At 46.1% G+C, this 72,089-nt stretch overlaps 1 long non-coding RNA gene across 2 annotated transcripts; it reads right to left on the minus strand.

The window, feature by feature from the left end:
- Nucleotides 1-22,911: 22,911 nt before the first annotated feature.
- LOC109269658 (uncharacterized) lies at nucleotides 22,912-55,757 on the minus strand. Of its 2 annotated transcripts, XR_002081196.2 has the most exons (5): nucleotides 55,496-55,757; nucleotides 51,194-51,342; nucleotides 36,181-36,324; nucleotides 24,881-24,950; nucleotides 22,912-23,213 (listed from the first exon to the last, which is right to left on the minus strand). It is a non-coding gene; the product is annotated as an uncharacterized LOC109269658 (long non-coding RNA). The 2 variants fall into 2 exon arrangements; XR_002081195.2 differs by lacking the exon at nucleotides 36,181-36,324 and having other exon boundaries at nucleotides 55,496-55,750.
- Nucleotides 55,758-72,089: the final 16,332 nt, after the last annotated feature.

Consider the following 72,089-nt stretch of genomic DNA (forward strand, 5'->3'; position numbering starts at 1 on the left):
GGGAGCTAGAAACAAAGGTTGGATACCAAGCCTTTGAGATTCAGCGACGTTGCCATTGTAGATGCCTTGGGTTGTATGATACAACCTGAGCTTAAGCAGACAACTCACTGGGCAGTGATGACAGCGGTTCACTGTGAGCATGTGACATGCTCCTGTTGGGGATGGAGGAAAGAACTGGAAGACATGGATGAGAGGAACCGGGACCCTGCCATCAAGCCAGGGGCGTCAATGGCACTATCGTTTTGAACTAAATGTATATGTGGCCTTGCTTGGACGCAGAGCGGACGTCTTCGGTGTATTCTGTCTCCCTGAACCTTGACATTGATTGCCTCCTTGGAGGAGAGGAAATTGAAGCTGGGGTTTGAGCCCAGGAAGGTCTCTCTCTCTCCGGCAAATTCTCCCCATCACAGGACACTGAATCTGTCCTCCGTTTCTCTCTGCTCTGCTCCCTTTGCTTGCACGTGCGTCATTTTAATACAGTAAAACCTTGGATCGTAACTGGTTTGTAACTTGGATTGTAACTCGCGGTAACTGGTTTCTGCGAGTGTTCTGCAGGACGAGCAAACATTCCTAGTCAATTTTAACTCGATAAATGAGCGATGTCTTGCAGTATGAGTAGTACGTGACACCGAACGTCACATGGTCACAACTGAGCCAATGGTTCTTGGAAGTCGCTTCGATATATGAGTGCTTTGCATTACAAGCGTGTTTCCAGGACGAATTATGCTCGCAAAGCAAGGTTTTACATTTGCATTTGATGTGTGCGTAATCATAGCACGTTACAATGGACCTTTCCTGCCCAAGACCCTGTCATATTCATGGCATACGAGGCAACAATCAATGTTGGGAACACCTCAAGCTTGGGTCCTCAACCTGTAAGAAGCACTTGGAGTTTAAAAACCCTTATGCTCTTGCTGCGAAGCCATGGGAGCTGGTAGAACTGAGAGGGGTTCGAATGTGGAGGAATTTGTTTTTCCTTGGAAATCTCATCCTTTAATTTTTTTTTAACATTTATTTATTTTTGAGACAGAGAGAGACAGAGCATGAATGGGGGAGGGTCAGAGAGAGGGAGACACAGAATCTGAAACAGGCTCCAGGCTCTGAGCTGTCAGCACAGAGCCCGACACAGGACTCGAACCCACGGACCACGAGATCATGACCTGAGCCGAAGTCAGACGCTTAACCGACTGAACCACCCAGGTGCCCGGAAATCTCATCCTTTAAACAACCTCCAGTTTTTAAATGCCACACTCCTGTGAGGTACTCTAGACTCTCATTAATAAACACGAACGGGTATTTGAGGTGTAGATACACGGCAGTCAATAAGGGATAGGAACACAGATGCAGAAGGCAGGTGGATGGCGTTGGGGCTCCACTTCTGCGGCTGGCCACCATTTACACGGGGTTCTGCTTCACAGGAGATCCCTCCCCACTTACGTACCTTGCTGGCTGACCATTGAGGGAAGGCAAATTTGCTTTTTGTTTTTTGCTTTTTGAATGCAGCATTCAAGGCCTTTTGCAAGCTTGGCCTGACTGTACCCTCCTGTCCCCTTTCTCTACTCCTCCATATACTTAGCGGCATGTCAAGCCACGAGAGTGGCAGATACACCAGCCGACCATAATTTTTCACACCTCTAGGCCTTTTTGGCTCGAAACATTTTCCTCTTCTTGGTGTCTGTTCCCAGACAGACCATAATTTTTCACACCTCTAGGCCTTTTTGGCTCGAAACATTTTCCTCTTCTTGGTGCAGTGGCCTGTGTGACTTTCAGAGCCCAGCTGATACGCACCTTTTGGATTTAACCCCGTAGGTAGAAAACACCTTCACAACGTCTCTGAAGCACTTTTTAAGCGTGTCCAGACCTTATCATTCAGTGTCCCGGTCATTCTTGGCTGGAGTCCCCAACCAGGCACAAAGCCTGTGTCTCCTTGTCTCTCTCTTTTACCTCACGCAGCCCTGGCCTCATAGCGGGTGAGCAACAAATGTTTGCTGCGAGAATATTTCAAGAGCCAATAGAGAGTAGACAAATACTCGTGTCCTCCAAGGGGGAGGATATTTCTTTCTCTCCATCTAGAAGAAGACATGCTTCTGAATCCTGTGGCACCAAGGGCAGGGCAGGGGGAACAGTCTGCCCTGGATGTGGGCACTGATGGGCACATTGTCCATCCAGAGTTTAAAACCAATAGTGAAAGGAAGTAAAAGTAGGTCTGCTTTTTATTACTCCCATGCACTGGTGATGCTAACCCACATGAGTGATAAAATATTCTTCCATACAGACCACTCTTGCCCCTCTCCTCCACTTTATAGGTCACCGTCTGGATCGCTCATGATCTCCTCCCTTCTGCAGACTACTTCCGTCCTGCACCTTGTTTCTGTCGGGCTTTCTCCTGAAGCCCATTCGTTTATTCACTTGACACGTATCCATGCAGCTATAGTACATGGCAGGTATCGGTACACGATGATGAACAGGAAAGAGGCATTCCAGATCTCGTGGAGCTTGAATTCTAGTTGGGGGCCCAGGAAACAAGATGAGCGTACACGCGCTCGCAATTTTAGGGGTGATCACTGCTCCTCGGACAGCATCCCGGGATGATGTGGTCATGGTGGAGGAGGGGTATAGGGTCGTCAGTGCCAGCGACGGCATCTGGGGTGGAGTGAGATGCGGGCTGAGCTCCGAGGGGTGAGAAGGAGCCAGACACGTGAAGTGCAAAGCCTTGAGATGGGAAAAAGTGCTGCAGGACAACCCAGTGAAGCACCTGCTATGGGTTTGATGCGTCTGCTGTCTTTGAAACCCCCCTACTCCGGCTCGGCTCTTCGACTCAGCTGTGCCCCGCACACACTCCTGACTTGTTATCTGGGCGCCGAGCAGAGCCCGGCGGAGAAATAACGTATGTTCTGTCTCCGCGCCATTTCTCCGTGGTAAGTTGCGGTGGGTGCTAGAGCGGGCATAGGAGCCCAGATGGAGGGCTCAGCCTGTCCCCGCTCAAGCATCGTTCTCTTCCTCTCCATGATAAGGCCTAAATGAAGGAAGGGTGCGGGTCTGACAGCTCCCCGTCACATCTAGGACTGTGGTTCATAGATTTTGACACCACTCAATCACGGAGCTCTCTGAAATGAGCTCACGTAGCATCTTAATTCAGTAGATAAAACAGATAAAGCCCAGAGAGGTTGAGTTGCCTACTTGAAGTCACACAGCTCTACAGGGGCAGTGCTCGAGTCAACGTATACATGATCCTTCCTTAAGCAGCGATCAGACGCTGGACCGTGTGAACAGCGCTTCACATGGACTGTCGTTCCTCAAGCGTCCTAGATGTCCGAGAAAAGAAAACGAGGTGAGGGAACTTAATTAGGTGGCTTTTGAGAGAGATGTTAAGAGGAGAATCTCTCTTCTTTCTGTATCTCACATTCTCAAGATGCATACGCTTTTCAAAAGCCACAGGCCAACGTTTCATAGGCACTTTGAGAGGACCTTACTGACGTAAGTTAGATTTTGTTTTAAGGTTATTTATTTATTTTGAGAGAGAGAGAGAGAGAGAGAGAGAGCAAGTCAGGAGAGGGGCAGAGGGAGGGGGAGAGAGAATCTCAAGCATGCCCTGAACTGACAACGCAGAGCCCGACGCAGGACTCCATCTCGTGAACCGCGTGAGATCGTGAGCTGAGTGGAAGTCGGACGCTCAACCGACAAGAGCCACTCAGGCGCCCTGATGTAGGTTAGGTTTTGATTTAATATTTTGCAAGTATCAGATCCATTTCTGTCCTTTTTTTCCTTTTCTCTGCTTTCTCCTTTTCCCCACATCCCCCTCCCTACCATTTTTTACTGGTTGTTTAAGATGAAAAATCGAATAACATTAAAGATGTATAATTCATCTTCAGAGGAAGCTTGAGCACAGTCAGTTGAGGACAAATTAAAGCCTATCGTGCTTCATACGACACACTCAGAGAGCATGTAGCCTCACAAAGCTACGCACACAGGAGTGTGTTTTCTTAAGGAGTGGCAAGGACTGAAAATACAAGTACGTTGTTAAAAGCCTCAGATAAGTTTTTGAATGGAAGGTATACAAGAGATGTTGAGCTCAGCGCAGCATACATAGGGAAAACGCTCCATTCAAATTTGATTTTTCACAAAATGCCTCTCAAAATATTTGTCACAAAAGCCTCAACTTGAAAGTGGCCGTGTCCAGATTTTTAGGACTCTGTTGGGGTCTTAGTCCTTGTGGGCTTGAAGGGATACGGTTTGGGCAGATGCGTGAGACCCCTTCTGTCTGACTGCAAGGCATGGGACAAGGGGGGGTTCCATCACCTGGATAATGGAGAACTTTCTATAAGTTAGGGACCGTCTATGGCAGAGTACCAGTAGGAAATAGATTACAAAGGTGCAGGGGTTTGTGGGCAAAGTATGAAGAACAGTGTGATCATTTGGATTAATAAAAAGGACAGGATAAGACGGTTACAAGCACCCACTGTTTTGAGAGGAGCGGTGACTTCAGTCAGGGACCTACCTGTCCTATACTACCCTTAGGGCAGGAACCAAGGAAGCCGGTAGCCTGACTTCTCTCCTCCCACCCACCAGTATCCTGCTGGATGTTGCCTAAATCTATTGGCTCAATCCAACTAGAAGCAAGAATACATTCCACAGAGACCAGCCTCATGGAGAGAAGCATGGGGTGGAGAAGAGTGAAGAGACCATCTAGAGCCAGACAGAGGGTAGGCTGACTACAGTCCAAGAAAGAAGGAGCCGACCTTGCGAAACACTCTGTTTTTCATCACTGCTGCTTGTGAAGAGAGGCCGAAGGACCATTTCTTTGGGAAACCTCAGCAGAGGTGGTGTTTGGACCAGATGGCTTAGAATGTTCCATTTAATTCAGAGACTTTGTAACGCTAGGGTACCTCAACCAAACTAGAAGCCCACAAATAACCATTACAAGTGCAATTGCATATTACAGTCACTAGCCTCAAGTCCAGGAAAATTGAGTTCTTCTTCCCTTTTATAGAGCAATAACCTTTTCTGGCATCCGTGTTGATGTTCCTCTGAAGATTTTTTACAAAGCAATAAAATCAATGGTATATTTAATTGGGGTGCGAAGGGACGTTGATGGTCAACAAGCCCAACCTGGGATGAATATGTAATGGGAGCTCTTTAAGTTTCACCCAAAGACCAGGGTGCATGATAAGTACATTTTAATAGGAGCTAATATATTTTAAGTGCTCACTGCGTGCCAGGCACCAAGCCATGAGCTTTGTATTAACTCATTTAATCCTGCGAAGAGTTTTTTGAGCTAGGCACTATTATCGGTTTCTCCTTCTCATCTATGCCTTGAGCACCCATGGAAAGGTACTGTTCGGATCTCTCACGGTAGAAAGCACAATTTGCTGAGAGTCCCAGCTGCTGTCCCCACGAATGCACTACCATGTCTGAAAGAGCACACTTTCCCTGGGCGCCTTCCAACCCAATGGCCAAGTAGGGCAGAACACTCCACATCTGTTCCAGTGAGTTGCAAGACTCGTTCGGTAGGAGACTGGCCCAAGTACACCTATTAGCTCAGCCAAATCTTCCCTGAAGCTGTGCTGCAGAGATCCTTCCTCCTCATCAAGTCTTCTTCTCTTCTCATCTTTCACAGACATCAGACCCCATGGAATTCTGTAGGTTCTCCCAACTTCCTCCTGCTCCCTCCTCACTATGGATTGAATCGGGACCCCCTCCACCATTGAGATGTTGAAGCTCTACCTCCCCCCGCCCCATCTCCAATGTGACTGTGTCTAGAAATAAGGCTCATTAGGAGGTAATAAAGATTTAATGATGTCACAAGGGTGGGTCCCGAATCCAATAGAACTGTGCCCTTGTAAGAAGAGGAGGAGAGAGATCACACTCTGTCTCTCTCTGTCATGTAAACACACAGCAGGAAGGTGGCCAACTGAGAGCCAGGAAGTGGGTTCTCACCAGAAACCTGAATGCCTAGCACATCCAATCTTGGACTTGACCGTCTCTGGAAACTATGAGAAAATAGATTTCTGTTGCCTAAGCCATCCAGTCTGTGGTTTTTTATTTCAGCATCACGGGCTGACGCTAATACATTCCTTCATTAAATGTCTTAACGTGTCTAACGCCATATTGGCATTGGCGGCTCAGGGGACCCGAAGAAACACATGTACCGCCAGGAATATCAGGTCTTTGCCTAAGTTCATACACCAGGGCTAGGCAAAGCTGGGGCTCAAGGCAGTGGGACTCAGGCTGTACCTGCCTACTCACTGAACTACCCTGCCTTGAGTCAGTAAGTGACTTGACTTGCCTCGGGGCACTTCAGAGGGAACAACTTCTATCCCCACTTAACCAAAGCGTTTCTGTTGTTATCTATCTTGTAGAAGATAGATGGCTTGAAGTCAGACCCCCGTCGTATCCTACTGAGACTTCTTCACTCCAGCAAACTCCTCTGGTACTTTCTTTTCATTGTTTGTGATGACGCAGGGCTCAGATGCCCCCTCCGTCTGCCTCCTGCTCTCCAGAGGAAAGTAAGACAGACGTGAGCGTAAATGGGCTCCAACATTTCCCAGCTGTGAAAGCTCAGACACACTGACTGCCATGAAGCTTTGTTTAATTATATGGGGAAGAAAATGAGAATATCCGTTCCTAACTCGTGGGTCACTTGGAGTGCTAAGTGAGTTAACATTTAAGGACCTAGGAGTCAGCTAATACATACAGCCATTTATAAATAATATATCCTACCCCGATTTGGATGTATCTTTTGATTTATTCAAACCAGTGGCTCATAAATCTCTTGCCCCAAAATGCATAAAATATTTTCACTTGTGATGGTGGCCTTTTCTACTCCTCCCTTGTGGTGAGATTTCCAATAGAGAGACTCAGGACAGTCCATTCAGAAGCTCTGCCTAGAATTGACATTTTCCCATATGTTCCTATGAACCAAAAAGAAGCATTCTTGTTTCTTAGCTGGTCATCTCATTCCCAGAATGTCTCACGGACTCGGTCCTGACTAGCACCTGAGTTGCTGTCACCGGCCTGTGTCAGAAGTTGCTGTTTCCGGGGCGGGGTGGGGAAGAGTTACGGAAGCCATTCTTCGTCACCACGATCTGATCTTCAATGAAGCATAGTCTGCTTTCAGCTACCTCTAATCGTTCTTTATCTGAACCCATGTTGAAAAGTTAAAGACAAACAGACAATTGTTGGGGCACCTGGCTGGCTAGGTCGGTTAAGTGTCCAACTCTTGATTTCAGCTCAGGTCATGATCTCACTCTTCATGGGTTCAAGCCCCACATCGGGCTCTGCATTCGCTGTGAGGGGCCTGCTTGGGATTCTCTGTCTCCCTCTCTCTCTGCTCCTCCCCCACTCAATCTCTATTTCTCTCTCTCTCAAACTAAATAAACATAAAAAAAATGGTTTAAGCAATCCTTAAAATTGAAAATGAGATGTAGTGTCCCGTCCTGGGAATAGAATGACCTTCAGAGCCCTAGGTGAGAACTTGGTCTGACGCTAATGAGCTGAGTTACCTTCGGCGATTTCCTTAACTTCTCTGTGTTTATTTTCTGCAACTCTTCCCCCTCCTGAGACCTTCGGTGGGGATGGAATGGGATTGGGCACCCGAAGGCCTCTGTGTCAACATGCAGAAGCCCCCACAATGGTCATTGGAACTGTGCGTGCACGAGCCTGCTATTTGCGTGACACCCACACCATCTCTTCTCATTCCAAATTGTAACGTGTTCAAAACTCTTCCGGGTTTCTGAGAACTTCTAGGGGAGGATTTCCACTGTTTTATTCCCAAGAAAGTCGAGGATGGCCTGTTAGAACTTGGAAGTTCCACTTGTGACTACTATCATTAGAAGACACCATGAACAGGCTTTTTGTTCTTTTGTTTGTTTTCAGTAAAACGAATTGTTAATTCTTGCCATTCAATGTGGGTTTTGTTGAGAAATCAAAGTTTAGGTGTCGGGTAATACTCCTTTGGCTGTGTTTATTTCCTTGCTTAACTGATCTTTATGCTGATCCTTTGGAATATACGAGAATACCTGGAAAGTCCCACTGGGTTGTCCCTTGGTTATTACCTGCATTGCCAAATACCTGCGGCAGGTACTGTTTCCTGTTACTGTAAGTTCTTTTTTTTTTTTTTTTTTTTTTTTTTATTTATTTTTGGGACAGAGAGAGACAGAGCATGAACGGGGGAGGGGCAGAGAGAGAGGGAGACACAGAATCGGAAACAGGCTCCAGGCTCCGAGCCATCAGCCCAGAGCCTGACGCGGGGCTCGAACTCACAGACCGCGAGATCGTGAGATCGTGACCTGGCTGAAGTCGGTCGCTTAACCGACTGCGCCACCCAGGCGCCCCGTGTTACTGTAAGTTCTGAAAGAAGGCCACTATTCTCTGAAGAACAATACACCTTATCCAATCATTTCTTAAAAGCGATCTTGTTGAATACGTCCATATGTCTAAAAAGTTTCATTTTAATGTTTGTTCTCTAGCTCATTTCTTCACGTGTGTCTCCAAGCGACAAGCTCTTATGTTGACAAGCGTTATGTCTGTGCTCGTGAGGCACAGTGACTCCTTCCTAACACCAAGCTTCTGGAGCGTTTTGGCCCCTGAGAAGGTGACCACAGCATGGTCAGATGCACCCATGGCCGGGGTGCGAGGACTCTGTGACATGTTATAATGGGTGGCTTTCATGAACCATAAGTTGGCACTAATGGCTTTTCTACATATTGTGGTATGACAGTTAAGACTTCTTTTCCACAATTTCATCCACTGAAAAATAAACTATAGGGTAAATAAAATATTGATTTTAGGCCCTTGAGAAGAATTTGTAAGCGTCAACCCCTGCCGTTGCCCTTCTGTCACCCCAGCTCTTGAGTGGACTGGAGACATCTTTCTAGAACACGACACATCCCCGTGTCTGCAGTATTTCTGCTCAAGGCGGGACAGGTGTCAGCAGCCTCAGCCCCTTCTCCAGTGGGAGTCTAGTAGAGGGGTAGTAATCCTAGAATTGTGCCTCTGTCACTCGTTAGCTCTTTGAACTTGGGCAAGTTCACTCATCATCTGTAAAATAAGAATATTCCCTCTTTCGATGGTTTACTTTGAGGACTAACTGGGGCATTACATGTAAAGCGTCTGACCCATGGTAAGCCCTTAATGAATGTAACTTATCATCATCATTATTTTTCCTCTCCCTCCAGGCGACCATGTTACTGAGTCAAGACCCATCTACTCTGTTCCAAGCCTGCCCCCATTCTTGTATAAAGCATTATGACTGACACACAGGGTCACGGGGCCAGGCTGAACCTCCTCACTTCTTGGTGACTTTGGAAATTTATCTCATCGGCAACTTCCTTTCTCATGCGTGTAAGAGGTGTCATATCTCCATTAGTGGTGCGGTAAAGAGTGCATGAGCTAATTTATGTGAAGTGTTCAATAAGAATTCCAGGCAGCATTGGTACTCGATACTATTTTTTTTTTTTTAATGAAAATAAGTGTAGGGGCGCCTGGGTGGCTCAGTCGGTTCAGCGTCTGACTTCAGCTCAGGTCATGATCTCACAGTTAGTGAGTTCAAGCCCCGCGTTGGGCTCTGCGCTGGCAGCTGAGATCCTGGGGCCTGCTTTGGATTCTGTGTCTGGCCCTCCACCTCTTGCGCTCTATCTCTCTCTTTCTCAAAAACAAATAAACACTAAAAAGAATTAAAAAGAAAAATAAATTGAAAAAAAGAAAATAAATGCAAAACTGAGTATGTATTGGTAAGTTTCGAACCAACAGTATATTGGGTCTGGTCTTTTAAGAATCCCCGCCTTGTGTCCACATGCTAGGGATCACTCTTGCTTTCCGGACAGCATCATCAGGTAACTAATTCAGCCTCTAGCACTGTGTTTGTTTTCAGTTTTGTTTTTGCTTTTTCCTGGCCACTGTTCTGAGAAATGGAGCGCTCACTTGTCTTTCGGAGGCTGGAGGCACAGGGCAGGCATCATCACCTCTGCCCTTACTGCTTTCCATAGAACATCACAATTCACACAGGGGCACTAAATACATTAAAATGAGGAAAAGTGAAACTCTGCTAAGTAAATATTCATAAAGCACAATTTGCCAAATGAAATTCTGTACTAAGTGAACATGCTTAAAATAAGACCTCATTGCACAGGTACAGAATTTAACCAAGTTATAAAATTCATTAACCAATGAGTACACTCATCCATTAACAAATTAATTGGCTTTCCCTACTTTAAAAATGAATTCATAACGGAATGGCTTATTATACTGATCTTTCCTCATTGAAGGCTATTCATACAGGAACATCAAATGTGGAGGGAAGAAGGTACAGCTCGCATTTTTTTCCCCTCTCCTTTTCCATTGGTCTACTGATAAACTCGGTCTTAAGTCAAGACCCTTATGTCTTCACAGTCAGGAAAAGACACAGCATGTTTTGGGTTTGCTTTTTTTTGTTTGTTTTTGACATTTACTAAATATCAATGAACATAGTTCATTTTCAGAGTAATCCTGGTGGGGGTAGAAATCATTAACCATCTTGATTGGCCTAAACAAGGTCATATGCCATGAGTCCCTCTCAGAGCAGGGACTTGGCCAAGGGCTGTCTGACTCGAAGCCTGGGCTCCCTCTACCTCAGACCCCGCCAAGCCCCAGTCTTAACCAGGAACAGCCCTAACTGATGGATGTTAGATAGACTCTTAGGACAAATCCGTCCTGCAGGTGTTTGCCAAAGTTCAAGGACTTGCTGCCCAAACCTGTAGTTTTGGGATGGTGTTCTTGGCGATGTTGCTACCCCCATCTCAGGGCGCTGATTTGAACATGGCTTCCTTACACTGGAACCTCTCTAGGTTCAAGTTAAGGGGAGCCCTGGGGTCCTCTTCCTTAACACAAGCTAGAATCAATCGGATTCACCTTCTTGAAGAGAAACAGTGCAAGCATGTGAGGAATGTCAAGGTGATTGTGGGTCATAGGAATTCAGAGCTTGGTATCTACCCCACGTTCACCCCCCTCATCCGTTCATAAATGAGGAAACTGAAGCTGTCTCTTTTATCGGCCAATTTGAGCAGCTTGGGAGAAGGAGTGCTTCAACAGTGTTTCAAGCTAAAACCAAAGCTGTTATGGGATGAAGCGTGACTCCTAAAATTCATGTGTTGAAGTCTTAACGCCCAAGACCTCAGGATGTGACCTTATTTGGAGACAGGGTCCTTACAGAGGTAATCAGGTTAAGGTGAGGTCATTAGGCGGCCCTAATCCAATGGGACTGGTGTCCTTATAAAAGGGGATTTTTTTAAATGTTTATTTATTATTTATTTTGAAAGAGAGAGAGAGAGAGCATGCACAAGCCAGGGGAGGGGCAGAGAAAGAGGAGCGAGAGACAGAACCCTACGCAGGTTCGGCACCTTCAGCGCAGAGCCCCAAGCAGGACTCAAACTCACCCAAAGGGGGGGGGCTGGAGCTCACCCAACGTGGGGCTTGAACTCATGAACCATGAGATACGACCTGAGCCAAAGTCGGACACTCCACCAACTGAGCCACCCGGGTGTCCCTGGAGACGGGATCTTTAAAGAGGAAATGAAATTAGGAAAACATCACTGGGGGAGCCTCATCCAGTAAGACTGGGGTCCTTATGAAGCGGGAACATTTGGACTCGGAAAAGCCTAGAGGCAAGAGCACGTGAGGAGACGTAGGTAAGAGATGGCCATCCAGGAGCCAGGGAGAAAAGCCTGAGACGCATCCATTCCTACAGCCTCAGATGGAGCCAACCTTGCCGGACCTTCAGTGTGGAGTCTAGACTCCAAAAACTGGGAGAGAAACTATTTCTGTTGTTTAAGCCACTCAGGTCGCGGTGCTTTGTTACAACGGCCCTGCAAACTGATACAGCGGGTCTCGAGGATCTCGTCCTGCTCTGCCCCTCCCCCCAGGCCCTGTGCCAGTCTCCTTTTCCTCTATCCGCAAAGCTCCAGGTGTATCCCCTGTCAACACCGTCCTCTACCTCTGACTGCCAGCCACTCCCGGCACAGGGCTTGCCCTGGAGCAGGTGCTTCATAAATATCGATGGACTGGATTTCACTTGCAAAGAGTGCAGATCAGAGCAAGGAGTCTTAAGGAACTCAAGGAAAGTTCCACTGGTCCTGCCTGGGTCACACCCCAGAAGGATGTGTTGCTACATAAGGGCACCGAGTAAGGTCGTTCTGCATCCCAAACACAGTATCCAGAAAGAGCTCTAGGGGCGCCTGGGTGGCTCAGTCGGTTTAGCAGTCGACTCTCGATTTCGGCTCAGGTCATGATCTCGAGGTTTGGGGGTTCGAGCTCTGCATCAGGCTCCTTCCTGACAGTGCAGAGCCTGCTGGGGATTCTCTCTGTCCCTCCCTCTCTCTGCCCCTCCTCCACGCATGGGCACGTGCGTGCGCGCTCTCTCTTTCTCAAAATAAATAAATAAACTTAAAAAGAAGTAAATTGTTTAAAAAAGAAAAAAGAAACAGCTCTAGGAAAAGTGATTAACCTGGAGTTTGCTGGTTTGTTCTGCGTTTGCTGTCGGTTCCTGATCACCCTTCCGATGGGAAACGTTTGTAAGAGATGATCACAGGGATTATGTTCTATTTCCGGATACCACAGTGGACTGGCATAGATGTCCTTTCTGGCATCTTGGAGGACGTGGGGCCTGAAACTTTCCTGGGGAATCTTCTTTCAGTCAGCATAACGTGTGCTGTCTTACCCTGTTCCCCAGGTGGCTATGCCCAAGTAATAGTGTAGGTAGAGTACGTTTGTGCAATGCTTACTTCCCTGCATCTCAGGAAATTGCATTGCCTAGAATGACCACATTTTTTTTTTTTTCTGGAATTGGTAAAACTTGGCTCATTTAAGCTTTTCCATTTAGAATGATAATATTCTTGATGGAGCCTTCCACCGCAGTAGAGCACATTGTCCCACGTGTGAAGGTAGGATCATTCTTTTCCGAAAAATTGTTTTCATATTCGTACCTTGGAGGATCATCAAATGTACCACAAGTAAGACCTTACCTTTGGTGGCCTTGGGCTACTATCCTTCTGGAACTCTGGTTTCCTCTCGGAGGCAGCTCATGTTAGTGGAGAGATGGTACCTGTCGGAATAAACAATTGAATTCAGAGGAGTTTGGTGAGACAGGAAGGGTCGATCATCGCCGTAAGGCACACACACAGTGCCGGAACACGTCCTTGACTCTCAGGCTAGGTGGGTGCTGAGCACAGTGCTTCAAGAGGAACCTGGGACTGAATCCTGCTGTTTTAGGGGGCTAGGGCCGCCATGCCAAAGGACTAGAAATTGAGGGGCTTAAGCCACAGAAATTTATTGTCTTGCTCTTCTGGGAGCCAGAAGTCCAAGATCAAGCTGTCAGCAGCCCCTGGCGACTGGGAGGAAGGATCCGTTCCACATCCGGCTCCCGAGGTCTGGTGCTTTACTGACAATCTCTGGAGTTTCTTGGCCAATGGAAGCCTCACCTTGATCTCTGCCGTCACCTTCACGTGGTGCTCTCCCTATGTGCGTACCTGTCTCTGGACTTCCTCTCTTGATGAGGACACCAGTTATAGCCAGAACCCACGTTAATGGCCTCTTTTTCATCTAATGACCTCAGTAAAGACCCTGTCTCCAAATACAGTCACATGTGAAGTACTGGGCATTAGGATGTCAACTTTTTTTTTTTATGTTTGTTTATTTTGAGGCGGGGGCGGGGGGCATGCAGAGAGACAAAGAGGCAGAGAGAGAATCCCAAGCAGGGCTCCATGCTGCTTAACCCACTGAGCCATCCAGGGGCCCACACACTTCAACTTTTAACGTCTGGCAAAACAGTGACCAGCTCTGTTGGGGAGACAGTCACTTGACCTCTCCTGTCGCCTCACATGTGATAGGAAGCAAGGACCACACGCCTCCCAGGGGGGTACGTGAGAATTCCTAATGAAGTATGGAAAAGTGTCTTCGAACCTTCTAAGTGCTACCTGTGGTTCTAGGGCCAGGACAGTGCCACCGTGTCACAGAAGAGCGTGCATGTTAGAACGTGAGGGAGTTGTCACGGGAGCCATATGTCAAATCCTAATCAGGGAAGTGAACCTCTTTTGATAAGCACCTACTATGTGCCAGTACGGTGCTGGTTGATACTTCTGGGGAACTCCAGGTTTATCTGGCTCTGTCTGAAGAGGGCTCGGTTGATTGGACTATAAGCACCTACCTGCTCACCCCGGACATATTCCCGTTCTTGGCTGAAATAGGAGGGGGAAGGAAGCACATTGGGGGATTCATAGCGACAGCCATCGTTCCTACCTATGGGCCAAACTTAGAAATGAAAGGAGCCCTTCTCTGGAAGCATACTAGGTCCTGAAGTCTGCACCTACCCCCCACCGGCGTACCCGAGGGTTTACAGGTTGGAGGTTCCCTGGAAGGTGTCTCTCTAGCAGGGCAGTGTTAACTTGTAAGGACAGCAAGGGTGGGTGCCGGGGAGCACCCACCGGGAGACGCGTGCATGACGTCAGTCATCAGCTCACGTATGAGCACCTTATAAGGGAGGCGGATCAGAAACTTCCCAGAAGGGGCTCCTGGGTGGCTCAGTCGGTGACCCAGGTCATGATCTCACGGTTCGTGAGTTCGAACTCCGTGTCGGGCTCTGGGTTGACAGCTCGGAGCCCAGAGCCCGCTTCGGATTCTGTGTCTCCCTCTCTCTCTGCCCCTCCCCTGCTCATGCTCTGTCTTTCTCTCTCGCGCGCTCTCAAAAATAAACATTGAAAAACAAATGCAAACATAAAAAATAAAAATGCACATCAAAATAAATACGTAATTATTAAAACTTAAACCCGTTGCCCGGCAATCCCACTCCTAGGTATATACCTAAGAGAAGGAGAATACACATCCACACGGAACCTTGTATATGAGTGTTCAGGGCGACATTATTCACAATGGCCCCGAAATGGAAACAACTCAAATGGCCATCAGTGCATAAGTGAATCAATAAAAGGCAGCGTATGTATAAAAGCAAATCTTTATTCATCCGCAAAAAGATTACTGATTCTACAGTGGGGGTGGGCCTCCAGACCTCCGGCTCCGTCAAAGGTCGCATAGTGTTATGGGTCCTTTTCTATGAATTATCCAGAATAGGCAACTCAATGGAGACGGAACGCAGATTAGAATCCACCAGGGGTCAGGAGGCACAAAGAATGATTTGATGGGTACGGGGGATTTTTGTGGGATGAGGAAAAAGTTTTGAACCTAGACAGAGGTCGTAGCTGCACCAGATTAGGAAGGTACCAACGACGCTGAATTGTTTGCCGAACCATGGTTAGCTCTGTGTTACGTGAATTTCGGCGCAGTTAAAGAGTCACCGTCCGTGTGTCATAAAATTGCCACGTGAATCCACTGAGGCATGAAGCGGGCACTTGGGGCAACACAGGCCTCGGGGCCCTCGCCCTCAAAGCGGGGCGACCTCGATTCAGGCTTGTTATTTTTGGCTCAAAGCCCTGCCCCGCTTTGCCTGCGGTGACCACAGTGTCTGCAACGGAACGTCCGGCTTTTGCTGCGGCAAAAACGTTCCTGGGCCGCAAGCCCTGCGATGGCACAGGCAGGGAGATGTCAGGTCCGAGAAGGAAACAAGGAAAGCCTTGGAGCCAAACGGGGGAACCTCGCCCCCAGCCAGAGCCACACCCGCACCCCCTCAGTGATTGTCGCCTCGGCCCGACACCCTCAGTTTCAGATGCAGATCGATCGTTGTCGGCAGATTGGAGGCACGAAGGACAGGCCGTGGACCCGTCCTACCGAGCCAGTCACACAGCCAGACTGAAATCACTCCGGGCACACCGACAATCCTTGTCGTTCCGAGGGCTGCTGGGGGTTTAACAAAAGACCCCATAACCTTGTGCCCCTACCTACCACGCTTCTTCGCTTTTCAGTACAAGTCTTCCAAAGGGTTTCCGAGCCCATCTTCCTCTACCTCTCCCTGTCTCCCCCATTCCTCCATCCAAAGGTACCTGGGTGCTATCCCCAGCCCTGCAAATGCTGTCTGCATTTTGGCATCGACCTTGCAGGAGGTCCCCCGGCGGAGGACCCCCTACAGAAGACCTTCCCCCCACACCCTCCTGTTTGGGATGCTCCCTTTCTTAGCGCCCTCGATACCTGTCTCCTGGGGCTCGTCTCTTCTGCCCCCTCCATTGGACTCTAAGCAAAGCGAGGCAGGGGAGACACTGGCTTCATTCTGTATCCAAGCACCGGGCAGTGCCTGTGTCTTTTCCTTGTGGGAGGGAACGAATGAATACTTCCATTCTTCCCGGTGAAAGACTGGGATTCCATTCTCTACGATGAAAAAAACAAAACACAAAACACGCAACAAACGAGCAAACAAACAAACAAAACCCAGGAGCCGTGGCCTGTGTCGTGCTGTAAATTTCCCTGGATGACATCCAAGCTCTGAACGTTCTTGTTGGAAATCTTCAAATGCTCTGTGGAAAGCCGGCCCTGACTCCGTGACTCTCCTGCGTCTTAAGGGAGTAGGTGTCTTCCGTTCTGGAAGCACCACAATGGAGAGTCACATGAGCATCAGGCTGAGCAGGGTTTCATTTCAGCTCTGTCACAGAGTAGATAGGTGACCTGGAGTGACCGAGCCCTGCCTCCCACATCTGTAAACTGGGGAAAATAACATCCACAAAGTAAATACTGACATAATACCCACCTGCCGTTATTAAGCTAAATTAAATGAGATGGTATACAGCCAATTTTGCTGCAATGTTCATTACACTATGTACCATCATGCAATAAAAAAACCCAGGGCTCAAGGGAAAAGACGCAATTGTTGGCACGGCACTCCAAAATCTCATCACTGACACATTTTCACCAAACGGATAGGAACTTAATAGAAATGGTAGCACAGCTTTACAAGTAGTAAGTGGATAAAAAATAAAATGCCTCAATAAATATGGCCCTTGCCCTTGAAAAAGACTCAGCGTTTGGAGCTCGTGAGTGATTGGAAAGTGGATAAAACTGGGTGGACCGCTGGACAGTTTTTATTATTATTGTTTTAAGTTTATTTATTTATTTTGAGATAGAGAGGCCAGGAGGAACAGAGAGAGAGGGCGAGAGAGAGAGGGAATCCCAAGCAGACTCCGCATTCTCAGCGCAGAGCCCGACCTGGGGCTCGAACTCATGAACCGTGAGATCGTGACCTGAGCCAAAACGGAGAATCGGGTGTTGAGTCCAGTGACTCACCTGGGCTCCCCAAATTGGGTGGCAGGTTGTAGCACAGGATGTGGACAGGAGGATACGACTCGTGTCCCACGCGAGGGACCTGGGGGCTAGTAGGTGTCACGGATGTTTGACGTGTGCGTTTCACGTATTCCCACGTGGCTCTGTTCCTGCGGATGCAGTTTTCTTTATTTATCTAATGTTTCTTGTGGACAAAATTCCACGAAGCCAACGCAAAATGTGTGTTGTCCTCAAATTGCTCCCTGATACATCAGTTGGGCTGGAAAACATTTGTGTTATAAAAATAAGCCTTGAATCAGAGCCGGCTGTAAGTAAAGTACGCTTAGCGTCCCTGGCCTGCGATAAACATTCAATAAATGTTTTCTGCTTTTCCTTTCTATTTCCACCCCTCTTCCCCATAAACTCTGATCTTCTTGAGGGCAGGCACTATGTTTTGCCCACATTTGTGCCCCCAGGGACTGGCATCCATTAGTCCATCGATAAGTACTGTTAGATGGTAAGGGCAGGATGGGCTGCAGCCTTTGGGGAAAAGGCTGCTGTGTTTGACAGAGGCTCGATCGCAAGGCGTGACTCAGTGGCCCTAATGCCTGAGGGCCTGCGGGTTAGTGCAGCCCCAGACCCGGCTGGCCCAGTGCCGGATCCTGCGCACTGACCTCCCCGGGAGCCTCCCCGACAGGTGGTCAGGCAGGTATCTGTCACAGCGGGAAGTGGAGTGCTCCAGAAGTAAGAACGAGCCATTCTACAGCTCCTGAAGGAGTCTCAGGGAGGTGACAGTGTCGCGAGTTTGGTAAGTGACAGAGTCGGGAGCACGAGGGTGTGGAGAGCTGGCCGTGTTCTCCTGCGGAGCAAGGCGGGGATGGAACGGGCCGCCTGTCCTGCAGGGCAGGGGTGGGTGGATGAGGGACGGATGATGGATACCAAGTGCTGTCTGCTCTTGGCGGAGGGCACTCACTGCATCGGCACCGGACATCATTCTGCTCTGGCCCTAATAGAAGCATAACTATGGCCTTTCTCTGCCATGAGCAATTTCCTCAGCTCTGCTGACACAATGGGAAATATCCTCGGCGAGAGAATTAACTATTGGTGTCACAGGACTATTAGAGAAACAAACGGCTCGGCGCACTTCCTCTTCCTGCTGCAACCCCATCTCTCAGGCTGGCACGGAGCCCTTGCACAGGGGCCCGCTGTCCCGGCTTCCGAAGCAGAGATTGTTTTGAGGTGTCTGGAACTTGGTTTCGTAAGGTGATTCATTCATTCACTGTTTTGACACGTTCATTCACGGTCTGCATCCGCGTAAGGTTTTACCTGCGATTCACATGCGTGAGCTCCAGTCCGGGCTCTGCCTCTGAGCAGCTGTAAACTTGGGCAAACTCTCTCTGAGTGCCAGGTTCCTCTGGACCCATGTCCTCACCTGTAACATGGGGATCGTCATCATCAGTATAAGCATCATCACGGAAATACCTCCTCCTGCACTGGGTTGTTTGGAGAATTAGCCATGTTCACATCTCAAGTCTAGAAAACACTGTGCATACAGTAGGCAGGCCCTCAGGAATGTGACTTTCTTTTTTTATGTTGACTTACGTATTTTGAGAGGGAGCGAGAGCAGGGCAGGGGCAGGGGGAGACAGAAAGAGAATCCAAGCAGGCTCCGCTGTCACCAAGGTGCCCGACGCGAGGCTCCATCCCAGGAATCTCAAGATCATGACCTGAGTTGAGATCAAGAGTCAGACGCTCAACCACCTGAGCCACCCGGCCGCCCCAGGAATGTGATTTTCTTTTCTTTCCCAGGGGGCCCCAGGGCCTGTGCTCAGCAGTGTGGGGAACACGGACAAGTGCCAGGGAGAGCCCTGTCTTCACGGAGTTCACGGTCTGGCCCACAGGGACCCATGGGCCTGTCTCCCAGCCTGCAGAATTATGCCGCAAATCCAATCCTGGAGAGGCACCTGCCTCCCTTTCTCTTGAAAAACAACAACAGCAACAACAACAACAACCCACAGTGACCGACAAGTTTTGTGGTGAGGAGATGAGACCCCAAGTGCGAGGAAGTGTCCAAAGCTGTGCAACGGCCCTCAGTGAGCAGGCAACAAACCCAGCGTCTCAATAACACATGCAGAGTGCTTTCAGGACATTTCGGAACAGGAGTCCGAGCTGCTCCCCAAGTAGATCCCTGTGCATCGGTCCCGCACACGGGAAGGAAAGAACCATAGAAACTGATGCACTTCGGGAAGATCACCCAAAATTAGCCAGCCATCTCTAAACGAAGTGTGACGTACGCTTCCTTGTTGGGGGGCGGCGTGCAGGGGGGTCATGGCAGCGACACATTCAACACTACGTGCATTAACTGTTGCTCCTGCTTTGGCTCCAAATGCCCATATTTGGCCACGTCTAACATCTAAAGGCCCGTTGAAGCAGAAATCAGAGAGCTTCTGAGGGTAGGAGTAAAAAACTCACCTGGAAATAATTGTTGAGTTGTTACTCTTGCCTGACCCTCAAATGCTTGTAGGGGCACAAAAAGAAGTCTCCGATGTGGTTTCTGGGAAAGATGGTGGTAAGGATTCGATGTTCCAGGTGTGGGCTCACGCCATGCATCAAAAGATCCCTTGCAAACGTTAAATCTTACATGTCGAAGGCATCGCTGTCACTCCAAGTCATAGCGTGAGCTAAAATCGTTTTCCATTTGGGTACAAGAATGGCTTCCTAACCGGTCCTAATTGGTCTCATTACCTTCATCTCACGTCCCCCCTGCCCCCAACCCCATTGCCATCATCCACCATCTATGCAGCTGAAGTATCTCATCAGATCACTGATGAGATCACTCATCAGATCAAGAGTGATACTCCTCTGCTGGCCTGGCCACAAAGCCCTCCTTAATCGGGGTCCCCCTTCCTCTCTGACTTCAGCTTGGACCTCCGCCTTCCTTGCTCACTGGCTGTCCTCCTGTGCCTCAAACATCCCAACCTTAGGCATTCTTCTCATCATTTAGATTTTCGCTTCAAAGTCCCTTCCGCTCAAAGGCCTATTTTCTGAAAACAAATGCCCACATGGGTCATCTTTTGGTCACGTGCCTTGTTTTGTTTTGTTTTTTTTTTTTTATTGTCGTCCTGGCAACAGTTTCTATCTGAACTTACTCTGTTTATTTGTTTGCTAATTTATATATTGCCTGTGAATACCCTACCACAAAGCAGACTCTGTGAGAACCAGGGCCTCATCTGTCTTGTTTATACCATGTCCCCAGTGCCTGGAACGTGGAGGGCGTGCAATTAACTTTTATTGAATGAATGAGGGAATGAGTGAATGGGTAAAATAACTTGGTAGAGCCACAAGGCTTTGGAATGGTCTGGGGAAATCTGCGAAGCCTTTACAAAGAACAGAAGCCAGAGCGTCAGTGGAGACATGAATGGTTAACTAAGATGCGTCCCCGCAACTGAGTCATTTACCATTTGCTTCCCCACGGGGTTTGCCACAGCTGCTGCCGGAGGTAGGTAAGTCATGCACAACATCGGTATGTCCACTCCAGATCAGATCCTTAAAATCCCAAGATGATCAGCCTAAGTCAACAACATGAGGCTGAGAGAAAAGTGCTGGGAGGGGGAAATGCAGCCATTCTTCATAATGAGTTGGCTCCCAGGGGTTCACCGTAGGCTTCCATACCCAGGTCGGTCTCTGCAGCAGCTTCAAGGGGTGGTAACTCCCCCCGGCAGTCAGGGGGACATCGCACAGAGGCAAACACAGAGGGTCTGGAGCTGGAGCAGGGTGCTTAGGTCACATTCCAGCTACTTGGGCTATGACTTTGGGAATGTCATTAAACGACTTTGTCCCTGGGCCGCCTCTTATGTAAATGAAAAGGTACATAATCTCCTCAAATGAAGGCGGAGATTAAGTGAACCAACTCACGTAAGGTGATTAGCGAGGTGGCTCGCACACAGGAAGTGCACAGTTCAAATTTACTACATTATTATTATGATTTTTGTACTAAACCAAGACTCAGAGAATGACGAGACTTCCTGAAGGTCGTGTAGTGAGCAAATGGCAGAACCAGGAGTCAAACTCAGATCTGGAACACCGTAAACCTGAGACACCTGCCTGCCCTCCTCCTAGGGACTCAGTCACTAACAGTCAATTCCATATAATTTATATACTTGGACCATTCTTTGATATTCATTTTCCTCAGAGGAGCAGTAGGCATCTAGAAAGCAGATTACCTGTGTGTAAAGCAGGATGTTTGGTGCTCAGACACATCTTGCCGATTCATGAACTTTGACGTAAAGCATCCATTTACGGAAACCATCCATTCTTATCGCCTGATGATTCCAAAGGTGAATTTCCCTCTAAGCCAGCATCGTTGGTGTCCCTGTGGCGTATGTTGCCTGATTTTAGTCTTTCTGGTTTTCTGTTTCAATACGAAAGAGCTCAGTCAATCGGTAAAGTCCCCAGTGTGGTCTCTGCCATGAGCTAAAAGCATCACTACCATTTGATTGTCTAGAAAAGTAGCTTGGAGAGCAACACAGATCAGCCCCTGCCTTGAGAGTGCTTATCCTAATGAACTTCATCTGAACACGTGATTGTGCACCCAACAGTAAAAGGCACTTAGGTTACAGGGATGACTCCACCCTCCAAACCTAGAGTCCCATGAGGGAATCAGTTATCTGTGAAATAATCGCAAGATGGCGGGATAAATCCCGCAATAAAGGGAAGAGTAGGAAGGACCCACAGTTAGTGATGCTAAGAGCAGGCCCCCGGCCAGGCTAGGGGAAGAGGGAATTGGCCAGGTAGGGTCTCGGGGGTGGGCTTTCTGAAGAAGCTAATACCCGAATTGAATTTTGTACCATTTGTAGAATGACACCATCTAATGAGGGTGGAGAGACTCTTCTGTACCTAGAGGTGGGCAGTATTTTGAACAAAAACAGGGAGGCCTGATACATGAGAAATGAGGCGGCATGGGACATAACCAGCTTTGAATGGCTGGGCTGTGAAGGGTCAGGATGAATCTCTGAGCACTCTTCAGGTCCTGTTAGGGGTCTCAGACACTTCCCTGCAGGTAGAGCAGGAGTCCCTGAACAACAGTAAGGCAAGGCAGAGCCACAGCAACAGTGGCATTTATTCATACTTTCTTATGAGCCAACACACAAATTTATGACCTTAGAGTTCTGGAGGTCAGAAGTCTCAAATGGATTGACAGAGCTGGTTCTTTCTGGAGGCTCTAGGTGAGAGGCCATTTCCCGGTCTTTCCCGCTTGTAGGGACTGCCTGCCCTCCTTGTCTCAAGACCATACATCACCCCAGCCTCTGCTTGCAAGGTCACTTCTATTTATTTTTAACTTTTTATTCATTTTGAGAGAGAGTGAGAGAGTGATGGGAGGGCAGAGAGAGAGAGAGAGAGAGAGAGAGAGAGAGAATTCTAAGCAGACTCCGTGCCATCACTGCAGATCCCGCCATGGGGCTTGAACTCACCAACCTTGAGATCATGACCTGAGCTGACATCCAGTCTTGGATCCTTAACCGGTTCAGCCACCCAGGCGCACCCACTCCTCGTTTTCTAACTCAGACCCTTCTGCCCTTGTCTTACAAGAACACTAGTGATGTCTTGGGCCCACCTGGATAATCCAAAAAATATTCCCATCTCAAGATCTTTAAAGATCTGTGTTGTTTTAAGCCACTAAGTTTGTGATAATTTGTTACAGCGGCAATAGGAAGCTAATACATGGAACCAGATCTTAAAAAATTATCTTTATTTTACTGACGAAGAAACTAACTCTCAGAGGGGGTAATTTGTCCAAGGGCACCCTGCTCACAAAAGGTAGAACTGGTGTAACAATTAAACAGGGCAAATCCATTCTCCAAGGACAGCTTATTCTGTGCGAACCCACAGTTCTCTCGACTGAATTGAATGGAGATCCTTTCTTGTCAGTTTCTTCCTCTCGCTGTTCTTTATGAAGCACCCTTTATGCAGTCCTTATGCCCACCAACGTGCCATTCTTCACAGAATAAATGAGAACGGAGAGATCTTTTACTCCTGCCAAAAAACCTAAAAGCGAGGAGGAAAAACACGGGTTATTAACATCTCAATGAGATTAGAGAATCTGAGTTTAAAAATTAGATTGGGTGATAAAAAGCACATTCTTCATAAATATTTAACCTCCGTCAGCATGACGGTAATTAGAGAGCTGAGGGGAGCTCACTGCTGGTGACGGGCTGCCCCTATCTCTGAAAGGGAAGGTCTCTGTGGCAGCTTTATCATTCCTCTTTAAGAAATAAATTATTGGAGTCCACGAAAATGAAATACTGCACCGGCACCAACATTTTATTTGAAATGTCCCCCAAATGAGGCTTCTTCAATTGTTGAACTCCAGCAAATCTGCCTCCTATTTTAAGGCTATAACGGACCTGAAAGCTATATGTGGTCATCTCAAACAGTTCTCCCATTTCATTCTTCTTTATTCTTTTGGTATGCCTCTTGCAGTGGATTGATTTCAGTAATAGCCCCAACTTGTTCAAGCCTCCCTCAATGCACACCCCACGGTAGTGCCCTGTGACACTGACTCTGACTCCGGGCTTGGCCATCGGCTTGCTTTGGTCAAAAAGTGGTAGCGAACAGGAGGCAAGACTTGAAAAGTCCTTGCCCAATAACGCTTACCCTCTTATCCTGCTCTTCCAATCCTGAATGGGACAAGCTTCGACATGCCTATTAGACGATACAAGCCATGTGGTCCAGTTGCCTTGTCACCCCACATGGGAACCAGCCAACTGGCACACGTGAAATTTGGACACCTTACACTATCCAGCCCCAGAAAACCACCAGCTGTCTGCTGACCACTGACAGATAAGCGAAACCAGCTCGGCCTTGGACAGTCGTGTGGCTGAGCCCAGCCTAAAGTGCCAATCTGCAGAACCAGAAGTTAAAACAAAACATTGTTTTAAGTCACTAACTTTTAGATTGGCTTGTTATGCAGAAAGCTGAAACTAATATACTCATCTGCATTCAAGTATACTCTTGGCGTCTTCGCTGCTAAAATATGCACAATACAATAATACCAGGAAAAAGAAATATATCATAACCCATTCATTCTTGCAAGGCAGCTACTTTGCAAAAAACTAATGTGCATCATTGAAGGGAACAACACCTTCGGCGGTCACTAGCTTTCTCTATCATCCTCCCTACCTACTCTCAGCCCAGATCCACTTTTTTTTCATGTTTATTTATTTTTGAGAGGGAGGGGCAGGGTGAGGCGCAGACAGAGAGGGAGACACAGAATCCGAAGCAGGCTCCAGGCTCCGAGTGGTCAGCGCAGAGCCTGATGGAGGGCTTGAACTCCCGAACCACGAGATCATGGCCTGAGTTTAAGTCCGATGCTCAACTGACGGAGCGACCCAGGCACCCCAAGCCCAGCTCCACTTTTCTAGCGATTTCTCACAAAGGTTGCCAACTGATGCTGTTCTACTTTTCTAATTCCCACTCTCGATTCACTTCAGTATGAATTCCACCCGAGCTGCTTCACTGAAACTGTTTTTACGAGGTATTTGTCAGGACTCTACCATTTAATGACAAGCAACAGAAACCCAAATTGAACAAATGCACAAGGCCAAAAGGAAAGTTGTAACAAGGATCCGCGGTACCTCACAGAACCCAATGATGGAATCCAACAAACACCTCGGCCACCAATGGAGCCACCCCTTGTTATCTGTGTATCTCACCTTTGGGTCTCTTCGCAGGTTTGGTTCTCTCTTCTCTGTTGCTGCAAACAGGCGGTCTCTATTTCTGAGTCTGTAAGACAGAAGAAATGGTGGCAGCTAATAGTGTTTGGGTTGCATCACTTCAGGTCAAGACAACAGCCAGGCCCATCATCCCTCGGATGGATTCCACATTCCCTGAGGACCTTTTCAATTGATCCAACTTGAGTGAGGCACCAATTTCTTCACTAACCAATAGTGGCCAAGTTTCGGTGCCATACTGTGTAATCACACAGACTCTCTTATGGTGACCTTGTAGATGGGATGCGTGGAGGGAAGGACAGATCTCAGAAAAGATCCAGAAATGTGGTGGATATGAGACAGACAAAGCTAGGAGCATCCACTATGATTCACCTCTTGGTTTCCGATCACATATTCTTTCATATGTACAATTGTAAAACTTCCCCACTCTAAATGAATAAAAACCTTCCCACCATGAGTTTTGATAACGGCTCTCGGAGTTGCAGCTTTATTATTTTTTATAGACTTGTATAATTAATGTTTGTCTGCCCCGCTCATTTATATATGCATGAAGGCAGGGACCAACTTGTTGCTTAGCTCAGAGTCTGGCCCATGTTAGGAGCCCAAAACAATGTTTGCAAATGACTGAAGGAACACCAAGTAATTTTTAGGTTTGGCATCTAGAAATAATGATGTGGATAACTGAATTCTGGGTCCACAGTATATCTCTGTGTGTATGTGTGTGTGTGTGTGTGTGTGTGTGTGTGTGGTGAACAAAATGAGACAACACCTAAATTCATACAGCTAATATATGGTAAAACCTGAGCTTTGATACTTATATTTTTTATTTCAGAATACTTTTTAACTATTTTGTTCTATAGATTTTTCCAAACATACTGATATACAATGGTGAAGGAGACGCAGGAAAAACAAGGAGGAAAGTTGATGTAGCTTATGCTGAACATTGATCCAGAGCATAAACCACATTCTGTTGGACAATTACAGTGAGATCAATGACAGGATGAATGGAGCCCATGGAGATGAACTTCATGAGTCACTTCTTTTGATCAAGGAATGAGACTCAAGGTCAACTATATGGCTGCACCCAATTCTGTTCACTGGGAGATTTCTTTTGTACATAAACTTTCAGGGTTTGATGCTGGAAGTCTGTATTATCTACTGTAGAATATTGGCCCTGCTTTGACCCACATTCTGCCTGATTAGGAAAGAAGATTTCAAAACTTTGGTCCCCAAAATGAGGGACACTGTGGAAGTTTTTCTGGAGAGAAATGCTGGTTCTGATAGCCTTAAGTTATCTGACTCCTCCCAGATATCACTAATCTACATCTCTATTATCATACACAATTGCCTGGGGTCTCTAATTAGGAGTAGAAAGTCCTTTCCTTAGTAAAGATATTTTCCTGTCCTAATATTCTTTTTTTTTTTGCTTTAATTTACAATATCTTAAATTGGATAATACTCCTCTTATTGTATCTTCCAGAAGGCCATACATAACTGCACACACATATTTATGATGACCTGATGAAATACTTCTAAGCTTTAGCTTCAATACATACATCCAAGACCCCAGATGAACAGACAATAGTTTTTAATATTAGTTCCGTACAACACAACAGACATGGCAAGTTTCCTGGTCCGGGAGAAATACTTTGTCATTCCTCCCACTATCCATGACCCTACCAGTTCTGAGCACTTGCTGCTTCTAAGACTACTTGTGGTAAATGCATAGTATAGTGGCTTAGAGCATGAAATGTGGATCCAGAGTACCTCTGTTAAGACGTAGCTCTGCTACTCACTGGCTTCATGACATTAGGCAAGTTATTTGACATTTATGTGCCTCAGTTTCCCTACCTACGATATGGGTTTAATAATAGGGCCAGTGTAAGCATTCAAGATTAAATAGTTTGTAACTTTTTCATAATATATGTTAGCTACCGTAGCATAAATTCGTTTATTTGTCAAAATATTCATCTTATAAACAAAATAAATCAACCTTGAATTAGCTGAGGCATAAAGAAGGATTTATTGTAATGATACAGGTTTATGAAAACTAAGATTAGAATGAATCTAGAACAATGGAGAAGTTGGACACACAAACTCATATACCAGTATGCATTTTTCTTGCTGTAGACAAGCTTTCTCTTTTTCATGGTTTGAATGAAGCAAAATGGCCACAGTTAACTTTCTTGATGTATTTCCACTCAATGCAAGATAGCAGACGAACTTGGCTTGAATATTGATTTCATTCCCAATTGCTAGCTACATATTCTCATGGGTATGGTTTGGGCCAGGTGCTTACCCTTGACTCAAGCAACTGTGGCTGGGAGTCAAGATGAAGTTATACCAGTGGACATTTCCCAGAGTAACAGTATAGACTGAAGAGGGAGGGAAGGTGCTTTTTCACAAAGGAGCAGAGGTGTAGAGCACAGTGCCCAATAAAGAAGAAAAGAACAATAGTTTTCTACCCCAGACTCAGATAATCACTTTGTGGTGGAATCTAAAAAATAGTTTTCAGTCTTCTTTTTACTTGATTTCTCAATGGCGAGGCAATTAATCAAATTCTCCTGAAATACTGTGTTTATTTGAAGGCTGTATTTCTTTCTTTCTTATTTTTTAACTCTTTCAATGTCATTTCTATGCCTATATTCTATGCATCTTCCTCCACCATTCCATATTTGAATGTTGATATTTTTCAAGATTTTCTCCTTATAAGTACCTTTGTCTTTGTGTATTTTCTTCCAGGCGATCTCATTCACCACCAGTTTCAAAGGGCTTCTGTATGCTGATAACTCCAGATTTCTATCAAGAGTTCCAGACTGTCCACTCAATTTCTGCACTGCAAGTTTCTCAGCATGTCAGATCAAACAAATCCAAGCAGAACTCCAGGCTTCCCTTTTGAACTTGCTCCTGATCCATTACTCTACCTCGTGACATTCTATGTACATTCTCTCCAGAAACAGGCATAACAGAGCATAACCGACTGCACTGGGGCATCTATTTTATTGAAAGCCCCATTTATAGCAATTCTAGAAAGATCAAGGAAATTCCTGAATTCAGAGATAGAGTTTAATGGAAAAGATTCCATCAAATGTCAAAGAGGTAGTTCTTTTAAGGTCATTAACGTGCCTTTGTTTCTCCAAAGCTGAGATGTTGCCTGATAGCATAAGTAAATATAGGAGATGTGAAGTCTAGTCATTTATATATTGTCTGTAACTTTTCATGGGAATCCTTTGAGAAATGAGTTCTCATGGGAATCCTTACGTAAATGAAGATTGATCTATGACATTCAGGGATGCTAGGAGACATAAATGACAGTTAAGAAAGTGGTAGAACTGGGATTTGAAGCCATCTAGCTCCAAGGGAGATGTGCAAAAATAAATGAATAAATAAATAAATAAATGATAAAAATGAGGAAGTTGGGAGTTTCAGAGTCAGGATATTCACAGGAATGTCTAAGTCATAATCAGAAAATTTCTCCAGCCCCTGCCCCGAGGAAAGGATGTGGTCCTTAGTAGTAACGATGTACTTGTGTATTGACTGCATAGGGAGCCACTACATCGTTAAAGTCCCTGAAATTCATCATGGCAGCCCAAGGGTGCCAATGAGGCTGGAAAAGGAGGGTCCTGCAGACAGCTTTCAGACAGGCACTTGAGGTGGAAAAGAGGCAAATTACCACTCTTCTAGGGAACATCTCTTTCTGTGACTGAATTTTTAATTTACAGAGAGTATAAAGGAAAATATTTTTGTATAGGAAACCCCAGCACGTTTTCTAAAGATGTGTACTTTTCTTATAGAAAAAGGGATATGTGACTTAGTGGGGCAAAAATGAATTTTTATTAGGGAAAATGTATTTTAGCATTTAAATGACACCATTTGAATCCTGGGATGACACATTTGGAAGGTAGCCTAGAAATAATCCAACTCAATCCCCTCATCTTACATTTGTGGATACAGTCAAGGGACGTGAGGCATGGGACAAGTTTGTGTGCAGGGAGAATTGTCGTACCACCACAGACCCCAGGAATTAACATGCAGACTTCCCCTTCTATCAGCTTGTTAGAGCAAGTGATATCATTAATCTCCTCTAACAAAGGAATCCATCTTAAAAGTAATCACGTGTCCCTTAATTTTGATTATTTTCCCATGATGCTAAATAATGAATAATTAATTCACGTTCACAAATACACATTAGAAAATGTAAAAATATAAGGTGATATTGAAGACGATGATGGTGGGATGGTGATAATAATGGTAAATAATAATAATACCTCTGCAGTTCCTTTTTTGTTTGGTAGGTAGTTCATGATTCCGAAATTCCCGCGTTACGTGTGTTAAGTTATGAAAATGATATTTTTGAGAAAACCCTTAAAAAATAAAGACTCACTCCCAGTGCTATCACACATAGATAGTCATTATTATTATTTGCGTGCAGATTGTTTCTGTTTGTTTCGTCTAGAGATGTAAGGTCAAAAGCAGAGGTTAAGAACGCTGGCTTTCCCTTGGGGGAGACAAATTTCAAATCTCAGCCTCATGCCTGGAAGCTGTTGACTTTGGATGCGTATTCCGACGCCTCAGTCGTGGTTTCCTCCGCTGTGAGGCCAAGGTACTAACTAGCAGGTTCTGAGGATTTAATTGTGAAGCATCCGTCCATTCCAGGGACAAAGCACGTAGAGCTCTTAGCTATTGTTATTTTAATATATGTTTACAATCTACTCTTGAAAAATATAGCATATATTGATATCCATAATGTATCTTAATATATACATGTCTAACCTCTCGAGGAAATTGCACATTCTACTTTATTTAAGGTGCCATTTATGTTAAGAAGTTTTCATGATATAACATTCACATTTAAATGTCATTTTTACAGCTAAAAATAAAAAGATACGAGTAATCAACCCTCTTTGTTGACATTTAAGGTCTTTCAAAAGTTTGCAACTATGAATAATGCTGTGATGAATGTGTTTATATATACTGACTTTGTAAGGATACATTTCAGAAGTGGAACTACCATGTCAAATATGATGGATATTTATAAAGCTTAGGAGGCACATTGTTGGATCGCTGTCCCAAGGGGTTACAACAATTTACACAAAAATTAGCAATGCCTGACAATTTTCTCGTCTTTTAGTACACTTGAAAGAATTCCATACCAATATTAAAAAACAACAACAACAACAAAAACGACTTGGAGAATTTGATATTGAAGCAAAGAGATTTCATTGTGATGATTTCAATTTCGTATGACTTTGACGACTGGTGTGTTTGAACATCTTTGCATTGCTTTTTAAACCAACGCATTTCTGCCATGGAGGAGATACTATTTTTTTTATTTATCTATAGACATCCAAGCATGTTTCTTATTGATTTGTTTGAGCTATCTGTTCAATGTTGATAACAACCTCCTCCATGTTCGCTACACATATGATTTCCCAGTAATAGATTTACATCACCTCTTTCCATACCCTGAGTTTCTTTGTTTATTACTTTGTTTTAATTTATATTTGCTCTGATCTGAACATTCCGATGAGTTTATGTGCTAAATGCAAAAATGTTAAAATTTAGGAATTATATTTCTGGTATGCACGTTTTGTTCCTTTCATCTGTTTGTTTAGGCCTAGGTCAAAATCACACCCTTTTTCTCGTTGTACCTTTATCGCATTTTAATATCTGATAAGATTAGTTCTCCCACGATGGACTTCTGTTTGGAAACAATTCTCTGCTATTTTTACATTGTTTTTCTTTTTAACAAGATAAATTTGGATTAATCTCTCCTAGTTCAGGGGACAATCTGTTGTGATTTTCATAGAAATTACCTTCTACTTTAAAACAATTTGAAAATAAATAAGAGTTTAGAGTCTTTAGTCTTCTCATCCAGAAATATGCTCTATAGGCCGATGACTCAAGTATTATTTTATACTTTCCAATAGTATTTTGTACTTTGACACAAATAGCCTTACATATTTCTTACTGAAATTACCTCTGAGGATTTCATTCCTCTGGCTATGGTTAATGGGATGTTTTCTGATTATGTATTTTTAAATCTAGTTTCTGCTGCCTATATGTCTGCGGTACTGTCCTTGACCCCCACAGTTCTTTGGGTGACTCCTTCAGGTAAAAAGTGCCCGCATTAGTTATCTTTGGCTGCACAGCAAATTTCCCCTAAACCGAACGGCTTTAGATGACACCATGTATTATCTCACGTTCTCTGTGGGCCAGGCATCTGCACGTAGCGTAGCTGGGTCTTCTGGCTCAGGATCCCTCAGAGGCTGTAATCAAGACAGGATGACCTGTGTCCTCTTAAGGCGTGGCAGCAAGATTAAACTCTTGGAAGCTCCGTCACTTGGCTTTTGGCAAGATTGAGTTCTTTGTGGGTAGTCGGGCTGCAGGCCTCAGTTACCTGTCAGCTGTTGACTACTGGCCCTCCTCAGTTTTGCGGCAATCTGGATGTCCATGGACAGCTTGCTCCCTAAGAGTGAGAAGAGCCAGGGAGACAGAGGAGGAGGGGCTTGGGGAGGGAAGGGAAGGCAGCAAAATGAAAGTCACAATTTTCCTAACCTCTTCTAGACAGTGACATCCCATCACTCTTGCCGCGTATTCTGTTGGTTAGAAGTCGGTCACTGGGTCAGTTCCCGTCCATGCTAAAGGGGAGGGAGGTACACCTGCAGTGAAAACCAGGAGGGTGGGGACCCCGAGGGTCAATGAAGAAGCTGCCTCCTGCATTGCCTTTTGAATGATTTAACAAAGGCGGAAGCCCAGCTATAATTTTCAGTCCAAGGAATCTACTGCATTTACTGCTAGGTAATCCAAACAGTTCACTCTCTTAGCAAAACTCATAAAGATTGGGCCTCTCCAGATAGGAGGTCCACAGCTGGCTGTCAAAACCTCTGGGGGTTGTTGCAGAACTTTTAGCCGAGCTGACCCCCCCGGGATCACGCCCAACCCAGAGGATGGCTAGCTCTCAAGTGATCACAGTGGGCCAGGCGCTACTCCACGTTCCTGTTTTCTCAGACATTCTCAAACAGGGAGGAGGGAGTTTAGGGGACACAGCTGAAGAATCCTGTATCAACTTGCAGTGTATATGAAATGGAGACGGTGTCCCCCAACTCCTCCCCCCGCCTCCAAACCAGAGCTGGATTGCACTTTGTTAGTGAAGAATTAAGTTGCTGTCTCTTTCATTTCTTTTGAAATAGAGAATCGAAAGTTCAAGGGGTCTCTCCGGTGTTCAGAAGTTTGCCATCCAGGACTCTATAAGCACTACACGGAATGATACTAATCGCTTAAGGGAGTTCTTTGAAACTGAGAGCTTTCTTCCATCTTCAAGGAGACAGAAATGGAGTCAATGATTCTTTCTTGCAACAATAGATACTTTCTCCTGCACCCAGTTGAGAGGAGAAAATGAAAGAAGCGTGAAGTGAGAATTAACCGGGCCCACGCTGGACTGCCCAAGTAGGGTGATAACGAGCTACAGAGCTTTAAACATGTCTCTCCTTATTATCATACTCATGCCGTCATGATACCTATTTCCTGAACCAAATGCAGAATGAGTATTGCTCAGAATACTGAGCAAGTATTGCTATGAATGAATTCATAGCAATTCTTTGCTATGTTATGTTATCAGCCCTAGCAAATGAATATAGAAAGTTTCAGCCAAAGAACCAGAAGTGGGGTAAGCGATGACCAGGCCTTCCGCTAAGAAGGAACAGGCTCAGTTATGGCAGCTCTAAGAGACTAAGACAGGGCCAAACACGTGCCCCTACTTCAGATCAGAGAAGTCCAACATGGTTTTTGCTAGAGGTTTGCTCAGAATTCATTCATCCAACCATCCATCCCACACACATTTGCTGAGAACCTGTTACGTGCTAGGTATTGTTCTTTAGCCTAGAGATTTGGCAACAAACAACCCAATGTCTTCGTTAAGAGATACAAGCAAACAGACGCATACATGGGTTCAGTAGTGATATGTGATAGCTTAATGTATGCGATGATACAGGTGATTAGGCAAAGCTTCTCTGAAGAACATAATACGCGTAAGACAATAAACATGGCGCTTAGCACGTAGTAGGTGCTCAAAATGGCAAATTCCAGTGTGGCCCTAGAACCATCATGCTAAGCGGCTAAAGTTCGACATACGAGAAGCACTAGATATCCTGTCCATGTTATTTTATATTTTGTGAAACCCCGAAAATCTTAAAAGCAGCCTTAGGGTATCCGCGTCGCTTATACTTTATCAATGGGGAAACTGAGGCCAGGAGAGGGGAAGTGACTGAGCTGAGGTAACAGAATTTGGTTTTAGTCCAAAATACTCCAACCCCCGAGTGAAGTGGGTTCTGTATTGATGCATCAGCGTCTGCCTGGGCGGCTGGAGATATTAAAGCTCTGGCATCTGTGAGATCAGCTTTTCCTAGTTTTGGAACCAAAGAAACCCTGGCCCGGAGTCTACTGACTCCTGGCTGACAACTCTCACATCTCGCCTAGCCCCCGCCCCGTGCATGGGGAGGGGCAGCCATAGGGGTGATTACGGTGGAGAAATAAGCCGGGGACGGGGGAGAGAGGCATGAGGAATCCTTCCAACACAGTCTCGTTCCCTCTCTCCCACGCTGTCCATCCAAGTCAAAGCTCAGACCTGGCCCCATTGCTCCCCTGCCTGCCTGGTGGCTCCTCTTTGCCATCAGGACAAAGCCACATTCCTTCTGTGAAGAGGTGACTCATGATCTGGCTCCTGCTCCCTCTCCACTTCTCCTGGCACAGTTTGGGAAACCAAGCTGGCAGTCATTCCAGAAGTCTACTGTGCTCCTTCATGCCTTTTGTACTTCTTCTACTCTACGACTGCAATATCCCCTTTTGCTTCTGATTCCCCTAAAAAATGACTGTTCATCCTTTGCCCCTTGGCTGTGACATTGCCACCTTTGGCCAGGGCCTGCCAGGAGCTTAGCCCTGTGCTGAGTCCTTCTCTTTCCCTCACAGTCCTATCACAGTGCCTGACACCTTGCACCCCAACACCACCTTTGGTCTCTTTCCTGGTTTGTCTCTCCCACTAGACCATTATAAGGTCACATAGGCAGAGACTGTGTTCGGTTCACTATGGCCCTCAAGGGCCCTATAGCTTGTGCTTGGCATAGAGTGAGGCATCGAAGAAATATTTGTTGAATCAACCACGGGATGGATGATTGGATGGTAACCACGGCCACGAGGTCTGATCACTAAGTTAAGATTTGGAGGAGTCAGGGCACAGCATGATTATGAAACAGTTTTGGGGGTGTGTATGAGTTTTCTCCAGGCCTAGATCTTGATCCGTGGACCTCTAGCAAAAACCATGTTGGACTTCTCTGATCTGAAGTAGGGGCACGTGTTTGGCCCTGTCTTAGTCTCTTAGAGCTGCCATAACTGAGCCTGTTCCTTCTTAGCGGAAGGCCTGGTCATCGCTTACCCCATTTCTGGTTCTTTGGCTGAAACTCTCTATATTCACTTGCTAGGGCTGATAACATAGCATAGCAAAGTACCACAAACTGGGTGACTTAATGAAAGGTGCTTTATTGTCTTACAGTTCTGGAGGCCAAGAGTCCAAGATCAAGGTGTTGGAAAGTTCGATTCCTTCTGAGGGTCATGAGGGAAAGATCTGTTCTAGGATTGTCTGCCCTCTGTACTTGTCTGTGTCCACCTTTACCCTTTATAAAAAGACACCATATTGGATTAGGGGCCCACTCTATCCCAATATTACATCTGCAATGATTCCATATCCAAAACACATCACAATCTGTGGTTGTGGGGGTTAGGATCCGAACATCTGAATTCTGGAGGGGATAAACTGTATAACAGGGTCTATAGGGGGCTAAATAATGTTCCTCCAAAGTTCACGTCTACCCCAAATCTCAGAATCTGGACTTCGGTGGAAATGGTGTTTTTACAGATATCATTCATTAAGTGCTTAATTGATGACAGTAACTTTCTGTTCTTTAGGTCCCCATTGTGCGATGCTTTGTTCCAGCAGCTAACAAGGGCCTGCATTTGAGATGAGAGAAGTCCAACACAGTTTTTGTCAGAGGTCCAGGGAGCAAGATCTAGTCCTAGAGAAAGGGGGCATGGGAACCAGATTCCACAGTCAGGGTTCACGGATTGAGTATCAGACCCAAGAGGAGAACAGAGTGACTAATGGTTAACCGTGTGGCTTTGGCCATTAGAGTTCTGGGTTCATATCCCAACTCTATTACAAATCGGGTGAACCTGAGAAAATGATTGAAGCATTCAGGGAGTTTGATTCCATGTCAGGTGAGGATAACAGCCTCTGCCTCCTACGACCAAAGTGAGGAATCAGAGATAATGTGTTAAAAGTGCTTAGCAAGCACGTGATCAAAGTAACTGGGAGAGACATGGAAATAGGAAGCTTCCTAAGGTAGACTGGCCATGGTGGAGGTGTTTATGTAGGGCTTGCAGAGTGATGCCCACATGGGCCTACTAGGCTGGGTCACTCCTGCACCACAGGCAGAAGGACCCTGGGCTCCCTCCAGGTCCCAGTAGGGTGGGGAAGGAGCTCTTTACACCAACAAGGGCATTAGGCTCTTCTAGCTGTGTGGGGTGTCTGGCTGTGGGCCAAATCTTCAGGAGGCTGCCATATTTTCTGCTTCTGGGGAGGGCAGGAGAGGTGCCAATGTTCTCCCTCCTGAGCTCTCCACCCTCGACCAAGCAACAAAAGGGTAAACAATCCTAACCCTCGCAAAACCTAAAACGATCCTTTTGCCAAGTTAATAGTCCCTATTCTCTTTGTTTGTCTGCATTCTAAACTCCCGGGACACTGTTTCCATGTACATTGTTTAACAGACAGACGCAGCCTCCATAGCAATGACTGGCCAGGGGTTGAGGCCCTTTGTCAGAGAGCACTCTGTCTTGGGCGGGATGGGGTCTGATTTCATCATCTCTCCTGAGCCCTGGGATAGTCCTCTGATTTCCTAGGAAGTTTCTTTTAATAGGAAAGGTGCTAATGCCTCTATTTTACTTCATTACGCCTTACCGCCTGCCCTTTTTGGCTTCTCATTTCCCTGAAATTTTCTGGAACACTACTGCCCTCCCACCCCACTAAGACTTCAGGAAATATAGGAAATTAGTGGAGAAGGTAAGAAGGTTGGCACCAAATTTTACCATGGGAGAAATTCAGCTAACCACGAATTCCCCCACCCAGTGCGTGACAAACAACTTTAAATTCCTCCCACGCCCAACAGCCTTGGCCGCCACCACGGACAAGCTCTTCAAGGCAAGATGGCAAGAGGTGTCATGAGGCTACTCACTCACTCCTGGAAAAAATGATTCCGAACGAGACACTCCTCCCAGGGAAGTCAAGCGGCTCTCTCAAGGGCCCTGAAGTCAGAGTCAAAACGGCTTCACCCCGATGCGCTGTGTGCCTGTAGGCCTGCCATTCTAAACCAGGGGCACTGACAGAAAATGAAAAGAATTAGCATTCCAGGTTGGCAGCTTAGGCAGAAGTGAGTCTCTGCCTTTCCAGCAGAACAATAAAGCCCAGGTGCTGGATGCACCTGAGACCCACCGGTTTCAATCTAGGGTGATGGGGGTCGGTAACTTGTCCGTGATAGTCATAATAATCGTGACAACAATGCTAAACTTTGCGCGTCTGCTTATCGAAGACCTACGGCAGGTCGGAGACCGTGCAAACCATCCTGCATATGCGTTCTGCAGGCTGGTTTGGAGATAGGGGACTGAACCTTTCCGAGGTCACACAGCTGTGTTGACCAGGAGCCCGTCCCGGGACCCTCTGATTTGTAAACCTATGATCCGCCAGCTCCTGCCGCATCAGAAGGCAGTGGGGGAGCGTGGTTATGCTTTCATCGGGGCCCGGTGGCGGCGGCCTTTGGATGCCCACCCCTCCGGTCACTTGCCTGTGACGCTGGCCAGCCATCAATCACGTTTCTCAGTGTCCTCGGCTATGAAATGGGAGTCCATTTGTCCCTCCCTCTTACACACATTTGGTGAGTGCCTATTCTCTGCCAGGTGCTGGCGATCTAGGAAAAAGCCGGAGAGACTCCAGCTCCTGAATCCTGCCTTCTGAGAGCTAGCTGGAGGAAGGGGGAAATGAACAAACCCTTAAGTGAACCCTGCCGCACAGTACTTGGCTGTTAGTGGGGAAAGGAAGGCAGGGAAGGGGGATCAGAGGTGCAGGGCGGGAAGAAGGCGGTGGGGCAGTCCTGTAGCAGGTGTCCAGGGAAGTCCTCCCTGAGAGGGGGGCATCCGAGCAAGGACTGAGGAGGTATGGAAGTAAAAGCCCAGATCCATGTGGGAACAGCATTCCATGCAGAGGAAACGCCCAGGAGTGTACCTGGCAGAGTTGAGGAGAGCCGGGGGAGGCCGGCGTGGCCGCGGAGAGAGGCTGGACTGAATCCAGAGGGGAGTGAGGTGGCCGGGGCCCCCACAGGGCTGAGTTGCTGCGGCTGGATTTCACTCTACGTTGAGGAACCACCGGAGGCTTTGAAAAGGTACCTGATGGGATGTGACCTGTATTTTCAAAGTGTCGTTCTGGCTCCTAGGTGGAGAAAGGACTATGGGGTAACAAGTTCAGGGACAGGGAGGCTGCAGCCACGAGCCGGGCCAGAGGGGATGGTAGCTCGCATGCAGATGGGGTGATGGCTTGGGAGGGGTGTGTGGTGGTCAAATTCTGGATATGGTACGATATTAATCGAACGCACCTCCCAGGACTGTGGTTGCCAAGAGTAATTGAGTTGACATAGACAAAGCGTTTCCAGTAACGTCCTAAATAAGGGTTAATTGTGTTTCTCCCCTTGTTGGTAGAACCAGCTGGAGACACCTAGGAAATTGTCGTATTATAAAGTCTGTGCTTCTTCCGTCCCTCTCCTCCTCCTCTTCCTCATGTTTTCATTCACGTGTCCCTTCACGGCCCGACATGTATAATGGTTAACTACGTGGAGTTGCATTTCAGGCCTGGTTATGCCATCTGACAGCTGTGTCACCTTGAGTACGACCAAGAGTCTCAAGTCCTCTGAGCCTTAGTCCTTCTCCCTAAAGTGGGCAGAGCAATGGTACCTACTGCGGGGGGTCGATTTGAAGACTGAACTGATTTGTGTGACACCCTTAGTCTAGTGCCTAAAGTTGGAATCCTCAGTAAGAGCCGGTTATTATTATGTGTTGTATTACTGAATTTGTGTTAGCAGTTCGTAAGGGTATCTAGAAGATGCGACAACTTCGGGGCGCCTGGGCGGCTAAGTCCGTTGGACTCTTGATATCGGCGCAGGTCGTGGGATTGAGCCCCGCGTCGGGCTCTACGCTGAGTGTGGGGCTTGCTTGGGAATTCTCTCTTTCTCCTTCCCACTCTCTGTCCCTCCCCCTTCAAAATAAATAAATGAAAACTTAAAGAATGTCCTTTAAGAAGATGCGATACCCCTAGTCCTCTGACAGCTCATATCCAGGGGAAGCAGCCCACAGAAGAAGCCCAGAGTACGCACAGAGAAGTCATACAGAACAGCATAACGGAAGAAAATATGGTGTGTGGCCAGGGTGTTGCCCTGTGGTACAAAATCTAGCCTATGAGTTCAAGGAAGGCTTCCTGGAGGAAGTGATGTTTAAACGCAACCCTGAGGCATCCGTCGAAGGCAGTCAGGAAAGCTGGGAGTTGGGTGAGGTTTCCCAACAACGTTTGAGCCAAGGAAACAACATGAGCACAGACCCTGAGGAGGCAGACAGCATGATCCAGTCAGACACGGAAAGCTGTCTGGGGGACTGGCAGAGAATCCCCGTCAATCAGGTGTTTATCAGAGCCGCGCAATGAGTGAGATGTGCGTAAGCTGTGACACTGTGGCCCCTCTTTCGCAATTCCTCTGTTTAGTAGAACGGGGTTTCAGAAGGACTTCCTGACTGTAGCACCTGTCTTAGTGATGTCAATTGGGGGGAAAGAGAGAAGGTTCACCACCCTCCTCCCAAGATGGCTTCTCCTCCCGTGTCCCACGACCACCCCCTAACTGCCATTTTGCTAATGGCTTCGGTAGCGCCCTGCAAGGCCAGCAGGTCTATTTGCCAGCTTTTTCTCCTGTAGCCCTCTGCCCATCGCATGCACACACACACACACACACACACACACACACACACACAGAGGCCCTCATTCAACCAGACACAGAACTGTGTCCCTCCACCTCCAAAAAGCCTCCTACCTTCTCCCTGTCTTTCTAATCCCACTACCATGACCCATGACTGTGACGTCACTCATCCAGAGGCTTACAAATGCCCAACTCCTCCTTTGGCCCCGTCTGTGCCTCAGACAGGCCAGTGGCTACCACACCTTTGCTGTCAGATTCATCTTCAAAGCAGGGGTCAGCAAACTTTCTCTGTAGAGGGTCAGATGGTAAATATCTTACGTTGTATGGGTTACAGGATCTGTGTCTCCACGAGTCCGCTCTGCCATCCCAGTGCAAAGCAGCCAGAGAAAGGAATGGGCGTGGCTGTGTCAGTTGCACTTTATTCACCGAGTCAGGCAGAGGCCAGAATTGACCCTGTTCGAAAGCGAAACTTAGCATCACCCAGCAACCGCTTCCCGTGCCTTCCAGAGTCGTGGCGTCAGCCTGAAGTTAAACACACTTACTACCTCTTCTCATCTGCTTCAACCTCTTTTTTCTCTGGAAAGGCCCTGCCTCCACCACCACTATTCCCCACCTGCCATCTCCTCTCCCCATAGGCCTCTACCTTCCTCACCAGCAAATATGCTCTATCTACTGAACATACTCACTGTCCTGTCTCATTGGCTTGTTAAAATCTTGCTGATCTTTCAGGGCCATCTCTAACCTTAGTTCCATTTCCCAGGGGTCTGGATCACAGCGAGAGTTTATCCCAGAGGGTCAGGAATAAACTGTTGGGTGTTGATGTTCCTCCTGGTCGGCCTCTGTGGGGAAGGAGAATGTGTCACCTTACACGAGATGCTAAGACCCCCTACTCTTGCCTGAAAATTCTTTGACACTCCTCCCATTGAGAATTGGGGTCCTTGCCCCTGCCTCTACTGGAGATGCCAGATATTGGCACTCAGGGTCAACAGTATTAGCTGAACTCAGTCATATCTACCACGGCACCAGATATGTGAGTAAAGTCATCTTGGACCCCCTCCACTAGCCCATCCACCAGCCAAATAGGACCTTCATCAATATTGCATGAATTATCTAACCAAACCCTGCCCAAATTCCTTACCCACAAAACTATGAGATAAAAGAAAATGGCTCTTTGTTTTAAGCCATTAGGTTTTGGGTTCGTTGGTAACATAGCAATCAATAAGCAGAACATAATCTTCTAGATTAGCCACACTACTCAACTCTTTTCCAAGCCAGGGGACTTTTCACATTCCCATTTGTTTTGAAGTGGTTCTTCCACCTGGAAGAATTCTGGTCTGGAATTCCCTTCTATTGTTATAATTTCCTTATATTCTTTCCTTTTTTCCTACTAGAATTTTTATTTTATTTTTTTGTGCATCCATGTAGAACATTACTTTCCCTGTGATTGTTTTATGATTCTTCTAGCAGTTATTCACCAATTCTTTGACACTCTTCCAATAAATGGTTTTAAATTCATCACGGTGGTGATCACCATGTTGTCTGAATTTTCTTTCAACGTGGTTGCCTTTGCCAGTGGGCTGTGATCTCCTCAGAGGTAGAAACCATGCCTTATTCGTGTACGTGGTGTGGTTTTTTGGTGTGGTTGTTGATAATTAGTAGCCGTTTAATAAACATTTAGTGAATGAATGAATGACTGTAAGAGCTGGGATTTGCATGCATGCCGGTAGTTGACATGTGGGACGAAAAGATTAAAGAAATCTTCTCATTTACTGAAAAATCCAATTGGAACTCTTCCATTCCTCATCCCAGAGGAAAAGATAAATAAGTTTAGCTTATTTTTAACATAGGACGTATGTCAGGAATGAAGATTGAGCCTAGGGTTTGCTGTGATAACAAGTAAACCCTAAATCTCAATGGTTTAAGATGGCAAAGGTTCATTCATCGCTCACATCACTGTCCAGTGTAGATTAGGCAGCCTTCCTGACTTAGATATTTAGGCTCCTATTTTATATTCTGCCAACATTGGAGTTCTTTCCTTCTAGGCAAGCAGGTAGGAGAAACAGACTCTTGAGAGCATGTTCCACTTTTAATTGCTTGAGACAGATTGACACAAAACTTTTGCTCACATGCCAGTTGGCAGGCACTTGGCTAAATGGACCTCACCCTAACCCAAAGAGGAGTGGAAACTAGTTTTTCTTTGCAATCCAGGAAGAGGAAATATTGTCTCTTTTACAGAGACCATATTAGTTGGCTTTTGGCAGTCAACAAACAAGCACAAAACCCAACAACTCAAAGCAATCAGAAACAATCATTTATTTTGTGTGAGTCAGCTGAGTGCTCCTTCAGGTCTCGGATATATCAGCTGGGACTTGAGGGTCTAGAATAGTAGTTCTTACCCGGGGATGACTTACACCCATCACCGCCACCACCACCAGAGAATACTTGGAAATGTCCGGATACATTTTTAGTTGTCATAACTGAGGGCTTTTGTTGGCATTTAGTGGGTAAAGGCCAGAGATGCTGCTAAATATCCTTTAATATATAAGACATTCTGCCATAAAGAATCGTCTGGCCCAAAATGTGCATAGCGGGGAGGTTGAGAAACCTTCATCTAGGGTAAACTAACTCAGGGGTCATGGGCTGTTCAAAGTAAGTACTCAGGTGGGATGGCTTAACTCTTCTCCACGTGACCTTCCAGCTCCCAGTAAGGTGGCAAAACACGGCAGTGTCAGGATTCTACACAGCAGAAGAAAGCAAGTTCCGATACGCGAGCACTTTTCAGCTTCCGCCTGGTCTGTTTGTTAATGTCTCATTGGCCAAAGTGCTGTGTCTCTCTAGGGTAAGAGCTAAAAATGTGGCCATTTTGGCAGCTCAAAACAAAGCTCTTGCATGAAATTTGCATTGCGTGTCCAGTGCCTGCCCTCAAACTCTCTTTAACACATATCTGTGATAATTCAATGCATTACAACAGTGTGTATTTATGAGTTCCTCTTTCCTGCGTTCCTCAGAATATTTGTAGTGACTTGTGAGGGTTCAGAGTATGGGCCCTGGTGTCAGACTCCCTGGACCCCAATCCCAGCTCCATGACTTCCTACTGAATACAGTGCAAGGAGCATAATCTCTCCGTACTTCTGTTTCCTCATCTATAAACCAGGAATAATAACAATAATAACTCCTGATAGTGTTTTTGAAAAGATACAATGAAATGATACATGTAACATGACTGTGAACGCTCCAGAATATGGTAAGAGCTCAATAAATAGCACTTCATTATCGGTAGCGTTATTTTTCTCACTTGGGGAAGAGATACACATGGCTTCTTGTTAAGGTAACAAGACTTTGTGTTTTCTTTTCTCCTGCTCTTTTTCAGATCACAGATGAAGAGGGGTCAATGACAACTCATCACGGCTAGCTTCTGGTAATCCAAGTGCCGGACCAGTACAATGATTCTTATTTAAGTCCTTGGTGATTTGGAGAAGCAAAGACTAAAAGGCACCTCTAGGCACCTGAAAGCCAGCCAAGGGGAGGGGGGCGGTTCGATGTGTGCATGGTCACTTTGGAGGACAGAAGAGGTCTTTGCGTTGGATGGAAGGCACAGGGAGTCGGAGTTGTGCCAAATGCAAGGAAAAACAATGTACTGAGTGTAAGAGGAAGCAAACAGGGTGTCAAACAACGGGTGTGTTGCTCCTGTTGTCTCAAGTCGGTTACCCAGAGGCCGATCCTGGTATGATATTGGGTGTGACAGTAAAACAGAGATGTGGGAAATAGGATCGGAAGGAAAGAAGGCCAAGGAAGCACATGGTATCAGGTTTGGGATATCAACCCTTAGAGGGTGACTTTGGCTCAATTTCACAGGGGAGTCAGACACGGTGAAGGTTACCTCTAAGGGTTCCTGAATCGGGGCCAGGAAGCTGGAGTGTTTGGTTATGCCCTGGGATATAGCATCCATTCCTAGACACTTCTGGGTCTTTGCACTTTGGTGCCTATAGGCAATGAGGGAGCTGGTGTCCGAGGGCAGCCTCCAATAGTTGCTGTTGGGGGCAAAGGCACACTGGAAACCATTGAACACAACCATGGTAAAAGGGATCTGAGGGAACATAGGCAGAGCACTGACATCATCTGCTAAGTTTTGTCTTTTGGGATCTCCCATTTCTGAGAAGGTCCAAGAAGAGCGGAAAACTAAAGACATGGCCTCTTCACACCTATTTTGAGTCTGGGATCTATGTAGCAAAGGCTCTCTTTAGAATAAACCATTACTATTGCTTGGATTTATTTGGCTACCTCTAAAAACAAAGTGCCCAGGGGTGCCTAGGTGGCTCAGTCGGTTGAGCATCTGGCTCTTGATTTTAGCTCAGGTCACGGTCTCACGGTTCATGGGTTCAAGCCCTACATTGGGTTCTGTGCTGACAGCACGGAGCCTGCTTGGGATTCTCTCTCTCCCTCTCACTCTGCCCCTCCCCTGTGGTCACACATTCTCTCTCTCAAAACAAATAAATTAAAAAAAAATTTAAAAGGAAAAAAATAAAAACAAAGTGCCTGGAGGAAACTTTCCCCCCAATACCTGAGCCTGGTCTCCAGTTGTCCTATGTAAACTGGACCTTCTCTGTGGTTATTCAGTGGACTCTGACTTCAGACAGATGTGGTTTCTTATCCCTGTTCTACCCTCTTTTGGCTGAAGAACCTTGGGCGAATCACCCAACATCCTTGCTCTTTGGTTACTTCTCCCGTAAAATGGAGACAATAATACTTACCTCTTAGGTCTAAGACAAGATTTCTATACCGGGTTCACAGTAAGTATTCGCATAAATACTGCATGTTTTTATACCCAGTTTGTCACAGCAGAAATTAAGGCAGGGGCGCCTGGGTGACTCAGTCGGTTGAGCATCCGACTTCACCTCAGGTCATGATTTCACAGTATGAGCCCCGTATCGGGCTCTGTGCTGACTCCTCAGAGCCCGGAGCCAGCTTTGGATTCAATGTCTCCCTCTCCCTCTCCCTCTTTCCCTCCCCCCGCTCTCAAAAATAAAGAAACATTACAAAAAAGGACTTAAGGCAGAAAGATGAAGTTCTATCTCAAATCACTTGGGGAGAGCGTAGGTTATTCTCGTTCTCCTGAGTCTTTCTCTAGCCTGATCGTTAAGATATCCCTTTATATGGGAAACGAGATAATGCCAGATAGAGTGGTAGGGCCACAGGTCGAAACCTCTTGTATTCGATCACAACCTGTCGCATTCACTGTCGCTATCATCCGTGGCTTCTATTTCTTAACTCCAGTACCTTGAAAAATCATTTATGCTCTCGTTGCTTCAGTCAGCTCTCTCTGCTACGTAACATAAGCTTAGGTGACATAGACATAAGGTCCCTCTGGTTCTAGCTGTCTATGATTCAAGGAGGCAGAGATGGGAAGACAGCACGTGGGGACTGAAAGTCTGAGCGTAGTGATATCCACGGAGTTGTGCTTACTCCAGAGGTAGAGAGCCTTTGTTACTCACAGGTGGAAGCGATAAATCATAGCCCGCCTATCGCAGAACTGACCTTATCGGACGGATGGCTGGATTTAGAATGTATTCGCTTGCTTCCCTTTAAGAGTCTAGCCCATCTTGAGGAGTGGAAATTTGGAAACGATGAACAAAATCATAATGCTAATGAGGGTTACCTGAGAGGTACCGAGTATGTGAGGGAGGAAAATCAACCATAAGTCAAGTAGAACACTGTGCAGCGAGCCGATCTTCTCACCGGCGCTGGGACATCACAGTGCCACAACTGAGTAGCTCCTTGAAATACTTTGCTAAATTACTCTGCTGGGTACCCCTTATTACGCAATCCGCCTCAGAAAGTCCTGTAATTCCCCCCCCCCCCCGCCCCCCGTGGCTGGCAAAGGCTCATGATTTCATTATGCTGGGGGGCTTGGTACTGTCTCTTTTGAGAGATTTGCCTGCCTGGCGAGTGGCCCGAATTACCTTCCTTGTTGGGCCTTGATAAGTGTCTCCGAACGAAGGGAAAACAATTTGTACAACTCTTCCCGTCAATTGGAAGCTGAACTGTGGGACTGAATAAAGCTTTGCTCCATCCCACCGTGCCAATTTACCCTTATCAAGTGCAACAGAGAAAATGTGGCCGTGCGTTACTGTGGGAATAGGAAAGAACTCCCAACAAAATGAGAAAACAGTTATTGGACCAGTTTTATCAAGCCAGAGCTAGCTCTGCAGCAATTTTCATACAATTACGCCATGTTAGAATCGCCTCACCATATGGCTGGGCATTGATCATTTTGCTGTGATGTTAATTTAATATGGAGTGCGGATGTTCGCTTGTTTTGTTAATGAAATTTTTACTTTGGTATTCTGATTCTATCATAGAATATGTGAGCATTGACAGGGTCTCTAAACAAAATGTTGATATTTGTAAAATAAAAATCTCTGTCACAAACCCCACACTATTTGAACTTTCTGGAGAGGTTCGGGCAGGCAATGGTTGAGTCTCATAGACAGAAAGACTGACTGAGTCAAGAAGTTCTTAATTTGCGTTACGGTCAAGCTAGTGGTAACTCTCACGTCAGGATTCAGTCCAAATTTTTGCAGTGAGATATCCTTTCCATGCTGGGGCGCTGACCTGCCTTTAATACAATTACTTACAGGGATCTCATTGTGACATATCCAATAGCTCTCACAGTCTACTGGGGAAAGTAGGTGTAATCAATGAGTAGGCATCCCCTGCCCGTGATGTGAGATCTGAGTGCAAATCATGTACCCTGGAGGCCAGAGGCCAGCTCAGACAGACAAGAGAAAGTTACCAATGAATCATAAAAGGGTCATAGAAAAGGTTGGAGAGGACCTTTGAGGTGCTCCAGTTTTACAGCTGTGTTTCCCAGAACTACTAAGATACTGTGCAGGCGTCTCAGAGCCCAATGAGGAGCTTGTGGGGGTTCTACCCTCTGATTCAGTCACAGCTGTCCCATTGTCCCTTGGTTTTAAATATAGGATTTCACAAACATTCCCCTTTGATAGGAATGTCCACCATGGGACACAATGTTTGAAACAATTGATCTAAGCCAATGCCCTCTCTTTCTGCAGGTGGGAAAACCCAGCCCTAGAGGGGTTTAGGGGTCTGGGAGGAATCTGTGTCCTGTAGGAGTCATAGCAACAGCCTATCTCCCGACTCTCTGTTCTTGGCCATTGTTGGCAAGGCCAGTTAAAACAAAGACCCAGTATCTTACTAATGTTAATGCTTAGGCTTACACTAACCCCATGCTGTAGACCACATTGGTAGACTGAGGACGTAGGATTGTTGAGAAATATGTAATTTATAGACAAGCGAGACATTTGAGTGGTAGGGAGAAATGTTTAAGGGCCTATGAACTCTCAAAAGACTTTTTCTTTACTAAGATTTCATTATTTATTTATTTGTTTACTTATTGATTTTTAGAGGCAGAGAGCGGGGGAGAGGGGCAGAGAGAGAGAGAGAGGGAGAGAGAGAATCTCATGCGTTCCATGCGTTCCATGAGGTTCCATGCTCAGCACAGAGCCTGATGCAGGACTTGATCCTTCAATCCTGGGATCATGACCTGAGCCGAAATCAAGAGTCAGATCCTTGACTGACTGAGCCACTCAGGCGCCCATATTATTAAGTCATTTAAAATTATTATTCATACTTCATTTCTATGCCTTCTGTCCATTCCTGCTATCCAGCATCACCTCGTAAGCAGTCTCTTTGTCTGCTCTTTTGCCTACATCAAATTCATCTTATACACGATCACAAAAAAAATACCTTTCTAGCATGCAAATCTGACCATGTTACTTTCCTGTTTGGAACCTGCGTTTTCTTTGACACGATGATGTCTTGACATCTTAGTGGTACTACAGAATGGCTTTCCCTCCCCCTGTACCCATTATTACTTCTCTGGCTTCATCTCCCATCGCTACTACCCTTGTTCTCCATGTTCCAACCAGAGCCATTTATTTTCTCCTCCCCCCACTCATCACTGCTTCCCACATGGACCCCCAGACGCGTGCAATTGATCCTGTCTGAAATAGCCTAATGGCACTTCTTTACCTGGAAACCTTAAGCTTTAAGATTTATCCTGAGAATTGCTTATATCGGGGAAGCTGTATTGTTTTGTTTTGCCTGTAACTATCATATGTGAGATAGATGTTCTCTAGCATGCCTTTATTTAGCAACTGTCACATTCCAGTAAAACCTATACCTGCGACCATCTCCCATTTGTGGACATTTCAGGACAATACGTCCTCAAATCTTGTAACACGTAACATAGGGCTTGGCACAGAAAAAGTGCTCAGTAAACATCTGAATGATCTTAAATGTCTCTCTTTCTTTTATTTTTTTCAATAATATTTTTAAATGTTTATTTTTGAGAGGGAGAAAATGAGCAGAGGAGGGGCAGAGAGAGAAGGAGACAGAAGATCTGAAGCAGGCTCTTCGTGGGCAGAGCCTGATGCAGGGCTCGAACTCATGAGCCATGAGATCATGACCTCAGCCAACGTCAGATGTTTAACAGACTAAGTCACCCAGGCACTCCCAGTATCTCTATTTCTGATCCCACGTATTTGTCAGTCTCTGTTTGAAAGAGATAAAACACAGCTCAAACAAACTCAAGCCAGAAGAGGGATCCAGGGGAAGTTTACAAGGGTATTTAGTTATATCCTCAGGGCTTCATGGAGATTGGAATGCTAGGGGATTTAAGTCCCATTCTGCATCTCTCTGGGGCCCCAGTCTCTCTCATTTCTTTAAAAAAAATTTTTAATGTTTATTTATTTTTGAGAGAGAAAGAGACAGAACATGAGTCAGGGTGGGGGCAGAGAAAGAGGGAGATACAGAATCCAAAGCCCCAGGGTCTGAGGGGTCAGCACAGAGCCCGATGCAAGGCTCAAACTCACGAACCATAACATCATGACCTGAGCCGAAGTCAGACGCTTAACCGACTGAGTCACCCAGGTGTCCTTCTCTCATTTCTGTTTTCTTCTGAGGGTCTGATGAATTCCTTCTTCCTTTCTTTCTTGGGATCACTTTTTTATGCTTCTGACTACATACGGAGGGAAATGATCACTGTGGCCCTGGTTCAGTGTCCCATGTGAGCTGAGCCTAAAGCTCCTGAATGCTGATCTGGAAGAGGAAGAATCTGATTCCTTCTACTTCTCTAACCAAGCATCATCTGAGGGACAGGCATGGCTGTGAAACCAACATGGAGGCCACACTCACCCATTTGGTTGGGTCTGATCCAAGCAAAGAGGCTACAGACTGTACAGATATTTCTAGTGGATCTGTTCTAAACATACAATGTGTATCAAGACTAGGTACTCTAGAGTGAGACTGGCATTTCCCATAGTGTTTTCCAACAAATACCAGTTCCACAGGCTGATGACAGTTATACGAGAAAAACAGAGTGTTGTGACCCAATAAGTTCTAGGAAGATTCTCAGTTAAACAAACTTAAACAGGTCTCTTTACTGCAAGACTGCTCAAAGACGTAACATCCATACGTGATTTGCGAAATGGGAAAAAAAAGGATATCATTTGCTGTATTCCCTAAACTTACTCGCCGAGGGACACGTTTCTTTCTTCCCCCCAAGAAGTGTCTTTTAGCATTAAGGGTCTGTAGAATATACTTGGAAGATACTAGAGTAGCCCAGGGCTAATTATCTCACCCTGTTGGTAGAAATACATACTAATCAATATGTGATATTCTACCAATTTATAGTAATGACATTTCCTGGACTGTATTTAGGAGTCTTTGAGGGGCAATAAATTCCTCTTCTTCTCTTCCCTCCTCCCAGTGAGTGTGAACCATGATTTCCCCAGTGACCATCCCTCAGGTGGAATTTCTCTCTCTCTGCTCAGCTTTGGGCCTAATTAGATGTCTGCCAGGGTTTTAACAGATTCCACCTAGGACATGAGCCCTAGTTCTTTTTGAGAAGAGTTGTTTCAGCAAATAGAAATGAGCTGGGAGAACAGAAGCAATAGTTGTATACAGGGGCACAACACAGTGCATTTCCATGATGTTTTCATGTGCATGATGGGTTCGGATCCATTCATCATGTGCTTATCGAGTGCTCGCTTGATTTTAGATTCCAGGCTAGGCTTTGCTGAAACCAAGATAAACAAGAGCAGACCTTAACATAGGGCAGCTCAAGTTTTGGTGAAAGAGACAGATGTGTCAGCAGATAATTTCTGAATGTGAAAAACACCTTGGTAGAAAAAAAGCAAATGATAAAGAGCTAGCCCAGAGACAGGGATGATTTACTCTGGGGGAGGTTGTAGAAAACACTGTTCAGAGCAAGTGACCCCTGTTCTCTGTTTTGATGAAAAGGTATGTGTTCTCAATAAAGGAAACGAAAACTTTTTTTATGTATGAGGTAGAAGAAAAAGGGTCAAGGACAAAATCGTGGGTTAGACTAACAATCAAATGGCTGGCAAAGGAAGTGAATCCAAGCCAGGGGACTGAGAAGGAATATCTAGAAAGTTGGGAGAAAAATTAGGGAGAGAGATATCTAGGTAGACAAGGTAGAAGAAAGTTCCAAGAAAAAAAGAGGGTCAAAAGCATCAATTGCTGCTGGAGAAAATCCAATAAGATGCTAAAATAATTGGTTTAACGTTAATATTCTTAATCTTGAGCTTGAGTACATTGGAGCTTCCAAAGACAACACGACAACGATTTGGACTTCCGTCAACTTTTTCCATTATAAGCACCACTCCGTGAAAACCTGAAATGCACCTATGATAACACAGCATAGACTATTGTTACTGAGTAAAAGCAAATTTTAGTTAACAAAACGTTTAGTAAATGGTTTCCCGTTGGTCACTTGCAAGAAGCTTCTATAACTTCTCTCATACGTGCGGGTGTGGCAGACAGCCTGCAAGGTGTCCCCTGCTCACCCTCATCTCACGGGGACCCTCTCCTTCATGCACAGGGGCTGGACCTAATGAGTAGCCTCGAGAGAAGAGGATGTGCCATGAGTGGCCCTGTGGAGAAGTCCATGTGGAGAGGAACTGAAGCCTTCAGCCAACCAATGGCGAAAACCTGAGCTGCGCAAACAGACGTTGTGGGGACTGGATGGGACTGGGAGCTAAGCCTGACCCAGAGGAGCCTCGAGGAGATAGCAGTCCCTTCCCGTGGACACCCTGATCCCGGGCCTGTGAGTCACTCTGAACGAAGGCATCTGTTATGCCACACCTGGACTCCTGACCCACAGAAACTGTGGGATAATGGATATTTACTGTCGGAAGCTGCTACATTTGGGGATCAGTTGTGACCCAGCCACAGATAGCTAATACACACGTGTTACCTGTACAATGACCTGTTACAAATATGTCTTCAAATCAACTTACCTTTCTGAATAGATAGACTTATTTAGGAGGCAAAAATGCGCATTAGAAGTACAAGAGTTCGTATCAGCTTCCGCAAATAGAAGGTTGACAAAATCATCCCGTTTTCTATATACTTTGAGGAAGATTAGCTGATCGAAAGACGGGGGTTTTCCAGGCCCTGATTTGAATTCCCTGTTCACTTCCTGTTAGCTGTGTGTTGTTAGGAATATTCCCTTTTGCTCTAAGACTTAGTTTCTTCATCTGTCCAAGAGGAAATTTATCTCTGTCTTAAAAATTTTTTTTTGAGGATGAAAGAGACCATTCTCACGAGAGCACCCAATGACGACGATGTTGATGACGATATGATCACAACTACCACATTTTAAAAATCCCTAAACACACACCAAACACTGTGCTAAAAGGATTTTGTATTGCCCCCAAACCTTCGGATGTCACCATAGACATTTTGCCACCCAGTAAACTCATCTGGAGAGGTTGAATAATTCCATTGAGAGCATATAGCTAGTGCAATGGCAGAATCAAACTTAAACACAAATCATGTTCATTGCTAAGTCCCTACTCTTCACCATGATGGATTACAGACTACACAAAGCAAACAATCAAGCAGACCAACAACAACAACAAATGTTGCAACCAATGTTGGTTCCTTCATCGTGCTTAAGAATGAAGCTTCACGACCGACTTCGGCTCAGGTCATGATCTCGCAATTTGTGAGCGTTCAAGGCCCACATGGGGTTCCGTGGTGACAGCTAGGAGCCTGGAGCCTGATTCAGATTCTCTCTCTCTCTCTCTCTGTCCCTCCACTACTACAACTCTGTCTCTCTCTCTCAAAAATAAATAAACATTAAAAAATTTAAAAGAAAAAAGAATAAAGCTTCAGTTTTCCGCGTCCTACTTACAGCCACATTGGGTGCTTGTTTTTCTCAGCCAGGTTCAGCTCTCTCTCTCTCAGATCACCCACTGTTTTCTCACAGAGCTGTGGTCAGGACCCCATTTGTCGAGGTTCACAGGAGCTCGTCAAACATCACCCAGGGTCATTTGGAGCTGCCTGTAGTAATGACAAAATCCATGCCTTCAATTTCTTAATTAACCAAATACAATGAAGTCTGCAAATTGATCAGAGTTGGATCTCATATGGAATTAATTGGAAAATTGTGGAGAGGACTTGGTGATTCATTCCCACTTTATAAATCTTACTGGGGATTTTACGACTGACCCAAATGAAACCCAGTTGCGTTAAAAAAAAAAAAAAAATTGGTTTAGAATGTGATCACCACTTCAGCCTTTTGGTTTTGGTTTTGGTTTTGGTTTTGGTTTTGCTTGGGAGCATGTGGCATTCCAGCCTCAGTGTCCTGTGTAAAGAGGGCTCTCTGGCATTCTGGGGTAACAGAGTTGTGAGAAATGCCTGGTGGCAGTATTGTGAGTGGGCTTCTAGGGAGCTTTTTTATAAATTCTATTAGCACCCATTCTGGCCAGACGCCTCCAAACATTACTATTGATACTATCATTTCATGTAAGCAGCGCTATTTCCCCCCTATCTTATAGGAAATGTAAATAAAAGCATTCTTGGAAGCCTTTGACATGTTTTTGACCTACTTCAAACCAATATGCAGAATCAGAATGCTTAATACAGCGCTAAGAAAAGTTCCACAGCTTTTCCGCCCCTCAGCCCATCTATACGGAAATTCTGAGACAGCCACTCCACTTGAGCCACGCGTGCATTGGTTCCACTGGCTCAGAAGTGATCTGATAATCTGAGACCGTCAATGCTCTGTCTGATCCAGAGCCCTGAAACCTGGTCCTGGTGAAAGAACAGTGGGTAGGGCACCTGCCTTTGCCTTCAAGGAGCACACAGGTGAGTGGAGAATGTGGACGTACAGGGGCAGGTTCCGAAAACGAGTTTGACGTTCGTGTGCGGAACGGCAGCAGCATATCCACAAGGGTGATTGTTTCTACCCAGGTGGCTTTCTGCCCAGACTCTTCTTGAGGTGCTAACTCTGGAGCTGAGCAATGAAAGAGAAGACACGGTCATCAGGCAAACTTGAGGGAGCAGCAAAAACCTGGAGGACACATCCAGGGCATGAAGGGGGCTGTCAGTGGCCCGGGATGGCTGGGACACTTTAGTTTTCCGGGTCCTGACATGTTGGAGGTGATAATCGTCCCATAATAGCACTTCTGTTGCACTGGCTCAGCCGGAATCTTGGTGATAGTGGATTAAGAGTGCGATTAATACCAAAAGAAATGCGATTCGCTATTTTACATTGTGTTCATACATGCAAATTAGAGAGGAGACTTGATATAATTATGTAGAAACCTGAGGTTAATAAATACCAGTTTGTAATTATCTGTACCTTCCTGGAGAAGGGTGGGTTGGAGTCTACATTAATGGAGTAAGTGGGCGAAAGCCCTGTGCGTCGGCTCCTGAGCTGTGTGCTTTCCACCCAGTTTATACCTGACTCCTCTGACCATCATGCCGAGAAAGCCCTCTTATCCCTAGTTTACAGTCGAGAAGTCAAAACCCGGAAGGGGAAGTCATGTGTTGAAACTGGCATGGCCAGCGCCTGACCAGCCTGGATGGCACCTGACTTGGTCTGACTGAAGTTCACGCTCCTTCCCTTCCCCCTGCCTTTATTCTATTATTACTTGAGGTTTTCATGATTTCGGGGGCTATCAAGCTGGATTCAAATACTAAAAGCTGAAAATTTATTGATTTTTGTTGTTGTTTCAATATACTTCAATAAAGTAACTGTCAAGTCATGAAGTCAGAGTATGTACAACTTATGAGAATATTTGATTTTAACAACCCTAGATTTTTTTTTTTTTTTAGAAAGAAGCAATTCATTTCAGGCGTGAAACTAAGCCCACTCATATTTACCCTTCAAAATCAGAAACCACCAAAATTTACAATAGGGAAAGTTGATAAATTATGCTATGTTACTATCATGGAGTATTAAGCAGCAAATGAAAATATTGTGTTCAAGGACTATAAAATATACACAGAAAATAATGAAACAATTTTCTCGGAATGCATTCTAAAATCTTTTATAACGGACAAGTATTTTAATAGAAAATTCTACTTTAACATTACTTTTAATCGAGCAGACAGAATATAAAGATTCTGTGTAGATTTTACATTCCCCCATCATCAAAATCGGGTCGTTTTGCTTTAAGAACAAAGTACAATAAATATCTCTAAATAATAATATCAGTGCATGATTAATTGGCCATCTGATTTATACAGGCAAGGCGAATCAGTTCCAGGATATTTGTAGTAAGAACAATCAAGCAGACGTCGGAATGGGTCCCAAAGCCAGCAATTACTCCAAGACACCTCTTATTTTCAGCCACAGTTCCCGCATTTACTTTTGTCTCTTTTTCTTTGCCCTTTTTGGTTCGTCTTTTTTTTGCACAGACTTGTGCTGTGCCCCATCTGCTATGATTCACCCTGTTCTAATTATGCAGCAGGCATCCTGTCTCTGTGAACCAGAATCTTATCAGTTTTTTTTTTTTAATATATATAATTAATCAGGGACTCCCAGGTGAAAGAGGCAAATGCAACATTTTTAAAAGAGATGTTGTTGCTGGAAGTAACTTGCACAGGCCTGGACGCACCTGGAACTCTTGTTGATTTGGGGCAGACTTGCATGTGTTAAATATCTTCGTTTCCTGGAAGGCTGTTGGGTTCAGGGCCAGAACGGGAGCAGAACTCCTGACATCGTGCCGCGGTGGGCCTTTTGCTAACCGTGACTCTTGGGCATGTCCCTTAACCCCTTGGCTCACCTTTCACGTCTCCTACGGTGACAGATAATTTCTGATCTTCCTTCCAGGTCTGATCCTTCTTCCAGACCCGACTCCTCCTTCTTAAGCGAATCACTTTTCCCTTAGATTCAATGGAGCCATGTATCTATTCAACGGATATTATTGGAGCACCTATTTATAGGTGACCCAAGTTTTGGAGACGGGGAATCGAACTATAGTTCTGCTACTGAACAACTAGGTCAGGCCTGACAATTCCTTTCTATGTTCCTACTTTCTTACTTAGCGAACGTTTACGTCACTCGACTAGGTGCCAGGCACCGTGTGTAACACTTTAGAAACATTAACTTACATTCTCCATTTTACAGATAAGGAGACTGTGACACAGGAAGTTTCAGTAACTGGATGCTATGGACTGAATTGTGCCCCCCCCCCCCGGCAAATCCTTATACTGACGCCCTAACCCTCAGAGATCCTTATACTGACGCCCTAACCCTCAGAGCCTCAGAATGTGACTATACTCCGAAGACAGAACCTTTACCATAGGGATGAAGTTTAAAAGATCTTAGTGTGAGCTCTAATCCAGTCTGACTGCTACCTTTATAAGAAAAGGAGGTCCGGATGCCCAAGGAGATGCCACCAATGTGTGCAAGCAGGGAAAAGACCACACGGGGACAAAGTAGCCGTGCGCAAGCCCAGGAGAGAAGCCTCAGAAGAAACCAAGCTTGCCCACACCTTGATCTTGGACTTCCAGTCTCAAGAACTGTGAGACAACACCCTTCTGTTGTTTAAGCTGCCGGGCAGTGGTGTTTTGTCACAACGGCCCTAACAGACTCATGCCACCCCCCCGCCCCCAAGCCCGCAAAGTCACAGAGCTGGAAGTAAGTGCTGGAGATTGGATCTAGCGTCTGTGCATTTAACCACAACACTCTGCTGTCTCTTGGAGATAACAAATACACCTTCCCTTATAGCCAAATATGAGACAGGAGAAAGAGCCTACTGTTCAGAATGGAGTATATCCTGCCCGGACCATCATTCACCGTGTGACCCTAGGCAAAGAATGGAAACTCTCTGATCTTCAGTTTTCTCGTCTGTAACATCGAGGCGAAAATACTCACCTCACTGGGTTGTTAGTTGGGTTGGAGTACGCAGCACCTGTGTAAAGTGACTCCTAAGGTACATGGTACACAGAGAGGATTTAAATGTCACCCTCCCTCTTCCCACGAGTTAATGGATACGGAGTAGTCGAGAGGTCAGAACCTCGCAGCAAGGGAAGGGCCGCAAAAGGCCCTGATGATAACATCTGCCTTGTGTGGCTGGCCTTCCACCTGCCAGGCGGCTTGCGTATCCCATCTCCGCGTCCTGTGAGGTGGCCCAAGGAGATTTGTGCAATTCCTCATTTTAAAGATCAAGTAAGAGAAGCTCAGAACGTTTCAATAACTCACCAAGGTCATAGAAGGTGCCCGGCCGAGGAAGGATTTGCCCATGGTGGTTCTTAGGCCAAAGCCTGAATTCTGCTGCCTTTCTATTTCCTGTCAGACTCCTTGTTAGTTCCTAGCAAAGCCGTGAGCCTCTAGAGGCCAGGAATTACACTTTGCGTGGCTCCCACAATCCATAGACTCTGGCCTATGCACAGAGTACATTCATATTTAAATGAGTGAATAAGCACATGAAGATGATGGGTGTACTCACCTCTGATCCCGCCAAGCTCCTCAGGTGGGTGAGCGCAGGGCTCTAGGCTGACCTTGGGCCTCTGCAGCGCCCTTCCGGAATGGGCGTGGCTCGCAGGCCAAGTGTAAGAATACACACGGGCTCTGATGCAGCAGGCTGCTCCCGCAGCCAACAGGCGCCCCTTCTGAGGCTCCAAACAACCCCATCACATTCTCATTCACACTGTTCCTGAGCTCCTCTGCCTGCTAGGTCCTCTAGTGGACGATAAAATAAGGAACTTCCTGACTCTTCTTGCCCTAACACCTTAACACTTCCTTTTTAGCATTCAGGGCCTCTGGCCTGGGACCAGATCAATATAGCCTGATCTCTCACAGAAAATCACTTCAAAATGATGCGCCCTGGGCAAGGCAAGCAGCTGGTCAGATTTTCTGCAGATCAATGGCCGCGCCCTCAGGAGACTAGGGTGTGCTGTTTCCTTAGTGCAATTTGAGGCTTGCACTTAACCTTACAACAAGGGTGCCCTTGAATGCTTAAGCAGGTGGCTTTTGATCCGGGTCTTGAAAAGCAAGTAAGAACTTTGCAAGAAGGGACAGGAAGGCTGGGAATTGAAGAAAGAGAGGCCACTGCGTGCAAAAATGAGCAGGCGAATTGCCCAACCAACAAAAACAAAACTGGTGATTTACTGAGCACCTACTTTATGCTTGGCACTCTATAGGGCGTCTAACTCCTCACAGAAAACACTATGAAGTAGCTACTTTTATCTTCCATTTTATAGAAAGAAAACGTGAGCTTCAGGGAGTTCATGGGACCTTTGCGAAATGACATAGCTGTTCACTGATGGGGAGTTTAAGTGTCGAATTGGCCGAGCCAAAGCCCTCTCTTCCTAGAAAGACAAACAAAATATAGAGGATGTCCTATTTAGCCCCCAGACTCCAGTCTCAGGTACTTGTTTAAGGGAAAGGAGGCTTATTGGTTTGTTTTCCAAGTGATGGTTTTAGAACTTGATGAGTGGCATGGCCAGGGCCACAAGGTGGGACTTTATCTCATGGGGAGCTGTGGCAACTCTGTCCCCTGTTTGTGGTACTTGGAGAAGCTGACCACTTTTACGAGGATCAGAGGGCAGAATTCTAGACATTGAGATGGAATCTTGGGAAGAGACGTCGCATGATATATCTGTACCCGAGGGTCATCTGGATCCCCACCCAGCTGGCATGTTTTCTTTCACTTATTTATTCTTTACTCGCCAAATATGTAATGTGCCACTTCCCGGGCACCAAGCACGTGCTAGTCGCCGGGGCACGGAGTTCACACATTGTCTTCCCGCTCTGCCAGCGACTCACTCTTACGTGTGGGGTGGGCAGGGCAGGCAGCAAATGAGTCCCCAAGGCGACAAGCCTGAGACTGCCAGAAGAAAGTGACGATGTCTTAAGTGGGGCTGTTGTGGGGAGAAGTCCCACAACATGATGTTCCCGAAGGCTCCTGGAAGGAGAGACGGGCTGCTTGCCATCTGGCTTCGGAGCCGGGACAAGATCCAGACAGCAGCCCGAGGACCTGGGAATAGGGGAGAGGCGAGCAAAGGTGGGGCCAGCCCGAGTACTTGCAAAACCAAAGGCCACCCAGGCTGTCTGTTCCTGTCTCATGTTCCACCTGGGGCTTTCTGTCTCTGAAGACGTTGGCTTCTCACGTCCTCCCTTCTTTCAACCTTGCCAGACTCGGAATCCATCTGGTAAGGTGTGGGTTCAGGGTGGATTTCAAGGACTCAAATAGATTCCATGCCACGTGGCCGCTCAGAATTACCTCCCGCTCAGTTCAAAGCAATTTTTTTTGAACTTTCACTAGAGCAGCCAGGCACGGGCAAAGGTCCTCATACACAGGAGGCCCTTTGGAAACGTATATTCCATAGATGTGCGTTTGCACACTCCTTCAAGTTACCGCCTCGGCTTCTCCGACCCCCTTTCCTTCTGGTGATCTCCTCCCTCACTGTCCTTGTTTCTCCCTGTGCTGATCTCTCCCTGTGTCTCTCCCCCTGTCTCTCCCGGCCCCCATACACTGTCACACACACATCCACCCGGTTCCCGTTCCTCCTTTGTTCCTACCTCTCTCCTCCTTGCTAACCTTCTTTTTCATTATGCGTAAGTGCGGAGTGGCACTACCCTGGAACCAATTTCCTGTGTCCGTAAAGCTCCCTGTGCCAGGCAGGGATCAGTCTGTCCCAGATCATGACAAGTTAGGAAGCATCTTTTACGTGTACACAGGGCTTTACAGTTTTATGAGGGGGATTCTGAGTTTTGCCTCAATTTTCTCCATTAATTCTTGCCACAGCCCTGGAAGGGAGGGATTCAATGACCCGCCTGTGTTTACTGAGGACCCACCAGGCATGATATAAGAAGTGAGTTAGAATAGCTTAAAAGCCAGTTGGGAACCTGTTAAAATTCCAATTCCCAGGGTTCCCCCACAGAGATTCCGATTTAGGAGAGACTGAGACTCTTCATTCAACAAACTCTTCAGGTGATTCTGATGACACTGGCCTGTATTTAGAGAGAAGTGGTCTGGGTGCTTCTCCAACCTTGAGGTACACAGAGGTCACCTGGGAAACTTGATAGAATGCACTTTCCGATTCAGTAGGTTGGGGGCAGGGCCTGAGATTCTGCATTTCTTTTTTCTTTTTTCTAAATTTATTTTTGAGAGAGAGAGAGAGAGAGCATGGGGGAGAGGCAGAGGGAGAGGAAGACACAGATCTGAAACAGGCTCCAGGCCCTGAGCTGTCAGCACAGAGCCCGACGTGGGGCTCGAACTCCCGGACCACGAGATCATGACCTGAGCCATAGTCGGCCACTCAACCAACTGAGCCACGCAGGCACCCCAAGATCCTGCATTTCTCACAAACCCCCAAGTGATGCTGATGCCCAGGATGACCCTTGGGTGAACACTGGGTGCTACACTGGGCATAGCAAGAGTCTAATAGTTTTCATTCTTCTTCCTTCACAGATCTGGAAGTCACAGAGGTCAAGGCCGCCTCCCCAGATTGGTAGAACTCAGTAGGTAGTAGATCTGGCCTCCCAGCCATGATCCTGTGGCTTTAATATTTTGCATAGGGATTCCACGTGGGAGGACAAGCAAATGGTGAGATCACGTGAGAGACACAGTTTGGAGGCCCGATATCAGGTTTGCAGTCTTTGGACAGTCCTGCTCATGCTTCCGACTGGACCAGCCAGCCTGGCTGCTGCCTGGGCTCCCACCACTGCCCTGCATTGCCCGGGGCTGGTCGCTCCCTGGGGAGCCCAGGGCCCTAGAAAGATCATTGCTGGTGGAATCCCGTAGGCCTGAGTTAAAATGTTGGCCCTGCCAGTTCGAAGCGTATGGATATGGTATCGAGGTTACTCACTAATGAGGACGTTTCAGTTCATCTCCCTGAGCCTCATTAAGTTTCTTCTTCGTAAAGCCAAGGTCATCTTCTGCCTCCCAGAAGACCGTCAACATAATACAGGATCCTGACAGCGTGGGGTGAGTGTCAGGGAACTCTGAGCTCTTACTGATGTGGGCAAGGTGATCGCAGGGGTTGATGCCCAAGGTGGTGGCAGAGCCAGGACACTGGCTCAAGACCCTCTCGCTCAAATCTTCGGCTCTTCACTGTTGTGTCCAGTCCCTGTTACTGGTGAGCCCTGAAAGGGCAGCGACTGTGGGGGGGTTAAACATCATAAAAGCGCTTCAAAAGGTGGCTGGTCCGTGGAAGTGATCAGTAAGGGTAGCATCATCAGCAGCACCATTGCTGTGGCACCTGCATTTGGCACACGGTGCCTGGTACATAACAGAAGCTTGACGCTGGGGGATACGTGGCAGCCATAGAACCAGATGGAGAACCACCGAGTGGCTTCAGGGTTTACTTCCACTTAATTTCCGGGCACCGGGTGAATCGTCCTTGGGGACACATATTACTGTTTGGACACCTGACTGTTACAATCTTGAGTGTCCTCTTACCTGGAACACATCTCTTTAGACATGGGGTATAAAGGAAGCCAGACAGGGTCTTCCTGTTCATTCTCCTGTGATCTGATTCCTTCCGGTTGTGCAGTATCATTCTAGTCCCCTGGATCCCAGCAGGGGTCTCCACTGCAAAATACAAACGATCACACCCGTCCCGTAGAATACTAATGATGGTCAAACTGTAAGGAACATAACAGTTGTCATCTCTAGATAATCAGGCACTGTGTTCTGCTGTATGGAGAGTCTCTTCTTGAAGCCCAGGAGCCAGGTCCTATGAATATGCTCATTACAGATGGGAAACTAAGGCATTAGAAGTTAAAACGTCTCCAAGATCACAGAAGTGCCTCATGACTTTTACTTGTAAAAAAAAAAAAAAAAAAAGTAGTCCAGTCCAGCAGTTACCTTTACTTGTATTTCTCAGGCAATCATTTTCATTGCTCTTGGAACAGACCCAAAATCCCAGGGGTGCCTGGGTGGCTCAGTCGGTTGAGAGCCCGACTTTGGCTCAGGTCACGATCTCACGGTCCGTCAGTTCAAGCCCCACATCGGGCTCTGTGCTGACAGCTCGGAGCCTGGAGCCTGCTTCCGATTCTGTGTCTCCCTCTCTCTGCCCCTTCCCTGCTCATGCTCTGTCTTTCTCTGTGTGTCAAAGATGGATAAACATTAAATTTTTTTTAAAAAAAAACAAAAACAAAATCCCAGCTCCTTGGTGCAGCTGGGTGCATACAAGGTCCTACATGACGCAGCCTATGCTCATCTGTCCACCTTTCACTCTTCATATATCTCCTCGGTGCTTGGGCCATCATGTCCCCCATGGAACACCAGTTGACTATTCCCCTTCCTGGCCTAGTGACATCCTTTCTGAGGGACTGTAGCCGCCTCATTGAACCTTTCCTGGGAAGTCTTCTGTACGGTGCCATCCAGGGAATCCCCCCTCCACAGATGGAGTGCTCCTGACCATGGCTTGTCGCTCATTTTCTTGTCTGCCTCCCACACTGGATAGTGAACTTCCTGAAGCCTACTTTGTTTCTCATTTTACCCCTAGTGCCCAGCAAGGCACTTGACCTTAATAGTCATTTCCTAAATAGTTGAGTGAATAAGTCCACTATTGCTTCCAACTTTGACCTTGGCACTAGAGTCTGAGCTTAGACCTCCCTGGAGCCACGTGATACGCTGATGCCGTTCACGTTACGTTTACATGTGTTACTTTTCTGGACCCCAGAAACCCCATTCATCGTATTCGTTTCTTCCCACGATGTCACAAAACTGGTGTTCAGTGAATAGACGCTTTTAATTGAGTCAGAGGATATTAGACTTGAAAGAATCATTCATGATCGTCGAGTATAAATACCTCTGTTCGCAGATAGGGGACATGAGTATATGGAGTTGATTAATTTGCTTATAAAGGCTGAGGGGGGAGAGAGCACGAGCTAACAGTGTCACAGGCTGTGGTGTTACACTTACCTGGGTTGGAATTCTGAGGCTGGCACTCATTGAGTTTTATAGTCTTGTCTCATTTCTTCAACTTCACTGAATCTCAGCGTTCTCATCCTGATCACGTATCGAAAACGTCAGTTGAGAGGCTGTTTCTGAAAGTCCCTAAAACTGGCAGTGCGGTGAAACAGGCCTGTTCTTATCAGCCCAGACAGGTTCCGATCCCTGTTCTGCCTCTGATAGGGTGACCCTGAACAACTTACTTAACCTCTCTATGCCTCAGCTTTCTCATCTGTAAAATGGGGATTATGCCAATTATACCTCCTTCATTTGATTATTATGAAAGAAAAGTTCTAGTTATTAAAAGCACCCTCCCCACCCAGACAAAATAACCTGGATCTGCTGTATTGGAACACTCAGCAGGGGCTGGCTGCAAGGACAGGGGCTACCGGACAGTTTTAGACAGAAAGCTGACCATGTGGGCTCTTTGATCGCTGAGCATGGAACTTACCAGGAATGGCGTGGCCGCCTCAGCGACTAGCCTATCCCAGGAGAAGTCACATCATTTTTCTACCTGACACTCTGTGTATGGGGCTAGGCGACAAGATGGGACAGATGTGTTCTCTCTGAGAGACCAACCCTGAAGGAGTCACAGTGCACGGCCAGCAGTGAGAAGATGGTTTGCTATTTTGTTTGCGATCGTTATTGCCATTTCTGTTTCTAACTCAGTGTGAGGGGAGATGTGCACAGAGGAACCTTGCAGATCTTGAGAGATTGGCCATGTGGAGTCAGTGATGTGGGCCAGGGCGTAATAGAGCCTTTGAAACTGCTTCCTCCAAGTCGCTCAGTCGGATGCCTCCATCAGGACCAGATGCACAGGGACCCCAGGGGGTCCTAAGTGCCCATCAACTTTCCCAGCCATTCTTCGTCTTCTCGAGAGCCTTCTTTGTGTATCCACATAGTCACGTTTTGATTCATTCAGGAGACACTTATTGGTAAGTGCGACAAAGCCACGCACTGGGCCACCATAGCAGCAAACAGCAAGAACCATCACCCTCAGGGAACTCACACCCTACAGGAGAGAAAACTACAGAACAGTATGGGAAGGGCCATTGTCATTGCAGAGGGAGCCAGGGGAACGTGGGTGAACATGGAATCCGCCTGGGCAATCATCTGGGAAAAGCTTCCCAGAGAAGGTGGAATAAGATGGGATTTGTTACCACTACCCACTCAAGAAAAGCATCATGGCAGAAGGCTTGGACGTTACCTGCCTCAGCTCCCCCACTGAATGGATGGAGACACAAAAGGTGACAGGGGAGGGACCCGCTGCATGGCTGTGGTGTAGAGGGCTCTGAGCACTTGGGTTATCCAAAAGTCACCATCTGAACTACGAGCAGATGACCGCAAATGTCAGCGACACCTACATATATGTCACTTTGCTCTGATGTAAATATGGTTCATGCATGAAGAGTGGTTATTAAGCAGAAGTAAGGCACTTTTGAGGGTAATTATGAGGAGACAACAGGCAACAAACAGGCCTATCTTTAAAGGAAGGCATGTGACCTTGTGTTTAGCGGCTAACAGTGTGGAGACAGGATTCGGGCAAACTTGAGTCAAGACCACATTTCCACCTACTGTATGTGACCTTGGAGGCTTAGATTGTGTGGCTCTCAGGGGAATGTAATACTTAAAAGCATGTGCCCTCTTGTCATCAGATGTCCTGGGTTTAAGGTTCCCAGATTTAGTGAAGAAAAATACAGGGCATTCCAAAATATGCGAAGATCTCTTACAGCTCAGCCATCAGAAAACAACCCCGGTAAAAAATGGATCAAAGGGTTGACCAGACACCTTGCTGAAGAAGATATACAGCTGACAAATAGCATACGAAAAGGTGGTCCACATCATACATTGTCAGGGAAGTCCAAGTTGAAACAACAAAGAGATGTCACTGCGCACTTCGTAAAATGGCTAAAATCTGGAACATTGACCACATCAAATGTTGGCAAGTGTATTGAACAGCAAGAGTTTTCATTCATTGCTGATAAGAACGCCAAGTAGTAGCCACCTTGGAAGACAGTTTGGCAGCTTGTTATAAAACTGAGCATTCCCTGGGGCGCCTGGGTGGCTCAGTCGGTTAAGCAACCGACTTCGGCTCAGGCCATGATCTCAGGGTTCATGGGTTCGAGCCCCGTGTAGGGCTCTGTGCTGACAGCTCAGGGCCCGGCGCCTGCTTCAGATTCTGTGTCTCCCTCTCTCTTTCTGCCCCTCCCCTGCTGTGCGCGCGCTCTCTCTCAAAAATAAATAAAACACTTAAAAAAAAAATAAAACTAAGCATTCCCTTACGAATGTGACCCAACAGTCATGCTCTCTGGTATTTACCCAAAGGAGTTGAAAACTTATGTCCGCATAAAACTCTACATGTCGATGTTTATAGCAGCTTTAGTCACAATTGCCCAAACTTGAAAACAGCCAAGATGGCCTTCAGTACGTGAATGGACAAACGGTGGTCCATCCAGACCATAGGATGTTATTCAGCGCTAAAAAGAGGTAGGCTATCAAGTCATGAAAGATGTGGAGGAAACTTGAATGCATATCACTAAGTGAAGTAAGTCAATCTGAGAAGACTACTTCCTGTAGGATTCCAATTGTATTATATTCTGGAAAAGGAAAAACTGTGGGGACGGTAAAAAGACTGCTGGTTGCCAGGGGTTAAGGGAGAAGGGATAGGTAGGTAGAACATGGAAGATTTTTAGAGCCGTGGAAATACTCTGTTTGATACCGTGATGATGGATAAATGTCATTATATATTTGTGCAAACCCATAGAATGTACAACTAAGTGAATCATGATGTAAACACTTTGGGTGATGATGTGCCAGCGTAGGCTCGTCAGTTATAACCAAGGTATCCCTCTGCTGGGGGAGCTGATGGTGGGGGAATCTGTGCCTCCGGGAGGGCAGGAGTATATGCACAGTCTATGTACCTTCCCTACGTTTTGCTGTGAATCTAAAATTCTCTAAAAATAGTCTGAATGTTGAAAAGTTCAAAAAGGAAAAAAAAAAACCCTGGGTATTCAGTTAACTTTGAATTTCAGATGAATAATAAATAATCATTATGTGACATTCACATTTAACTGGACAGTCTATGTTTTATCTGAAAACCCTCCCTGGATTCAGATCCTACTTTCTCTGTTTCTCCATTGTATGACCTTAAACGGGTATCAGTCCCTCATCTGCGATCTTGAACTTGCCATGAGCTGATAGATACAAAACTTTTCGTAGAGTCCCTGGCACATTCAAGAGAAGTTAGGCACGGGGAGCCTGGGTGGCTCGGTCGGTTCAGAGTCCGACTCTTGGTTTCGGCTCAAGTCATGATCTCACGGTTCATGAGTGGGAGCCCCGTGTCAGCTTCTGCACTCACAGAGTGGAGCCTGCTTGGGATTCCCTGTGTCTCTCTCTCTCTCTCTTTGCTCCTCTCACCTGGGCTCTCTCTTTCGTTCTCTCTCTCAAAATAAATAAATAAACTTAAAAAAATCAAGGCACTATTATAATTATTCATTTGACACGTATTTTTGAGTGCCTACTGTGAGCCTCACCTCTCAAATGGAAATGTATGGTTTCCTTGGGGAATTATCATAGGGATTAAATGCATCGTGTGTAATGTGCCTGGTGCCATGGCTGTTAGATTTATCGGGGTGTGAGCCCAGCCGCCACTCTCTGCTTTCCTTAGTTCTACTGGACCCAGCTTTGCTCTCTCTCGACTCACATGCGTATATCTCAGGACAATAGTGAGGCACGCAAGGCGAGCAAAACTTAAAGGGTAGCAAAAACTCAGTTATAAGACAAGGAGTGTCTTTCTGTTATTTTAATATACTTACTGAAAATTTTAAAAATCAAAACTAAGGCAAACAATTCCTGCTGAAGAAACCACCTCAGACTCTACATTGGCAGGAGCAAGCCTCATTTCACCAACCTCGTTCCTGGACTTCCTAACCCGTCACTTCAATGACGTGACTGAAACTTTTCTTCCTGAATGATCAAGAAAAGAAGGATCTCCTTCTTCTATTGCTGGTGGTAGAGATAGAGTAAGAGAGAAGAAGTCTGAAAGAGCGATGGCTCTTTGGTAGAACAGAGGATTCCACCAAATGTAGAATTTTTAATACTGCTGAGACAAACACATATTTCAGTTACTTTTACAGAAGTTTATGAGATAATGTATATATTTGCCGTAGTGAGATTATCAACCTGGGGACGTTTCTGGAAGTCTCGGAGCTCATTGTTGAGAACTGCAAGCAGTACCAGTAGCTTTATTTTTGTGCTTCTCTCTCTATATTTAATTTGAGGGAGTAGAAAGCATGTGTATAGGTGCCCCCCCCCCATGGCTATGAGCTTCTAAAGGGTCACCCGGAGACCAACACCCACCCTGGCATGGTTAAGCAGTCAAGAAATGTGAGGTGACTCCAAGTGTCACAGAAAGTGAACGACCCAAAGTTAATGGCAGATTGTAAACTTGGAAATGTAGTTCTTTATTCTCTCACTCTGATCTTTTTTCTTCAATAGTTTATGATGGCCTATTAGAACTTGAAACATGGAGTTACGTATGCTACTACTCTCTTTTTGTTCGTTACTATTTCGGGAGGGCCTAATTTAGGAATGAGTCACTGTTCCACACGCTCAGAGGCGTTGGGCAAGGTAGCCTCATCCCCAAGCCTATGTAATTGGTACCATTCATCCCATTTTGCAGATGAGGACATAGGTTCAAGGAGATCAAAGTCACAAAGCTGCCATGCGGCAGAGCTAGGTACCAAATGCAATCTAGCCTGACTCGATACTTCACCATGACATCACGTCCCAGCACCTTGAGTCCAGAGGTAAATGGGAATTGTCTTAAGATAAATCAACAGTGTGAGGGATGTTGCTCCTGTCTGCGTCATGCTTCATGGCCCAGCCCAAATACCAACTCTTCTTGGAAGTACCCTGCCTTCATGAGGCGTTCTAGACCACCATCTGCCTAGAATGACACTGGCCTTCAGAATTCACTGACAGCCTGCAATTATGGATTTGATTGGAGTTACTATCTATATTGGAACTCATTTTTTCCTAGTTAGTTTTATATTACCAACAAGATCTTTAGTATCTCAAGGACCAATCCCCTGTCACAACCCTCAACCATAGCTTCCTCTATCCCAATCCCAAATCATAAATTTGGGCCATAGGGTAGAGATTTCATATATCAGGGGAACTCCTTGTCTAATGTCTTCAATTTATAAATGTGGATGCTGAGACCCAGAGAGATTAAGGAATTCAAGCAGGCACACAACTAGCTCATCCATTCAGAGACATTATTTATTCAGGATGTATTATATGCCAAGCACAATGGGAGGGAAATAGACAAAATGAGAATGAATGAGTGAATAAACACGGTAATTTCCAAGAGTGACAAACACTATTGGAGAACAAAACACAACAGAGAGATGTGACAGAGAGTGGGAGGTACTGAATTATGCAGGGTGGTCAGAGATGCCATATTAAAAGGAGAAACAGTAGCACACAATGAGCAGAAAGAAATGATGATGTGGAATTCTGGGGGGAAAACATTTCACGCAGCAGATGCAAAGATCTGCAGGGGGAATAAAGCCACCGTGTTCAAGGAGTAGAAGGAAGGCATTGAGTCTGGAGCGTAAAGAACTTAGAATCCGATGACATCATAAGGAGAAAGCAGAGGGTTTTAAGCAGGGGAGCCAAAAGGTTCTAATTTCCATTTACAACAGACCTCTGGCTGCCATGTGAAAAATGGGTTGGAAAAAAGCAAGAATGAAACAGATCAATTGGGAAAGCATTTCATTACTCTTTTTTAACAGCTTTATTGAGGTATAATCAATATACAAAAAATGCACATATTTAACGGACACAATTTGATCACGTTGGACGTATGCATACATCAGCAAAATCATCACGGCAATATCAAGGTAATAGACATATCCATCACCTCCCAAAGCTTTCTTGTGTTCTGTGTGTGTGTGTGTGTGTGTGCGCGCGTGCGTGTGTCTGTGGGTGGGGGGAAGAAAACTTAACATGAGATCTACCCACTTAACAAAGTTTTAAGTGCACTACTGGTAACAGCAGACGCTATGCTGGGCAGTAGATCCGTAGAACGTATGCATCTTGCATAATTGAAATTTTACACCAATTGAACAGCTTCCCATTATCTCAGCCCCTCACCCCTGGTAATCACCATTCTATTCTCTGCTTCTGTGAACTTCACTCTCAGATACCTTATGTAAGTGGATTCAGGCAGTATTTGTTCTTCGGTGACTGGCTGATTTTACTTAGTATATGGTCCTCCAAGTTCATCCATGTTACCACAAATAACAGCACCTCCTTCCTTGTTAAGAAGAAAGTTTTATGTTATTGAGGTCAATGTCTTCTATCTTCTATATCTACTTAGTTAGGAGGGTTTTTTTTTTTTTTTTTTTTTTTGTCACAAACGTTTCTTGAATTGGGTCAAATGCTTTTTCTGCATGTATTGAGATTATCATGTGGTTTTTATCTTTTATGTTGTTAATGTGGTGCTTGACGTGAATTGGTTTTCACATGAAACCGTCCTTTTATCCCAGGGAGATTTCCACTTGGTCACGGCGTATGATCCTTTCAATGTGCTTTCCTAGTATTTTGTTGAAGATTTTTGCATCTATGTTCATCAGGGATGTTGGCCTGTAGTTCCCTTTTCTTGTAATGTCTTTGTCCGTCTTTAGTATTGGGGTAGTGCTGACCTCATCAAATATGTTTGAAGGGTTCCCTTCAATTTTTTTTTTTTTTTTTTTGCAAGAGTTTAGGAAGGATTGGTCTCCTTATTCATTACGGATCTGTTCAAGTCTTTGGCGTCCTCATGGTTCACTCCTGTAGGTTGTATGTTTCTAGGAACGTATCCATTTCTTCTAGGTTGTCCAATTTATTGGCATATAATTATTCTTAGCAGTCTCTGGTGACCCTTTGGATTTCTATAGCATCAGTAGTAATGTCTCCTCTTTCGTGTCGGATTTTCTTTATTTGAGTTAAAAGAACCAGGGTTAAAACGTCATCCTTTGGATGCCTCGACACTCCCTGTCGACTTTCCCGTGTTTCTTTCTGCAACTTTCCCATGTTTCTTTCTGCGACTTTCCCGTGTTTCTTTCTGCTATCTGCCCTAGTTTGCCTTTTATCCTAAAATACCGATCTATGGAGTTTCTTCACCAGGGATATTACATTTTACTGCAGAGTTGACCCGGGGGGAGTAAGACCATGAGATGACCCTCTGAAAGCCTCTTCCCTGAATTGAATTGAGGATGCATTTCTGAACGAAAGTTACCCCGCGAGGTGTTATGGTGCAGGATGTGCATTCCTGGCAAACCACTGTACCTGAGGCACATGGGCCACATCCTCGTATGTCACCTTTCCAAAACAAACCAAAACAAAGCAAAATAAAGAAACAGGGGAGATCCAGGAGGTTCCTGCAGGGCACATTTATCCAGGCTCCTACCCCTCAGTGTCCTTCTGGCTCAGTGTTTAGATATCATCCAGAAAACGAAGTAGGTTGAAGAATAACCACAGTGTTCCTATGCATATTAGCCATTGATATAGCTCGTCTGCTTTCCAAACACAGGTGAATTAATTATTCCCATATTTTTCTGGGCATCTTCCAGGAATAAGCGTGTCTGCATTGGGAGAGGCCCCACCTGCCAACAGACACCCATGCTCCAGGCAGAGACTTTAGCGACTCCAAGGAGGGAATATCAGCTAAGATTACCATGTTACCAGGAAACGTGTTTTTATAGCCTCCTGATCTGCATACTTTTGCTTTACCTCAATGTTCGTTTTGATTTTACTGAACTCACAGCTGAGCACAGGGGGGGCAGGGATTCTGATATTTGGGGCCAAGGAAATGATGATCGTGGAGAGGGATGGGGTCTCTGCTTTCTTGGCACTAGAGATCCTGGAATCAGGAAGAGGCGTCCAAAAAACACAAAGGAAGTTTCCAGACAGAATGGCTTATCAGATAGAAGAAACAAGCTGGGGGGGGGGGGGGGGAAGAAAGTGAAAAACCCAGATAATGAAATGAGAAGAACACGGGAAGGTGGGTGTCCAAAGCATCCTACTTAATCCACACACTGGCTTGGTGAGGATACATGCCCTGTCCTGGCCCACAGAGGAGTCAGGGGGAAGTTCTGAGATATGAAATTGTCTGGTCAATTAATGCAAACAGCAAGACACAAGGGCACACTCTGAACTCAGGTGTTCCCCTGACGTGACGTAGGAAGGGATTACGATGAAAAAAGGAATGTGAAGGAATATAAAGTATTGGGCCTCATATCTGGGATCCACGGGTAGGGGAGCCTCTCCCTGGAACCCCGCCTTTGAGAATAGACAGGCAGATTGCTCAGTGGATGAAGGACGCTGAAGCCTTTGGTTTCTCCTGCCTGTGCAAGTAGCTGAGGTTTAGCGAGGTTTTCCGGGATATCTGGGGATCTTGAACTTCTAGGTGTCTAGATACTTCCGGGTGGCTGATTGATCAATTTCTATTTCTCCAAACTCTTGGACTTCTTATAGGCATACTTTCCCAATCCTTCCTGATAGGAGCTGGATTAAGCAAGGCTCCACTGGTTGCAAGTTCAGGAAGCTCTTCTGAAACAAAAACCGGGGATTTTATTTGCTCGTAAAATAGAAAAGTCCAGAAGGCTGACCTGGCTTCACGCACAGCTGGACCCAGGTGCGCAGCGTCATCGTTTGGATGCACATTTTTTGTGTGTGTTTTTTTTGTTTTTTTGTTTTTTTTTTACTCCCTAGGTGCTCCTAGGACACAAGATTCCTTCTCAGGCGAACCATTTTAAAGAATGCATGGCTTTGCTTCTCCAGGTTTGCCTTCTCGGTGAGCCTAGCAAAAAGAGAATGCCGTTCCTCAGTAAACGCTGGCAAGTCTCCACTTGGCATGGCCTCTGTGGTATGCTCCTTGTAGACATCGCCATCCCGAGCAGAGGGATAGGGGGCTAGGACATAGCGATTGGCCAGGAGCCTACGAGGCAGGGGGAGGGACCGGACATGCCTCACGCCCTTGGACTGACAGTTGTGGAGGTGGAGGAGAGAACGGCCTGATGGAAATCAGGTGCCAGTGTCAGAATGTGGAGGAGGGGATTCTGGAAAGAAATACAAAAGAAAAAAAAAAAAAGGAAAAAGAATAGGTGTAATTGATGCCCTTGCAAGGACCATGTAATTCCAACCTGCACTGAGCCTTCTCTGAGGCTCTGCTATTCAAAGAGTGGTGTCTGAATCAGCAGCGTCCACATCACCTGGGAATTTGTTAGAAACGCAGAATCTCACGCCTCAGCCCCGGAAGATCCCTCTGAGAGCTGCCTACGCGTTCAAGTTTGAGGAGCACTAATCTAAACTTTGTTCCTCATTATGTTCTCAATAAGCGAGTAAGTATTCCTCAGGTGGAAGAAAAAAAGCACAGCGTGGCAATCAGGAGAAGGTGATAGTGAATTCCAGCCTCTGCAGCTAAGTCCAGGAATTCTGGGCTGGTTAGTTATGCTTTTTTTTTTTTTCTTCTTCCTTTTTTTTTTCATCTGGAAAGTTAGGGACTCTTGGACTAGCAAACCTCCAAGATTTCTGCCAGTTTCTGACCTTTCAAAATTCTAGGTTTGCTAAATCTCAAAAGGGCAGGGAATCTGGAGGTTGTAAAAACTGTAATGAAGGGCTTTCCGCAGCTGGCAGAGAAAAAAGATACTTCGGAGGTCATCTTTGGAACACACGGTGTAGATTTCCCGGTTTAGAAGCCAAGCAAGCTCTACATTGGTGGCTTTTAACTAGGAGTCCAGAGAACCATAGAATTCCAAGAAGGAGGCCGTGCCAAACATTGAAAATTCTGGATTAGACCACTGCGGTTCCAGGAGAGAAGGTTCACAGAAACTCACAGAAGAAAGAGCAGTCGGCATGTAGTACAAGAATCCAGGCATCCATCCTGGAGGAGGGAAGGTACAAATTACGCCTTGAAAAGGAGGTAGGATCAGGTTCTGGGAAGCCCGGAGAAAGCGTTTAAAACTTCAAGCCTACCTCTCCTCACTGCATTAATTGCTTTTCAGAATATAAAAGAAATTAAATAACAACAGCCCCAATTAAATAATGGCAGCCTCCACTTCCTGTGGCAATTAGGGAGAGAAATCGCATGTAATTAATCTAAAGCCCACCCCCCAAGCTACTTTCACCCTTTGGAAATCAGCTCTCAGCTGTTGGCTTTTCAAGGCAACACCGAGGATTTCCAGTTGCCTTTTATGTTCAGTGCGCTGTGAATACCTCAAATCCCTCTATGCAAACATTCATCGCCTGCCTGGCAGCTCACACCTGAATCTGAATATTTGGTCTGTTGAAACCAAATCCATCATCACGCTTTGCCGGGTCACTTTGCTGGGTAAGTGACTTCGCCTCGCCGTTGGAGCTTTTAACGGAATCCTTGAGGCGCTCTGCTCCTCGGAGACGGAGTATTTGTCCATGCAACACGGCCCTCCAGAAGAAAAATACAGCCGAGGCCAGAAAGCAGACGGGAACGGGGGCTCCATCCTCCTTGTGGGTGCTGCTTGTTGGCGAGGTGAGCATCCTGGGGAGCAAATTAAAGAGATAATGACTTTGGAAGAGCTCGACTTGACATGGCAATGTGGAAGAGGAACGCCACTAATAGCCTTGCGCTGCGTTTGTTAGAGTAGATGAGGGCAAGACGAGAAGAGGGAATCTGCCAGCGTGCTCCTTTCGTGGCTGGGTAAAGAGCCCTGAGCTCTGAAAAGTGGCTCTTCAGCATTAGGGGCAACTTCCCCGGCGTGAGCTAACCTTGAACTCCAGCTTTCCCCCTCACCCTAACACTCTGCCTCTCTAGCTGAATGCTGGCTTCCCAGTTCACTCTCCTATCACTCAAGGGACTGGCGGCCA

Source organism: Panthera pardus, unplaced genomic scaffold, assembly GCF_024362965.1.
Source record: "Panthera pardus isolate Hobbes unplaced genomic scaffold, ASM2436296v1 HiC_scaffold_13, whole genome shotgun sequence".
Taxonomy (NCBI): Eukaryota; Metazoa; Chordata; class Mammalia; order Carnivora; family Felidae; genus Panthera; species Panthera pardus.